General features: G+C 32.4%; 4 protein-coding genes across 6 annotated transcripts; 2 read left to right on the top strand and 2 right to left on the bottom strand.

Annotated features, from left to right (window-relative positions):
- Positions 1 to 19,970: 19,970 nt before the first annotated feature.
- LOC110993635 (achaete-scute complex protein T8-like) lies at positions 19,971 to 21,761 on the top strand. Its single transcript, XM_022259969.2, has one exon. It carries the CDS (start codon positions 20,085 to 20,087, stop codon positions 21,279 to 21,281), a length of 1,197 nt encoding a protein of 398 aa, XP_022115661.2. The 5' UTR covers positions 19,971 to 20,084; the 3' UTR covers positions 21,282 to 21,761.
- A 7,671-nt stretch (positions 21,762 to 29,432) lies between these two features.
- LOC110993637 (facilitated trehalose transporter Tret1-like) lies at positions 29,433 to 38,450 on the bottom strand. Of its 2 annotated transcripts, XM_022259971.2 has the most exons (3): positions 38,158 to 38,450; positions 31,979 to 32,114; positions 29,435 to 31,716 (listed from the first exon to the last, which is right to left on the bottom strand). In XM_022259971.2, exons 1-3 carry the CDS (start codon positions 38,257 to 38,259, stop codon positions 30,473 to 30,475), a joined length of 1,482 nt encoding a protein of 493 aa, XP_022115663.2. In that variant the 5' UTR covers positions 38,260 to 38,450; the 3' UTR covers positions 29,435 to 30,472. The 2 variants fall into 2 exon arrangements, with proteins under 2 accessions (XP_022115665.2, XP_022115663.2); XM_022259973.2 differs by lacking the exon at positions 38,158 to 38,450 and having other exon boundaries at positions 29,433 to 31,716; positions 31,983 to 32,102.
- Positions 38,451 to 43,590: 5,140 nt separating this feature from the next.
- On the top strand, positions 43,591 to 52,241 carry LOC110993640 (cytochrome P450 4g15). Its single transcript, XM_022259976.2, has 11 exons — positions 43,591 to 43,722; positions 44,108 to 44,316; positions 44,649 to 44,846; positions 45,272 to 45,454; positions 48,122 to 48,191; positions 48,553 to 48,679; positions 48,996 to 49,179; positions 49,425 to 49,537; positions 50,229 to 50,466; positions 50,925 to 51,110; positions 51,754 to 52,241. The coding sequence occupies exons 2-11, from the start codon at positions 44,112 to 44,114 to the stop codon at positions 51,933 to 51,935; spliced, it is 1,686 nt and encodes a 561-aa protein (XP_022115668.2). The 5' UTR covers positions 43,591 to 43,722; positions 44,108 to 44,111; the 3' UTR covers positions 51,936 to 52,241.
- A 1,012-nt stretch (positions 52,242 to 53,253) lies between these two features.
- Positions 53,254 to 71,539, bottom strand: LOC110995075 (monocarboxylate transporter 13). 2 transcript variants are annotated; one of them, XM_045631999.1, is made up of 9 exons: positions 71,261 to 71,539; positions 66,083 to 66,206; positions 63,942 to 64,085; positions 63,211 to 63,477; positions 61,066 to 61,210; positions 59,042 to 59,189; positions 57,751 to 57,895; positions 56,178 to 56,366; positions 53,254 to 55,155 (listed from the first exon to the last, which is right to left on the bottom strand). In XM_045631999.1, exons 1-9 carry the CDS (start codon positions 71,375 to 71,377, stop codon positions 55,037 to 55,039), a joined length of 1,398 nt encoding a protein of 465 aa, XP_045487955.1. In that variant the 5' UTR covers positions 71,378 to 71,539; the 3' UTR covers positions 53,254 to 55,036. The 2 variants fall into 2 exon arrangements, with proteins under 2 accessions (XP_045487955.1, XP_045487956.1); XM_045632000.1 differs by having other exon boundaries at positions 61,066 to 61,129.
- Positions 71,540 to 72,089: the final 550 nt, after the last annotated feature.

Raw genomic sequence — 72,089 nt, 5'->3', positions numbered from 1 at the left:
TGAAATAACAATATGAATATTTTTATTACAATTATAGGCTTTTAAATATACCTAATCGATGTAAAATAAAACATCAAGGGTTTATTTTTAACTTGCACAACTAAACGAGATATAACTAGTTATACCGCATGACGCGTGGCAGCTTACATCTACCTTATTCATAGACTTACTCTGAAACTCAAATTTGCACTAAAATTATGCTTATCAGTCTCTCGTACTTTTGTTATATCGAAATGATAATGCATTTGCACATCAAATATATCTGTTGGTAATTTAATCCAATTCAGATATGTATTTTGAGTATTAAAGAACGAGATGAGAACACACTGAAATCAATTGTGGCTTAAAATCCCGAAGAAGAGGGAAATGCCCAAAAATCATTCTCCTACGTCTTCTTGATATTCCTGCAAATACGTAGACGTGCTTTTCCATATAAGGATCTGAAATACGCTGAAAATACCTCGAAAATCAAAATCAAGAGTTGGAAAACACATAACTGTATACGTATGTATGCATCCCATTTCCCTTTATATTTCAGTAGTAGTGGATTCCCGAAACAATGATTTTCATAATGTCAATGAAAATAAAAAAATTTCATAGTGTCATGTATTTAAATGCTATATAGGCTAAAATATTAGGTGGGCAATTGAAGAACACTTGTCTTAATTGAATGGGATTAAGTCGTTTCCAAGGGACCAGCCCAATATATATTTCAAGAGCTATAGACTACGTTGGCAGGGGCACCTTCAGTGCATGGACCAAGATGGGGTGGTGAAGTAAGCTTTGGGTCGCAGACAGACAGATACCAGTAGATCGTCTTACGACTATATACAGTAGAGAGGGACCGGTTGCAGCTGAAAGCCAGCAATGGACGTTGGCACAGTGCTGGAAGATTCTCATTTCGGGGGCCAAGACACCCTTTGGGTCGCAGAGCCAGCGACGAGAGTTCTCAAAAATGTCCGAAATAGCCGCTTTAAACTTGTATGTCTGCTTCATTATTTATTAGATTAGATACAATTCGAATGCGTACAGAAATGGCTTAAGTCGGTGCATAAACGCTAGGAATCCAGCCACGCGACCTTCGATCCACTGCCACACTACAATAACCAGTAGTCAATTGTCAATAACTAGTAGTATTGAGCCCAATTAAGTTCGGTAGCGCCTCTGAAGGTACTCAGGCAAGTTTTTGTCACGCCTTGAAATGCAGACGTAGCATAATTGGCGGATACTCGTCATTAGTTATGTTCATACGAGGCAGTAATGTTGTTTGCAATATTATGAATTCGAATTTCGAATTTTAGGCTTTAAAATTTGAAATTCGAATTCAAATGCACTTTTGGTTTTTGTAATAGCCAACACTGTTCATCGCCTATAATTATATTATGTTATATCCAAAATAATTGTATTGTAAGATGTTAATGATTTATCTTTAATTTAACTTTCGCTAAAACGGTGAATGAAAACGTGGTGAGGATACCAGCTTGGCACTGGAGACTAAACCTATATGAGCCTCTCAGATGAAATAAGATTATAATATATAATAAGGAGGCATAAAAAAGATTGTAAAGCCACTAATTGATATTTAATTTATTTTAAAATTAGAACTGAATTTATTTAAGAAAAAATCATTTGTTAATTAACAACTAAATATTTTCATGACGTCACCATCAGTATCCATACTGATCTCTTTTAATTTTATGTATGATCTTAAATCTGACGAACACTGAGGCAACCAATTACATCGCTTGTCATTGGGGGAATATTTACAATCGCCTCTGTGTATTTATCGTGAGACAATAATAAATTATTCGTTTGTTCCACACTTGTTATTACTTAAATTATTCGAAAAGCCTTAATAGAACCTTCGTAACTGCCTGTAAGAGATTATTGGAAGATTAAAGACCTATGATCTATGATTATGAACCACTGTTTCATATCGGAAATTCATTTCTTCATTCATATAGAAAACTTATGAAATAGTAAAGTTTTTGTAACTTCGTACTTTGTAAATATAAATAATATGTCAGCTACCTTTTTATGTCTGGGCGTCAGATTTCTGTAACTGTTTCATGATCATTTGTCAATCATGATCAGCCTCATGTGCCTGACACACGCCGTCGACTATTTGGGTCTAAGACTAGCCGGTTTCCTCAAGTTTTCTTTCACCGTTCGAGCGAATTGCACATTGGTACACAGCCGGGATTGAACTCACGACTTCAGCATAAAAGCCACTAGACCAATACTACCTACACAGATTTTTATACCTACTATAAAAATACATAAAGAGTCGCGTCTTTTCAATATATTTGTCGTACAAATCCATATACAAGCTACACCAACACCTCCTTTTTCCCCACGTTGTCCATGCGAGGCTGTGGCTAAACAACGTACAGAAATACTCGGAACAGTGAAGTCGCTCCGTGAAGCCTGCGAAGTGCCCAGGAAGCTTCTGTGCTTTTGGAAGGAGTTATGCTGGCTTAGTTAGCCAGGACTTCACGCACAACAGACCTATTCAAGTCAAAGTCAAAATTTATTTATTCATATAGGTAACATAATGTACACTTATGAACGTCAAAAAAAATTGAATGAAATGAATCTAATTTTACATTTACTGCCAGTTCTCAAATGGCGTAGAACGGAAGAAAAGAACTGGCAATAAACTATTGAGAGTCTAAGTGCGAAAACGGAGTCCCTACATACATACAGACATACACCAACACCTCTCATTGGCATTGTCGTCACAAAGGCATGTCAGCAAACGCGTGCGTCGCCTATTCGAGTTTCATAATCCATACTTTCCAATTACATATCGTGTATACGTTAATCATATATCTCTGCTACCGGTCGACGATCTATTAATATAAGCGTACTTTGAACGTTCGCAACCTGCTATTGTACTCAAGGAATTTGTCTTTTTAATCCTAGCCTAGCCCGGGGCCTATTATTAAGGTTAATTGGAATTATTAAACTTTTTTCACGGCTACAGTTTTAGCAGATAGTGATGCACGCAAGATAACTTGAAGTGTACTTAGATTAATTCATGGTTAGGGGCTGTGTTATGGAAATTTTATTCATGTTAATCTTTGTTGGACGTCTATTCCTACCGTCTTTAAATTGGTTTTGTATTAAACTCTATAATGAAAAAGTGATAATTGAAATTGATATAAGGATTTTAAATTTACGCTTTGCAATATATTGATTCAAGCTAGATATTGTAATACAAAAACAAAGTTTTAGGCTTAATTAACGTTAATGTAAAACAAGCAAGCTAATTTTTTTTATGACTACCTCTGTGGCTTCAGGGAGGCATATAGCGTATATTAAGTGATACTGGGTTTGGTTTCATTAAAAAACCGTTATTTTAGGGTTGTAGGCACAAGTGATCAAGTAAAATTTACAAATGTCTGTCTCGTTTAGAATAAGGACATACATTATTGGTTGTAAGCATTTTCATATTTGATTTGAAATGTACAAACACAAACATTATTTGTCTTATCTTACTAATCACTACCTGATAATTATATTTTGGTAACAACATTTCGACATACCGCATCCTCCCAATACACAAATCAACACACAGACACTTCATTAAATTGTATATATCCGGGCGCCCGCGGCAATCAACCTCTAAAACAAACAGCTCTATTAATTTCTCAAACCATTTAAGGACTCAGAAATTACTAGGAAAGTACTGTCCATAATCGAAGAATCCAACTCATGTTTATATTAAGATTCGATCGAGTTTCATTATATCTGAGGTCATGTCAATCATGACGCTACAATTTTAAACGATTATAATCGATATTTCAATTACTTTGAAATCAATTTACATCTTTTGATATTCAAACGTTAAAATATGCCATTACATTCATGCTATACGCTCCATTAAATAATGTTTATATCGTGTAATATTTTACATAGTAAGTTACATTGAAAATACGATAGTGTTAGTACGAAAAGTCCTATCTATTCAAGTTAAATATGTCTCAATAAAGTGGGTCTTGCGTCCATAAAATGCCTAATTTGTCGCTTGGAAGCTGCGCCATTCCTTTAAAGAAAAATATATTTCGCAAGAACTAAGCTGCCGCAATAAAGACGATGATATTTCACGTTCTACTTAGGGCAAAATCCTGTGTATCGAATTCAAATTACAAATAAAAACGTAAACTGCTTAATGTGACTTAGCCGCCATTAAAATGTAATCAACGTCAGATGAAGATCGGAATAAGCTTAATTAATTGGACTTCTATTATGCTCCAACATTAGTGGCCTTAAATTTCAATCAAACTAATTGTGTGAAGTTTCTCGAAAACCTTAAACCTAAGAAAGCTACAAAGGAATATTGCCGACGAAATAAACTGATAATACGGCCTCAAGGCAAGATATTTTTTGAACAAATCACTTGTTATCTCTTGCTCTCATCGAAAAAATTTATATCAATATAAAAAGTGGTTCAAAAACAATAGGATAGAAAGGATTCCAGTGAAGATAACGAGCCGGTTAAAGTTCTGTATTAATAATGGTTTAGTGGCTGCATCCATTTCGATATCATTATGACGCTTCCAATAGAATAAGTCATTCTTAATAGCTGTAGTGGTCATTGTGGTGCGTACGGATCGGAAAAGGGTGTTGATATCTCTAGACATATTAATAACAATAATGTCATCTTTTTTACCTAAGATGTTGAAATCCCAATCTATTTTTATTGGATGTTATTACTACATATCTTAGAAGCGATAACGTGTAACTTGTTTTATGATATGAGATTTAATAAAGACGTAATTGTATTTTTATTTACGCATGTATCACTTACAGTAATATTACGGAACGTTGGTTCTGTTTGGTATTTTTTATTAATTCGGTCGTAGTATGATGTACTTTAAAGCTTTTCTTTTTAAATAGTTTTTTTTAATAATCACTATACAATATTCGTATAGACGAAACAGATTATTAATTGATAATTATATGTGAATTATCCTTTTTTTTACCTGAAGAGTTTCTTAGAAGAGTATTAATAGTAGTAAGAGAAGTAATAATTAATAGAAGTTTAGCATTCTTTAATTCAAGAATACCTCGTTACTACAAATTCAGATTTGCACCGCATTGGTATTATAGAAGAGGTTGCATAGTTTTTAGGAATGTCATTAAAAGTTTATACTTTATTATAGTTATAAATAGCTAGGTGCTGCAACCCATTAATCAATCAAAGCTTGTCTGTAACTTAAAAAATAACTTAGCTTATGGACATCTTAATGATAATGTTTTTTATTTATTTATTCAAAGATGCGTGAAATGCTATATTAATTATTATTTTCAAATTTAAGTTGGCGAAAATAATAATCCATTATAACATTTTACTTTTCTTGACAAAGTATTGCATATTTTTATAATTCAAAAAATAAAAGGTTACGGCGACGGGTATTTAGATCATTTTGTTTTCATATAAACGGCTATTAAATATACACAAATTGCCATATTTAAAATTCCGTGGACCTACCTCAATTTGTCAAATGTTAATCGGACTGAGAGCTATCCATAGGATCATTTACAAACGACCTTATTTGAAACTTAATCACTTATTTTCCTGATTGGATTAAGACGTCAAAGCGTGCGATAATCATGGTCAGCAAAAAATATCAAATTACAAATTTTTAATTTTAATAAGCAGCCTGCTCCAAAATGGCTTCTGTTCCAAGCATTTTTATTCGTATTAAGTTTACTAGACGTTAATGTATAAATTCATGGCTTTGTATTAAATTTGGAGTATATTGCATGCTGACCTTACAAAAACCCATTCATAATTATTGATCAAACGCAATTTTGCACAAAAACAAGACAACTTAACTAAACAATTCGTATGCAACTCATATCGTTAATATAACAATTTACTATGAAATATTAATCATTAAACCTCATTATATATTTAAAACAGCCATGCATCTGTCATTACTTCTTAATTATGTCTTCGCAAAACTTTAAAAATCAAATTAAAATCTAATTTATATAAAAATAGGTACACAAAATTAAAATTTCGATTTTAGAGCGACATCGTAAAATGTCATAAAAACAATGTTTTCGGCAAGCGAACTAAAGGTCCTTATCGGAAATGAACAGAGTTATCAGGACATCCCTTGTTTTGCGGCAGCAATAAATTGTTTAAATATGCCATAATTCTCTTTAAGATTGTGCTGATAAATGATTAGAACTACAAACTAAAATATCGCAACAGGTGACGCACAAAAAATCATGTCATTTTGCGATCAAATAGGCCAGGCCTAAATAGTCAAGGCCCAGTTTGTTTAGTAAATAACGATTAGGATGTTAATTAATTACTCAAGGTTTTAGTTTTAAACATAAATTATAATGTAACGCACATGAGCGATTAAGATCTATGACATTTAAGATTATTTTACTATACTTATACTAAATTAATGTTTATTACGGAAGTGTAACTAGGCTTACTAAATTAATGATAGCCTGGTTAGACTTCCTTAATACACTTTCATTACATAAATATTCCATATTTTAATAAAACATAAAAAAAACTGTAATGTCTTTTATTAACATAACTTTTACACATTTAAAGTAAAACATATGTATTATTGTATTATTTAAAATAAATACAGAAAATACAACATTTTCTACAGCTGTGAAACTTTTCTGACATTTAACAGTTAACACCTTTGTCTTCAGTCACCGTAACCACGCACGCTGTAAAGCACGCGAAACGTCGGTTAAATTTAAAATTATGTTTGATTAATTATAAGTTTAAATACAATAAATACATAACTTCAAACCGTTAAAAAGTGTCTTTCTTTAAAACTCTATGTTTTTTAAGTAAGTAGTAAGTTTAAGTATGCTCAGAGAATGGTGAATGTCACAAGAGATATCGAACATTAAAATATGCATACCGCGGCGTGTGGTACCAGAAACCAATGTAAGATTGCAAATTGAGGTTTCAGGAATCATCGTTTATAAGTAAGCCCACGGGCGAACATCTTTCACTGTAAGAAATAAAAATTTACAACAAAAGTGTTAAATCTGTCTCCATTTGTTTCGTATGTCTGAGAGAGACGGGGATAGGGGAATTTGAACAAGTTTAAGGTAAGGACATAATTCCTCAAATGCAGAAGCAATGTGTAAACCAAACGACATGATTACAGCCGCGGTACGTCATTATTTTTCAAACTGGACGTTCGTAATAAATATGAGTTTTAAATAATTTCTTAAAGTGAATTGTTTGTCTTGTTACAATGTATCATCAAAAATGTCGATGGAACATGTAGGTAGTTTAATTTTCTTTAAAAATATAAAACGGGAATTATAAAACATGTCAAATAAAATTTTCTATGCACCGACAATATACCAGTAAACATTTCTTTCTATAAATGCTAGCGTTGGTAAAATGTAAATATGTTAGATTTCCTTAATAATCAGCAGAATACCTGTATCGTATTCTAGATATCTACTGGGCCGAGAAGATTTCCAACGAGCAACTCTGGGAGCGCTGATTAGCCAGCTAGCAAGCGAGGCAAGTGGAAGTGGTAAGGCCATACCCTCCGGAGACATTTCAATCATATCCCTAAGCAAGCGGACAAGTGGCCATCCTCACTATACCCGGTGACGAAAAGTTTCGGATGAGGCAAAGAAGAAGTTGGTGCGAGGTGAAATGTAGAGCTCAAGACCGAACGCAATGGCTGCTCACTCCAGACACCGTCTGTCTCATCCAGGGATCATAGGACATTAAGTCAAGTAAGTCCAGGCCAGCCTATATTAGCCTACCTGTATTATCAGATATCGAACCCATAGACTAGTATGCTACCAATGCATACCTTATTTTCATTATAGAAATCGTCTTCTCTTATTACAGGGGATATAAAAACAGTTTATCATGAGTAGTTTTACATGAAGAATTATTACTTGTCTAAAAGTAAAACTAAAACATACTAAAATAACGAAAGAACTTACTATTATCTAGCTATTGCCTTTTCTTAGATATGTTGGTTTTTGAAATTTGGACGTACTGTTTGCTAATTAGATGAACCTGATGAAGGTTCACCGTGGACGCCTTCTGCCCCGGGTCATAGGTGTAATTTCACATAAAGATCAGCCAATCAACATCTGTATCATCGTATTTCGAATCCATATGACGAGCATGTTACAATTAAGTTGTCGTATAAGTTATTCTTTGTCGGCAATTGGCAACGACAAATTTACAACATAAATAATGTTAGTGATGTCTCTATCTGCATGTTTAATTTAGTGCACTCAATATCGATAATTCATTCTCCTCTTTATTACATGTTTTATTCAAAGGAGAGACATGTCTCGGCAGTCTAATTAGGTCTTTAAATCGAACATTGGCTTTGCATGTGGCTTCACACGTTATACTCATAGCCAGCTCTTTGTACGATGTCTATCCACGATATACTTCTATAAAAGGTGTCTTGTGAAGGACTGGTGTTTATAGGACTATAGTCCTTTAAACACCAGTCTCTCACAAAGATGTAAATTACCTGCATGTAAATCTTTATAATGCAATATTATGAATAGGCAAATAAACTCAATGATTATATCAAAACATATGTTTCTAATTAAAAGTTCATGTACTTAATTGATTATTTAGAGTTCTATGGCTTTGAATTAAAAAATGTCGTCAAAGGAACCCAATGTTTTTTAAAACCAAGTACCATCGGTATCACATCGACGTCCGTCTTTCAACAACTGAGCGTTTTATAAGACAGATGTTGCCGCGCTCCACAATTATCTGGAACTGATATCCACTACTGGGTTCCTTCAAGAAAAGAGGCAGTCTTAAAAGGACGGCAAAGCACTTGCGAGAATTCCGGCAATGTGAGTCTATGGGTAGCGGTATGAATTAACATGAGATGAGTCTCCTGCCTCTCGTTACATTACAAAAATACCCCAATACCATACGCCCATTGTTACACATTAGACTAGTATTGTAGTAATTCCTTTATTAAAATGTAAATTTTAAACAGATAATAATTAGTGGAAATAGCCAGCGGTGTTAAAAGACATTCGTTTTGAAATTTTGTTTTATTGTATCTATAATTAAAAATTCTCGACTTCCAATTGTGTTATTTATCGATCACACAAAAGAGAGCAAACAAACTGGTTCTTGATGAAGACTTCTTGTTTTCGAGATGCCCCGCGGCTACGCGCGTGTCATCGACGACTGCCCTTAATAGCTAATTTGATACAATTGTACGTAAATTATGAGTGTATTTATAATTCAGTGTACTTAAGTGTAATATTGAAATGACGTATGTGATGAGAAAAATGCCTTTAATAATATACTTTGTTATTCGCTATGCAATTATTATAATGTGAATTCTTCTGTCGCTGTTTGTTCCAAATCCATAATTGTATAGTCAAATCTGTACATCTTCTTGACACAACTCAAGCGACAACATTTATGAGGATAAAACCATTTGAATGTGAGAAAAGTCTTAAGTGATAGGTAGGTGAAAAAATAGAACACAAGAACAGAGTGTCTTACCCTAATGATAATTGTGTAAGACATAATTTAATTAGTCTAAAATAAGGGTAGATCGTAAACTTATATGACGTCACAGTGAAGAGACAATATAATATTATAATAGGAGACCAAAGAGCTGAAGAGAATTAGTCTAGCTATTCAAAGGGGATTCGCTGCCAGTATCTTAAGAACCTTGCCTAAAGGGACTCCTTTTAAAAATATATTTTAGTTTAATATTTTATTGTTTTTGTGTACTTTTATAAAACTAATATAATGATATATATTAAAATATATAAATGTCTATATATAACGGTCAAATATAAACAATTTATTCTTACCTATACGTTTTTTATTCTTTCTTACTATCTTAGCTAAATCATTTGAGTTACACACAAATATTACGATAATAAATAAAAAGAAATAATCCTTTTTTAATTACAATACTTCGTAAGTATCAGAATGTTAATATAATTCTACGAATAAATCATTGGCAAGGACCATAATACAAAACACATAAATAAAACAGGGAAAACTATAAACAAGCCTATTGCCTCCTTCCAGCATTGTTACCACAAGTAAGTTGTCACATCTGTAACATAATCGTCGGCTCCGCGTTTCTATGAACACATGTTAATGCACCCAAAGCCGTATTGAGACTTCTAAATGTAGATTCTCGAATACACTACTAAATAACACTGTTTTATGAGCATTGAATGCGGTGTCCCATTGTAGTTCGACAAGCAAGCTTTATTGGCTAATTTTATTCAATTACGATGCAAGGCTTTTTAACGCCCCGAGTTATTGCAATAGATAAAGTAGCGAGGCATGTACGCCATGATTTAAGACACTAATGCAAATTTATCCCGATCGATGACATGCGCATTCGAGCAATAAACTTTTATGCACTCAAGGGTTAAAAATGATCGTAATATTATGCTAATTCAATGCTTCAATATAAGGCTTCCAAACGGTGAACTGTCAGCGAACCACATGCTGGGCTTACAAAAATGTTCGTCACAATACTGAGACAAAACTATTATAACCCTTGGATTAATTGATTTGAAGTTCGCGTCATGCTGACAATGCATTTCACATATCGTTTATAATAGGATTTATTTAATGGTTATTGTGTACTGTTTGATAAGATCGGTTATGAATGTTGACATTTGGACGGCTCTCTTTATAGGTTTTCTTTGAATGACGAGGACCGGCTATTAATTGTCATGATATCATAACTTGCTTGTTATCGGCGCAGCTTGTAAGTTATAGCTGTTTGCTAGAAGCACAAAGGCTTAAACATGTATTTGTGTATGTGAATTACAGAGGATTTCAACAATACTTTAGACATGAGAATATTATTATCAATTGTATGATCTGTGTAATAGGCTTTACATTACAAACGTTTGTTACGAATTTATTTAGTGGTGGAAAACAAACAAAATCTCTAAACTAATTAATCTTAAATATATACTATATATGATCTGATGTTTATATGTCTGTGTGTTCTGAAGTTGATATTTTTCACTATAGTATGTATTTGTGAATTTAAAAAGATTATTCACGGTGAAGACTAACTACGATTAAACCTAAATTACTTATTTTAATTAATTAATTTTTTTTTGTTATTAAGTTTAGTATGTGTATGTTGTGTGTGATATTTAGTGTAAAATATGTATGTAACGTGTACAGATGTAATTGGATTTCAGGTTTTCAAATGTTGCTTAGTGTGTAATAACTGTTTGTATCTAATCAATCTGTTTTCTGTTTCTGTACCAAAACGTAAAATAATAATAATAAGTCACAAAGTCTCTCTCTATGCCCACATTCGAAAGCATTCTATAACGTTAATATTCACTCATACGAACCGAATATTGGAATGTTACCAGCGTACTTTGCATACAAAAATCATCAGCGTATGTCTGGCATAGAAGGCTGTATTAAGAAAAAAAAGCGTGACTTTTTTTCCTACAAGTTCATCTACTTGTATTTCGCTCTGTTTATGACTAGCTCACACTCTTTACGTTCATCTAATAAATCATAATGTATTTAACGAATCTACTGGAAATTGCAAACTAGTATCTAAGCCTATAGTTGAGATGTAATTATACTGTTTATCTAGTACAAATACACCGATACAAACGGAAGCTTTCATCAACAATGTAATCTATTCTAAACAATACAGGCGCCGCCAATCACTCGAATGTCAAAAGACACCGAATGTCCGCAACAGTAAATCAACACGCCGTAAAAAAACAAATAGAATTATATTTAATAGGTTTGTGAGAACTGTCGCCCACCACCCACTGTGGGGAGCTTCTTTAAATATTTTAATTGTGCAGGGACAACCCGAATTTTATTTCCCGTAAATCAAAGCTGTGTCCACGGTAGTCCTAGGATCCATCCTTTTAATAATTTACGAAAACGATAACATCTTTGTTGGAAATTGCCTGTACCTGAAGGGGAAATTTAAAGTAGGTACTAAACAATGACAAATACCTAAACACTATTTTTGACAGGTTTCACAGCCAAGAACGATTGTTTAATATACAATCAAATACCTTTTAGTTACTTCACAAAGCGGTGTATTTCGTAAGTTAAACACTAAGATAAATTTACTTTTGCCATTCGCAATCTACACTATATCTACATACATAACATACAGTAGAAACATACCTATAGCAGGCCTTTTCAAAAATCGCTATTATTCGTATTTTACAATATTTTGGTTTAACGAAGGAGTACCTACGGAACTTCCTCTTGAGGTTTTGAATTAGAAAGCCTTCAAGAAAATAGCGTATTAATTCATAAAAGGCCGGCAAAGCACTTGCGAGCCTTTTGGCTCACTTACGAGTGCCATGGACAGCGGTATCACTTAAAATTATATGTGACTCCTGCCCGTTTACCTCCTAATAAAAAAAAACAGAGAATCCTGGTGTGGGGGCTCCACACTCATGGGATTGCCGTGGACAGCTTGTCCCTTTTACTTGACGTATGCTTATATAATTAACAGATTGTTCATATAAAACCTTATTAATAAACGTGTGATATTTCAGGTATTGCTTTAAATTGTAAGTAATGGTATGAAGTTGAAAGTGAAAATTTTATTTTATAAGAAAATGGTTGATAAGAAACACATCAAAACGTCAAAGTTTCTACCTAAATGAAACATCTACCAACACCAAATGAACTTGATATGATTAATATGATATCACCGGTGAACCGTTTAACCGATTCGTACAAAAGATCGCCGATTAACATCACTGCCCACGCACCATCAGCTCGATTTTAAATTCTTGTAAATTTGATATATTGGGTATAAAACTTATTTTGATGAACAGATAAGCACAAAATTCAAGTAGCGTAAATTTATGTGGGAATTTCTATGAGGTAGGTCTTATTTCTTTATAGTTCGGTTGCCAAAAGTATCTATTACGACTATAGTATAAAAAAAACAGCTAAAGTAGGTACCTATGCTGCAAATCACTACATAGTATAAAACAAAGTCGCTTTCTCTGTCCCTATGTCCCTTTGTATGCTTAAATCTTTGAAAATACGCAACGGATTTTGATGCGGTTTCTTTTATAGATAGAGTGATTCAAGAGGAAGGTTTATATGTATAATAACATCCATTAAATAGTGGAAAAGTACTGTTATTTTTGAGGTTTCTAATGTGATGTAAATAATTACATTTTTTCCGCTTACATTGCTAACGCAGGCTGAACCCTACGAGTTTTATCAAAATAATGTACTAAGTATTGTACACATTGAAAAGATCTACAGAAAAGTCCATGATGGTATATGTCTATCTCTTATGGATAACCCACAATAATTTTTTTTTGTCATTTACTTTTTACGACAAATAATGGCTAATTTTCGAAGCGATTTTGACCAATACAGCATTAATCCTTAACCAATTAAATACCTTGAATACATTGTTCATTTGATATAGATCTATACAGCTTATTTGGCAGCGATCGAACGCGTATATTATCGGAGCTTTCCAGTGACGGAAATAACAATACATAATAAAAACCTGCTTTTCATCAGCATTGCGCCCGTGCGAAGCTGGGGCGGGTCACTAGTATTTTATATAACGCTATAGCTACAGCTATATGCTATAGCTTACTTCACTCACGTGTGTAATAAAATTTAATTTTTGTTAATCTTTGTTTATTTTCATTTTCTTTTCGTTTATTTTCGTGTATATTCGTGTATTTTCGTTAATCTTCGTTTATTTTAGTTAATCTTCGTTTAATAACTCACCACTTAGTTACAATTTGCGACGATATTCATTCAATCATGTTATCCTGGTAAGTGTGCCCAATTTGTGAATGTTTTTGATTCATCTTAACCCCTCAATTGGCACCATTTAGATAATTTTAAATTCTAAAAGATATTATTGTTATCAGAACCTATCATCTATCTATGTATAATATAATATAATCATTATTTTTACACTTATAATCTTTAAGTATTATCTTATTTTGTTTGGTTGTTTTTAATTTCACGAAATGTGAATAAATGCATTTAAATATTCGTTGTATATTAATTATTTAGTTCTACCTACTTTTAATTTAATCTGATGCAATTAAAAATCATTACAATATAAATCGAAAATTCTTTAAGCGGTTCTTGCATCCTCAAATCATTTGAATATATTTCTTTATCATCATTATTCCCGTCAAAATCGGAAGCGTCATTCTGTCAAGAGATCAAGAGTCATTCGAAATCCATCACTCATCCCAAACAAGACATTCGGGAACTAAATTCTGGAGTCAATAAATGTTTTTGTAACAGGAAATCTATTTGGTTGTTTAAAAAACCAAAAAAGCCGTGGGTGGCGGCTGACGACAGTTTAAGTAGTGTAATACGAGATGTTATTTGTTTTTCTAAGTCGGAAGTTGATGATATTTGTTAATGGTCCTCATTTTGTGCAACTAACCAAATTGTTAAGCAAATTGCTTAATTTTCTGTTTATAAGGGTTCGCATTTCTATACAATTTCTTCTATAGATATTTATTATATATAAATTCTTGAACGAAATTGCAAAGAAATTCAAGAAAATATGACGTTCCAAATTTACACGATGTTTATATACAGATCAGAGCAGTGTTGGCCTAGTGGCTTCAGCGTGCGACTCTCATACCTAAGGTCGTAGGTTCGATCCCGGCTGTGCACCAATGGAGTTTCTTTCTACGTGCGCATTTATTATTTACTCGAACGGTGAAGGTAAACATCGTGAGGAAACCGACATGTCTTACATACATGACATAAAAAGTCGACGGCGTGTGTCAGACACTGGAGGCTGATCACCTACTTGCCTTTTAAATTTAAAAATGATCATGAAACAGATTCAGAAATCTGAGGCCAAGACCTAAAGAGATACCTAGGGACACTGATTTATTTTTGAAAATTTTTATATACAGATCAATTAAGTGAGAACATAAAAATACAAACTAACAAGGAAAAAGCGCAGCTAAAACTAAAACTAGAACCAAAAGCCTCTCTAATAACGTAATAAACTAAATTACGAAAAGTAAGAAGATTGTTGAAAATATATGATTGTTTTCATTAATGTTAATAAATAAATTGTAAGAATTAAACATGTCAGAGTATTTTTATGGACTTGATGCGTAAATTATTTGTAATTGATTTAGTAAAAAAAAAATAGATAACTCTTTAATCAAACCCCCAAAATAACAGAATCTCAGTCATTGCAGAAACATACAGATACACATATTTTACTATGTATGCAAGCCTTTTTTGTATTAATAACAATAATAATTAATTGGAAAATGAAAATAAAAGTTTGAATCATTAGAAAATGAAAAGATTTCCCTTTTCAATCGATATAATAATAGGGGATTGTATTATCTATGTGTGCGTTCATATTGCTATTATTCGTGTTCACGTGGCACCCTCACTTCATCCCTACCTAGTCTTGCCTCTCTTTCCATTATACTCAAAACCCACTGTTAGAAAGAGAAGCAATAGCGAACAGCTGCCTGTATGGTTTTTATCGAACAAACCATTGATCAAAATAAAAATCAAATCGATACAAAAACTAGTCTTAAAAAATCTCACAAATCGCTTATCCTATCAAGTTTACGTTCAATATAAATCGTGTTAAAATAAAGCTTGCTTTCTCACACAATATTCAAAAGTATTCCCATAGCGAAATCTTTGCGAGTAACGGTTTTACTATTGAGAAGTGCTAAATAATTGAATGGAACCCGTCCGTCCCGTAAGAAACTCAATCCTTATTCCAATAACATAAAGCATAAATTCCATTGGCATTTATATAATCACAGAAAAAACAAGTTTGTATTTTGTCAGTATATTGAAAACGAATGCAGCTCTGAAGGTCCCAAAGGAAGGGGGCAAGTTGCGTCCCGTCTACAGAGAAACAATGGATTTGAAAAGCAAATTATGTCTGGACCACAAATTGAAAGCACACTGGATGCTTGTTATTTTTGCTCCAGATATTTTATTGAAAAGGAATTCAAATAAAGGTTTAAATATAGGTCTTAAGACTTATTATGTATTTTTAATTATAATCAATTTTTGTATACAAATTAGACAAACGAAGCTTTTTAAAAAACCTTTGTTTTAAAATATAATTGTTTTTGAGAAGGAATAAACCAAATAGATTCAAGTCTGATAGCACCTAACTATACCGAAATTGAAAGTTTTTTTTATATATAGAACAGGGGACAAATGGGCAGGAGGCTCATCTGATGTTAAGTGATACCGCCGCCCATGGACACCGTACTAAATTATATGGCTTAAGTAAAATAAAATATTGTTAATGTTTACTTACTTCACCTTATCATTAACTAATTTAATATGTTTCATTATTTATTTTAATTGCAATTGCAATAAATATGTTATAATTTGGGAAGTCACAGATACAATTCTCACTACATCAAGAGTTTGGAATACGTTATGAAACCACTTATTTAACAAAAAAATAATATTATAAAGACGCGTTCAAAGAATTTTTCTTTACCAACATCTCTTTATACTCATTTATCGATACGATATCAATATGCATTTTTTTAGTTTAATTCAAATATTTTTGTTTATATCGTCAAACATTATACAACTTTGAAATGCCTAAAACGAATTGACAATTAGCACAATATTCACCGGAAGCACGGTCTTTAGAATTATTCCCCCATGACGAAATATCACTCACTCTAGTCTAGATGCAACCCCTTTATTAGATGACCTTAGCTCTAATTTACAAGTTGTTCCCTTTTATTTGCATTCTCATAAGGTATAATACGTCTGGTTGGGGTTCAAATCTCAAATTCAAGGCAACCTGTATTGAGATAGGTTATAGTTGAAGGTAATCGGCGGAATCTATTCAAAACACAGCTGGACCTGGTTGAATGAAAATGCACAGGTTCGCAGACGGCTTTGTTTAGTTCTATTGCGTTAGCAAATGTACAAGAACTCTTTGACATCTAAGAGGTTTTATTCGTAATCATATATTAGAACTTAGTAACATTTAAACAAAGACAAATTTAATCCTCGCTTTAATAAGAATACATTTTTGTTTCGTCGTTACTACGGTAAATACAAAGTACATTTGTGTACATAGACAATGCATAGTTTTATAAGCACTTCTATTCAAATCACAGTTACTACCCGAGAATTAAGCACACAGCGACTATGAATGCAATAATTATATGGATATAATCTTGTAGGTGAGTATACAAATTATAATTTATAAATCTCAGATTTGATGAGAACTTGCAATAGTCTAGAAAGGGTTCGAATGTTTTGACAGTGACTTTTAAATCTGCTACACCTCTAAGAACCCTATTAACATATGGTGAACTAAATATAGCTCTCATTAGGTCATGGGGTGCGTCTCCCACATGTTCGCAAGATGGCGGCACTCACCTTACTGATCGGATTGTCGGCGAAAAAAGTCATCTTGAGTTACAGGATGCATTTTGCTGCATTAGGAAGACTTAACTCATTGCTGTTATTTTTGTCTTATGGAGGGATTACAGTTTGGATGCCAAAAGGGATTTCTTAAAATTTTATTTTAGGAACTGTTTCACATCAGTAAATTTACACATAGTAGTATATATAGTGATGAGTTTTAGCCTCGTGATTAACTTTGTAGTGGGTGCAAACCAAGAGAAAACGAACATTTTTTTAGGAAATAGAAATAAACGAAGAAAAAAAAAATAAACGAAATCGCCTGACAGGAAAATCGATCACGTGTGAACAGAAATATCTTTCCCATGCCCCACAGTAGTGTTCTTAAACATACTAGTAAACACATATTGACAGCCTCCTCAGATTTTCGTCTTTAAGTTTTCTATCATTCATTTTGCTGCGGAAAAAATGTAGGCGCTTTAGAATATGACTAGACTTTTTTATAATGTGAAGGTATGACAATATCTTCGTGTAAAGTATGTGTTATTAAGTACATTTGTTCTTAACCATTGCTATAATATTTAAAAAATATTTAACAATTTGATATGCACGTCAAAAAAAAATTACTTTTCTGGTTTTTTAATAGCAAACGGGCAAGAGGCTTATCTGATGTTAAGTGTTTTAACATCCATACACATATTCATTTTGCCAGAGGGCTCGCAACAGTTTTTTTGAATTGGTATACTTACTCTTTTCTTGAAGCACCTTATCGATTTGTTCGGAATACTTCAATGAGTGGCGCCACTCTGTGGCTGACTTTGAGGTGAAATGAGGATTAAGTATTCTGCCTTGACGCCCGGTGACACTCAGCTGTGGGCATTAATCGGAACTCCTCTGAAAACTCTTCATGGTAAATGCGGTAGAAGATGCACGGCAAGGATGGAACGTCTTGGAAAGCGACTGGTCGTCGTGAATCGCTCTTCAATGAATGCAAGCTGGGAGAACTGAAAGTAGTCGAGGAACGATGAACGGGAAGAACTGGTGAAGAACACTCCGTCAATATTTTTAATATATTTTTTTTACTAGATCCTAATATGGAGCTGCAAAAACGCTATGACCTTCAAAACAAAGCCAAATAAAAATGTATTTAATAAGGACTTGCTAACTATTCACGCTACATACCCACTAAACATCTGTTTAATATGTTTGAAGGTAACAATATTCTTTTGTTTTTTATAAAACTGTTTTCTATAGGTATATAAGTTAGATTTAATGTTTCTTTAATTATTCCACACAAAAAATACTTGTAAAAAGCCGGTTTTGTTAAGTATTTTGAGTTATCTCCTAACAAACGTACGATTTCATGTTATGTCCTAAATAGATTAACATTTCTTACCGCGTTTACAGAATCTGACAGACGAATGAGTTCTGCGTTAATTAGCTAAAATGATTTAGTTTATAAATAAGGAGGTTTTATGTTTCCGTATATTAAAAAAAAAATATCCGTTACTCAATTTTATCTGTGATTAACTTCTATCATTTCTATAGAAGCTGAACAATAAACCAGCGCGTGCCGATACAAGCAGTGCAGCTGGCGTAGGCGTACACACACAGCTATAATAGACACGTGGCACACATAGACAATAATCTATGGTAAAAAGTATGATTTGGCGGGAAACGGGTCATAATAGAAGACTCTGATTAGCTTTAGATTGTTTTTTGATTAAACTGATTTTTATTAGAGTTTTAATAAAATAGTATGTATCTTGTAATAACTTTGATTTCATATAGGATTTACTTTATAAGTATTTTGAGATATTTTAATAGCAATATCTATATTGTTCTACCATCTGCTTATTATATTAAGATTAAAGATTTTCTAGAACGTATTTATATTATGTTAAGGTATTTCTTGTATGTAATTTTAATCTAATAAATTAAAACAGCTTGCAAACTCACCCTGCGCAGGCGGCGATGAAACACGCGAACGGTTTATCCCTGTTACTCACAATCATATTATTACGTGAAATTCATTTGATTGTTTACATGTGTGTGCTACGCACACTATCACAGTCGTAGTTGGGTGCGACACCCCATGAAAAGTATCGAATACGAAAAATCAATTTGGGGAATCGTTGTGGTTCATGTAACTAAACAGTTTTGATAGTATAAAATATTATTCTATAACTCGAATCAAAACTGTTAGATTTGCTATATGCTAATTTATTGTGCATATAATAAAATAAGTATAAGTCAAAAACTCAATTTAAAACACATATATTTTTTATGCAAACGAAGAATATACGAGGCGTCAAATCAGTTTATTGGACGCGATCTATGTAGGAGATCTAAAATTAAGTGCTTCAATTCTCAAAACCGCTACATTAATGTCCTACATTTAAGCCAACGTAGAAATGAATAAAAATATGAGCCGAAACGATTCCCCAAGCCGCCCTTTTAAAAAGCATGTGTGCAACTAGCAAACGTAAGTACCTACCCCTATTGATCCCCCCGTGAGCCGCGAGCCACCCCAGGTGCGGACGAACGGCACGCGCCATTCCCGCGACGGACGGCGCTCTGACGCCACACAAATAATTCTAACCCAGTAATAACAGTACTTTAATTCTATCCACAACCGGAACTAACAAGGAGGACCAGTTCTAATATGTGAAAATAGTTTCCCATCATGAGTTCCATCGGGGTCGTTGTCTTCCGCAATTCGCCGCTCAAGCCGCAGGTGCTACAAGAATCTGTAAATAATTCAGTGAACATAACAAACAACGACAATGTTAGACGTGAAATCGTCATTGTTAGAAAGAAACAAAAACTCCAGTCGAACACAGTGTCAGTGTCTTCATTAGTTAACACCGTAGAGAACAATAACGGATTTGCCAAACGTCCAAAGTACCGCGAGAACACCAATGTGGCTGAAGACGCAAGAAGTGCTACGCCGCTCGCCGTAGCGCGACGAAATGCGCGGGAAAGAAATCGAGTACGTCAAGTCAATGACGGCTTTGCCGCCTTGCGCCGACATATACCAGAGGAGGTAGCAGCGGCATTCGAAAACGCCAATTCAAACCGCGGACCAAACAAAAAACTCAGTAAAGTGGAAACACTACGTATGGCCGTGGAATATATACGAAACCTCGAAAGCCTACTGAATATTGGACATACGGATAAAGAAAACTTATCGAATCCATCAATGGAATCTTTTCCTTCTCCAGCGTCGTCTTCGCCTCGGGAGAATAGTCAAGAACGAAGCTACTTCTGTTTGAACTCTCCTGCTCTAGAGGATGAGGATTTAGAAGAAGATGACCTCGACAGTTCGTTGCATAAAATATCAGCCCAACAGTATGTTGACCTACAGGCATCTGAAGCGTTTCAACTGGTATCCACACCTCGATTGTATGAGGAGGAAGATGGTAATGGACAGCCCTTGACGCCGTCATCAGATCTCCTCGCCCAAGACGAAATGAACCAGCATCTTTTGGATAGCCATTTTCAATTCCCGAATTCCGCTGAGCAGTTCACAGTTATTCCTGAACAAAATTATTGCAGTGAGTCAGAGGTTCAGTTAAGTGAAAGTGATTTCGATGTCAAGTACGTCGATGTGATTCACCAACAAATCCAGCCCAATTACGATGAAGGTCCATTACTAGATTCTATCAACTCCGATTTACTTCTCGGCCAGTACAAATTCAAAGAGGAGACACCCTTTGTTGAAGAGCCGCCATACAATGGCGTCGAACTGAAGAAAGAGCTTCCAGAAATCCACCTTCCAGAAGTGACACCCGAAGACCGCGAACAATTCGAAGAAACTCTTAAATGGTGGCAGGAAAAAACAAGACAGGCTCGCAGTCTATCTAAAAATAAAACGCCTTAACTAGTTAGGATATTAGAATTTTATAGTTGCATGTTGTAAATAAGTAGTTAGTTATGTGGTTTAACATACAGCTGTCTGTGCCAAAGTCGATGTTCGACGCGAACGCAAGGTGTGTCTGTAACGGTCATATCTTTAGATTAAGTTGACTTTGCGTCTAGCATAATTGTAAATTCAATTTTTATTTATATTACCTTTTAGATTGAAGTTCTTACAACAACCATGTGTATATATGGCACGTTATGATACAAACGAATTTCTATTGTGCCTTTAAAATGTGATGTTAGATAATATTAGCTTAAATGCCTTAGATTTAATTTATTTATTAGACGATATCCTTGCATAATGTTTGTAATCTGATAATCTTAATCACGTCATTAACGACACGTCTCTGTAAACCCTTCGAAACAAAACCCTTATGGTAATACGGCAAATTTTTGAGCCTACTTATTCCTTTGTGAAAGTACCGACTGATTCGTTCTACGGAATATTTAATTAATAGTTAAATAAAGTTTGATTATCGGTTATACGTAATTTTTTTTATTTATCCTATAAATTACTTAAACTCAAACTCAAAATACTTTTATTCATATCGGTAAATAAGTACACTTATGAACGTGAAAAAAACAAATTAAAGAAATTGTAATTAGGTAACTTTCCGCCACTCTTTCTTAAATCAATTACCGCAAAAGCAATCATCTCTTTGAGAATTTTAATTCATCTTAGTTTTTCTTTTAATAAAGAATACAATTCAAGAAACAACCTTCGATGTACAAAGACTAGGTTACCGGACCCGACAGCATTCAACCCAGACATAACTTTCGTTGAAAAAGCACTAAACCTTGATTAAAATAATGCAACCCGCCTTTAAGTCCGTTAACGGTTCGGCGGTGTCGCTATTATGATTGTAATGCGCTGTTACCCCTAATAAAAAATACCAATCGAGGGAGCGAACAAATGAATTACAATTTTTGGGATCGAGTTTTGAAGATATGCAACCGTTTCTGGTTTCATCTAAAGGTTCAGGTATGTTTCGTACATTAATTTATCTCTTTTAATTCATTTAGCTTACCCTTTCTTAAACAACCGTTAACGGATTATAATAGAATATAAAAAGTACGACTATTATATCCTGGTGAAATAACCAACAGTTATTTTGTTTGTAAAATGGTAAAATATTTGGCATTTACAGGAGTTTTACAAAACAAATTTCTAGAATTTAAACGCGACTATCTCTTACGACAACAGTAAATCATTTGAGACGCTGCGTCAAGCAAAGTAAATAATGTAATAAATTCACGTTAAGCCCACTAAACTAATATGACGCAAAAATAGCAATTCCAAGGTATGTCAACAATTTAAAAGTAAATCGTATTTCTTGCCTTCTAACGTCAAACTTCCGGGTGCAAGAATTTTAATTTATTTTGAAAGGTGTTTTTTTTTTTCATTTTTGTAATATTTCACGGGGATAACACGCGGCACGCTATTTTGGCTTCCATTTTAATATTTTCCGCTTCATTCGTCAGGCGCTGTTCCTTGTAATTAGAGGTAGCCATCCACAAAAACTACCACTGAGCTCCTAATACAATCTGTAAACAAAACTCTAATACGTATTTTTTATTATCAGTTGATGCGTTTGATTAATTATACAAATTATATTTCAAATTTAGTTTTGTTACGCTGTATCTGATATTACGAAATTAAAGTATTAAATCTAACTGGTAATAATAATTAATAAATAGAAATATAGGATAAATTTAAAAAGTTTGGTTCCTCTGGCAGTGTAGCTGCGACAGTCTACGCTACAACATCTCCTCGCTGGGTGGAAAACACCAGCTCTGGTGTCACCGGTTCTATTTACCAGGCGTTAACTTATAGTTAAATCAGTACATGTTCTAAATACTTGGTTATTCCATATAAAGTATTTATTTAGGACTCACGTCTTCCTCTGCATAGCCACACAAGTCGAATACACACTTTTCTTATTTAAATATTATGTATTATTTTTATAAAACTTAAAAATGTCATACTTGTTCGCATTTATTCTCAAAATATGGTAGTTGCTAGAAACGTTAAGAATAAACAAATATTCTGTTTATATAAATGATGTGACCTTTTTGAATAAATGTGGCCTAATATAAAAAAAAACTAATTAAGTTTAGTGGGGTAACCTTTGTCATTATATTTAAATGTATAAACCAATGCTAATTACACGAGTAAAGGAGCCAATCAAGCGATGGTTCATTTATATGACTGTCCAACTTTGGAAAGATCTAGGTACGATCTGGATCTCGAAAAGCACGAGGCACGAGGTTAATTCTAACACAGATCGCAGCTTTAAAAATTCTGCCACAGAATTGTCAAATATGACAGCCAGTAAAGTCTCCGATTTATTTATAAATATAATGAGGACATTTGGAAAGTAGTTGTAGACCGGGCCTGGCAGGAGAACAAGTTTATCCCACCACACCAAGTTTAAGAAAATAAAGTCCCTTTTTAGGAAAGGGGAGAACCACAGGGATAAGGGGCCCTATATAAAAAATAATGCAGTTTATGTAAAAAACTCGTTTTTATAAGTACTGTACAACAGTCCAGTAGATAGAGTCTTGTTTCGTTTGTAAATATTTATAAATGATATCATGAGAAATAAACGGAAAGTTTTTATAATTTAAGAAATATAATTACGAATTACATAAGTACATAATTTTAAGTTTAACCGATGTTGTTTAAATAATTATAATTTTACAATTATCAATTATAAATTATATCCGTTAGAAAAGTGTTTTTCTTTAAAGACTTAAGTAGAAAAATTTCCGTGGGAAAATACCTACAATACAAATTTAACAGACATACATGGAATACGACTCTTCGGATCCTGATTGATTCTCTTTAAAAAAAGTCCGTTACGGGACACTATGCTCTATTGTTGTCAAAGGTCTTATGGAACAAAAATTTTGATACTTTAAGCAAATTATTTTAAAATTACAAAAACTTGTATTCGTTAGTCAATTTGTTATTTCATGTATAAATTAGCATAATTAGTGTACAGTGTATATATTAGAATAAAAACGTGGTATGTTCTTTCTGAAGGTACTAATTTCACGGCAATTTAATGTTACAATTTTTATCGGTCTGTATAAATGAGATATACTTGACATATTTCAATACTCACAATAAGGACTTTAGTAACCATGAATTAAGTATCAATATTATTAATCACTCTATACGAAGCTAAAAGTCAAAGAAGCTAGCTACCCTATTGTTAGGTAATATTTATTCTTGCGTGGATCTTCGTAGAGTCTTTCAGCGAGGTCGCATCTATTGTCGCTGGGTTCATGGGAACCGGCAAAAAATGGACCTACCTTTGAAACTACCGAACCTAACGAACAAAACATTTCAACTCGCACAAAGTATGATATCCACGTGTTCACAGATTAGGATGACGTTTATAATCTCTACGTTTTATGCAACGCTGCTTGTGTTTATATTTGGAACCGGGTTTCTAATCTATGGTTTTTATGGGCTTCATTGTAATAGTTGTTTAGCGCTTTCGCTTGTTTCTATAAAAAAAATATACAGTAATTCCTGTCTGTTTCAATCTTTTGTCGATCTAATAGGCAAGTAAGTGTTCAGCCGCCTATGCCTATCACAAGCCGTCGACTCTGACAGACCAAAATGTCCAAAATGTCCACGAAAATGCTCGTTTTAATATGCTGCCACTAACGGTATGGGTATGATTGTTCAACGTTAAACATAGCATTCAATATATCATATCAAAACAAATTATAATATATCCCGATGTAAGTATACATATCATCAATAGTTTGTATCTTATTGTTTAATCGAAAGATTTACTTAAAGAGTCACCGTGACCACGCATGCTGTAAAGCACGCGAAACGTCGGTTAAATTTAAAATTATGTTTAAATAATTATAAGTTTAAATACAATAATACAAAACTTTAATCCGTAAAAAAAGTGTTTTTCTTTAAAAGATTTACTTACTTCGAAATAAAAAAAGTTATATTAACCCTTAAAACACTTATCCCACTAACTCCAAGGACACTCAGCATAAGTTGAGGAAGACAAAAAAACAGACTGTTTTTATTGCAACAGACGCAAAGCCAGATTGTACGAGATGTTCGACAGTGAAATTGCGCCGAATCCCGACAGTTCTCTCGTAGCATACGGTATTCGTGATACTCCCGCCATATGGCATACAAAAACCTAACTAAATTAACTCCAGAACAAGCAAAAGTCACGGTGGCATATGCTTTAATTTAAATGTAGAGTTTGAACTGTAATTATAATTGGTAATTATACAAATGACGTAGTAACCACAAAGTATTCATTCGATCAAACCAATGCTCTAAATAACACTTAATTTGTCAATATTGTGACATGTCTGACGAGATCAACGATTATTACTGTTTACGAAAACTTAATCATCTATAATTGCTCTGTTTATATAAGATTATGATTTATCTAGACTCGGGTTACAAATTTATATATGAGCTAACAAAGGAATTTTTTTGTATGGCGATTATAAACACACAATTTTTCCACGTTCATTTAAAAGTAAGTAAGTAGAGAGTATGGAATTGTAATTTAATTGTAAAACTAAACACGTAAAATACCATATATAGTAGTTGAAAATCTTTTCACAAATACCAAAGTTAATGATGGTCAAAACTTTAGTACTTAGAACCAAAATTACATCTGGGTAATTTAAGGAAACACTAAAAAACGTGCCTAATATGTTAATTGTAAAGCAGTCTATACTTTAATGAATTTCACTTGCATAAGACTCATTAAAATCAGATGTCAGAATAGCAAGACTCATGGGAATGGGTATAACGTTAACCTAACTGCACAAATATTCTTAACCTATACTAATAATATGGATAAATTATATTATGGATAAATAGCAATTTTAAAAGTATATCTATCCACCAGACGCCAACTAAAATCTTTTATTAGCCTGTGCACTTGAACCCTGAGTCTTTACTCCGAAGGGAAGAAAGGTGAAGGAAAGTCCTTATATTTGAACTGTTTATTGTTTCCTCCGTGTATAAGAAAATTATTTTTATTAATAATTCATATTGAGACTGGCCATTTACAAAAGGGAAAAATAGGTTTCGGCTAAGACAAACTTTCATACCAATTAAATGGATGCATAAAATCTGGCTTTGCAAGAGGAGTAACGGAGCTGTTCAATGACTAACGTTCTAATGTAAGTCATGATACAGCTTTACCACTAACAGAGAGGCTACTACATCAAGTCTTGCTCTCAGATTTCGGTGTCTGTATTGAAATTGTTTAAAAGCAAACAACCATCTGTACCTTTTATATATAAGACGAGCTAACGAGCCTGCCTGACACCCAAAAAGGGCAGTCATCACAGCCCAAGGACATTTTTAGCGATTGCGTTGCCGGCCTTTGAGGCATGACTTTGAACAATTTAAGGTATATGTCAGGAAGGAACGTGAGTTTATTTCAAAAGCATCATCTTGGATGGCTGAAAGTCTTCCTCATTTCGCTTCACAAGACACATACGTTTGCTAACTGCCGCAGTGTGGATTACTTCAAACCATAAAGGTATTGAAATTTCAATACAATACTAGGTTAATACGTATTATTGTTATAACGAACTCTGAATTTTATTTGACGGACAGGCAAGCCTATACATATAATGTTTGGTACGAATATTCTCGCATCGATATTATCTTTATCATAAATGAATCTTGTCAACCTACATACCTACTATTTATTACAATAAATTAACCTAATTTACACACAAAGAAACACAGTCAATTTATTTTATCATTTTGTTTGACTAGTACATTATTCTATGATGTATTCAAATGATAACATTTTTTCTCTCGATATACGTCGAGTTTGAAGTCCAAATGGAGAATTCTGCTTCTGATCCATATTGATAACGGCTTCTGTTATCCAATATAACTAATGTTTGCTGGATTGAACATCTTCTTAAGGCTTACAACGAGGGCATAGAGGTGACGTCATCTACGTCATTCTGATTAAAAAAATATTTTGCACATGATCCCGCGCAGGTCAATATATTCTTATAATACGATTATAAGTGTAACAAATGAAGTCATTTATATTATTACTTATATTTAAATTTTTGATTAGTTTTAATGATAATTTTATTGATTCCCAGGTATATCCGGACGTCCATATGGAGAGCTAGACATATGGTTAATTAATATACAAAAGGTTTTTATTAAAAATTGTTGCTAAGTATTACTAATCTCTTTTGACATATGTCTCTATGTGCTTATTATCTATGTTTAAAGTTTAAAGTTTTATTTAAGATAGGCTAAAATTAACATTCAGTGCAATACTTTTGGGAATTGATATCTCAAAATCAAATAATACCCTATTAGGAATATACCTTAAAATACGGTAACTATATTCATTCATATAAATCCTATTTCCTCTTTAGAACTGTTCCAAATTCAAATTCGTAAATGAAACAAGCATACCCTTAGGTTTTAAACTGTATACTGTATTAACTGTTGTCCTATTCTCTCTATCAACACATCATCTACAGCACTGTTCGAAATTCAAATAAGTATAGACACTATTTATAAATCTAAACTAAATTTACAAAGTTTGCATTCATAGTCTACTATTCGAAATTTAAATTCATAAATTAAATAAGTACACAATTATGTATGTACATAATGATATTTGGTTTTGCGTGGCACATCTGTTGTCAGGAAACGGAACACGTGCAGTATGCACTGCCTAAGCATGATTCCGGTTATCTAGGAAATGTTAAATCACTTGCATATGAAATTATTTATTAATAATATGTTTTTGTAATGACAGTATGGGCCCTGTATAATGCCTTAGTATCTTTCTATTTTAGAAAAGAATTTCGCATAGTAATTGAGAAATAAATCCGTACGTTCGGCAATCGACTGTCATTTCTATAAACGTTATATTCATATTGCCATTCATAACTGTTCAGAGACGGAAAGAGCTTTGAAACCCGTTTCTTGTGTACCGAAAGTCCTGTGATATTTATTTTATTTATTTATTTTCGCTACATTATAGTTATACAATCCAACCAGTTTGTAAAGGTAAGTAATAACTTGAATTATGATTTCATTCTTAGAAATAGGAAAGAAAGCACCAATGCATAACAATTAAAAAAATATCAGTGGCGCTACAATCTTTTTAGGTCTAGGCATCACATTTCTGTACCTGTTAAATGATTATTTGTTAATGTAATAGGCAAGTAGGTGATCAGCCTACTGTGCTTAACACACTCCTCGAATTTTAGGTCTGAGGAAAGGTTTCTTCACGATGTTTTCCTTGCGAATGTTAAATGCGCACATAGACAGAAAGTCTTGTCACAGGCGGGTTCGAACCCACGACCTCAGACATGAGAATCGAACGCTGAAGCCACTAAGCCACTACTTAGGATAAATTAAAAATCTCATTGATTTCGTAAATTTTATTTGTGTATAAATTTATAGACTAGATAAACATAATCATAGTATAAAAATCTCAATCGAACAGTTAATTATTGTCTATTACTACTAAAATAATTTATTGGACTACAATTAAATTTCAATTAACGCATTATCAAAATCTTAAATATTTGAATATCACAAACGAAGCATTTAATTGACTACTAAAGACGGTAATAAAATCATACAGTGTTTTGTGTACATAGGTCAAAATATACGTTCTATGATAAGAACTTTATAAACGACTCCACCCACTTAGGGGTGAGGTTTTTTTATTCTAGACAACGTTGTTTTTTTTTTCAATCTAATTGATACCACGTGCAGTATTTCCGACACGTGTCTCTTCAATATTCATTTTGACCCATACTGATATGATATGCAAGTGGTTCACGGAACAATAAACACAACGCACCGGAACTGCGTGATATGAAAATTACGCTAATTTCTATTCGAATTATTTAAAAGCCTTTTATTACAAGTGCCAACATAGGAGACTAAGGGCCTGTTTCACAATGTATGGATAAAGTGCCAAATAGCTATGCAACACATAAATTATTCGAAAGATAAAAGTTCCAAATAAGATACTTCGAATTTCATGACGTATAGCGCTATCTGACAGTCGTGAAACGCAAAAATACTATTTATCATACCAATAAGTAACAAATAGCTTATTTGGAACTTATCCGGACATTGTGAAACAGTACACAGTAGGTACAAAAAATTATATATTTGTTAAATGAATTTTGTTTTTCAGTCATTGTTGTAATGTCTTCTTTTTATCTTTTCTTTGTTTTGTTACTAGTCTGTGCAATTCGATATAAATGTATCCGCATATTTTTTTTAAATTGTAACAGAATTCATTATTCTATAATCATAATTGTTCTAATTTTGAATTCATACTAATGTATCATAAATATGTAGTTCTATTTTCCCTGTACAGGTTGATATAACGATAGAATTGAAAACATAATAAGATCAAGTACAAATGAGGCATTAATTACTTAAGAAATATTTACTTCGTGCTTTAACTGATATACGACTGGGTATACTTCCTCGTCCTCAAATTGTACTCCAAAAATAACCACACCACCAGATGTTACTCTCACTTTTTGTGGTGCACAAAAACAAGTCGCGTACCATAGTAACGTGGGAAACGGTGTTTTAGAAAAAAAATCCTTGCAGATGCGAATCACTCGGGTCATACCCACGTGTCACAACAGGAAGAAATTCATAACTTGTTGAAACAGAAGCGTGCCACTTGTCCATCTTAAACGGACTGTGAAATTGTCTACTGTTTTTATTAGCAACGGTGCATCCGTAAACACTTGGGGCGATACAACGTGCACTTTTCCAATTTGTTTCCATATGTAAAGACGGCCGTTACATACTCAATATCCATTAAGCTTTTAATGTTTCTCAAAGACATCTATGTGAGCATCTAATGAGGTTAAGTAGTATGTTTATTACTAGCGGTTTAGAAAATTTTTGTGACAAAATACAGTTAGTTACATCTAACGTTTCCTAAATTACTCCATATCTAATTTATTATTTGAATTATGATAACAATTATTCATTATAGCCTAATGTACTGAGACTATCAAATTGATGAATTGAATCCTATTACGTAAAACTATTGACCTGTTTTACGTGTTATCTTATCACATTGACATTAAGCGGTTCTTCAAACCTCATTATACGCAGTGATTATTTGATTCTTTACTTTTTTCTTTATTTCCGTACCTAAAATGTTCTGCTATTTGTAATAGAGTTTTACCTCTGGTTTCAGGAAGGAAGAAGTATAAGAAGACTGTACCACAGAGAGTAGATAAGCCATAGAACAAATAGGTGCCATGGTGTCCTATAGTATGAAACATGGCGGGCGCAGTTTTTACAGTTCCAAAATAGGCCATAGAAGTCATCATAACACTAATACCAGAACCTAATCCTTTTGTTTCTGATGCAAATACTTCACCAACCATGTTCCATGGTAATGGTGATATACCTAAATTAGATACTACAATGTATACAGCCATTAATCCTAAAGATATCAGCGGTGATATATGCCGTATAATCCTCTTTTCAACAAGATATAAATATATGGATAGTGTTATTAAAGATAGTGTTGTAAATACACCACTAAATATAGCCAAGGGTCTCCGTCCTATTCTGCGAAGGAGGATACAAGCAGAAATAAGGGCTACAACTCGTAAAATATCAGTTGCCAACATAGCCGTGTACGTGTTTTTATTGTTTCCTATGAGCACTTTCATTATATCTGTTGTGTACGCGCATATGACATTTATACCAGACAACTGTGTGACTATGAAGAATACAATCATTATGCAAAGAGGTTTCCAAAACTCTGGTTTCTGTATATTATCTTTCAAAGTTTCCCATTTGGGTTTCACTTCTTTTTTCTTCTCGTATTCGGCTAACATTTTGTCTAGCTCGTTCTGCATCACTAAACTTGTACCTCTGTACCAATAAAATGATTTTTTGCATTTGTCGATATCGTTTTTAGATGCAAGCCAGGAAGGCGATTCGGGTGAAAAATATAGAATAACACATCCGAGCAACGGAAACAGCGCACAAAGAATTGATGCATGACTCCAATGAAGAAATGTTCCAAACAAATGAGACATGAACACGCCAGATGCAATGCTTAAGGACAGGCCAGCCAAGAATAATCCTCTATAGGCTGGTGAACTTATTTCTCCAATAAAAACAGGTCCTAATGGGCCTAGCCATCCTTGACAAAATCCTGTGATAAATCTCCCAACTAGCATGTAGTAGATGTTCGATGAAAATCCAATGATCAGCCAGCCACTCATGTAGAAAATTGAGAGGATGATTTGGGACATCCTTCTGCCAAAACGTTCCATTAAGTACCCGGATATCATGTTGCCGAAGAGTAAAGCAAATGAAGCTATGGCCGCTGAAAAGAAGAAAGTTTTTTGTTTTATTCGCATTTTATGTTTAAGTAAATTAATTAAAAATATCACGTATAATGTTTTTATAAATTCAGAAATTTATTATCATTGGCCAATGCCCTTATAATATATGTTGTCATTTCCACTACCTTGAGCAATACTTGTACAAGAGATAATATAATAGCATATGTTAACATGTAAATAAATGTGAGAGATAAAGCAATCAATGTTCAGTAGAAAATATTTCCAGATTATTACAATACGTACCTACCCAGGATATCATCTCTGTACTATATTTATGTCTTCCTTCCTCATGTAACAGCTGTGGTATAATGATGGCTGAGATCCCAGCAGTTGCTCCAGCACTAAAGGACAGGAGGAATGACCCCATGGAAACAAAGGCCTGGAATTCAGAAATTTAGAGTAAAAATCTACCTATTAGTTACACATCACGTTTAAAATTCTCAGTATTTTCTCTAATACGAGTTGACAGATAAAATAAATATTTCAGGTGATCTATATGACAGTTAAATTAACATACTAGACATACTATTAAAAAAACACGATAATTGTTTCTAAGTCAAAATTTCTTATTATATTAAAATTATTAAGGCCTTTATATAATTAAAGTAATAATAAGGCGTACAAAGTTTACAGTAAAGCTTTAAGTAACGATTTAATATATATTTTGAAATAATATACAGAGTGAGTCAAAACATTAAGAAACTAATTGGGGTTTATAGTAATTTTATGAATTCAGGCGCTACAACCTCTTTAGGTCTTGGCCTCAGATTTCTGAATCAGTTTCATGAACATTTTTAAATCTAATAGGCAAGTAGGTTATCAGCCTCTAGTGCCTGACACACGTCGTCGACTTTTTAGGTCTAAGACATGTCGGCTTCCTCAAGATGTTTTCCTTCGTTCGATGTTACCGTTCGAGCTAATACGCACATAGAAATTCTATTGGTGCACAGCCGGGGATCGAACCTACGACATCAGCTATGAGAGTCGCACGCTGAAGCTACTAGGCCAACACAGCTCAATAGTCAAAGTTTTTCCAAAGCCAATTTATTTAGAAAGTGATAAAATTGTTTCAATAGGTATATTGATGATATCAACTCTTAAAGGGAAAACTTACTTACCTATAATGTTTAATTTAACCTAGAAACTAAATTAGACGAAGCAATAAAGAAAACTCGTTTAAATGAAAAGTGATACTGATAACTATTTTGATAGTCTCATTATCAAGGTAAACCTTGATAGATAGATATACTAAGTAATAGGTTTTAATAAGTGAACAATACAATTTATATACCACGTGCTCGCTTCGTATCGCTCGTCATCGTAAATAAATTGTTTTCAATTAAATCAGTATAATTAAAAGTCATTGTCGCTACTAATATTGAAAATAGTTACCTACTTATATTTTTAGAGTAAATAAAAATATAATAATAAATCAGTGGCAACCTTTTGAGGTCTGGGCCTCAGATTCATGTATGTGATAATTTTTTATGTGATAGGCAAGTAGGTGATCAACCTCCTGTGCCTAACAGATGCCGTATATTTTTTGGATCTAAAGCAAGCCGGTTTGCTCACGATGTTTTCCTTCACCGTTTCATCGAATGTTAATGAGCACTTAGAATGAGAGTGCAGTAATGCACTGCAAAATCGTAATATTATTTTTATTATAAATATTTGAACCGTATTCCTATTTTGGTAAATTTGTTTTTTGTTTTTATGTATAGTACCTATATGTTACCTGTATTGATTACGAAATAAATAAGAAATCAGTTGTAAGAATTTATTAATGCATGTTTTAAAACTATCGGCCACAGGATGACAAGCATCTTATAAATATGTAGTTGTTTTTCTAAATTTAGATCATAGGAATATTTAAATATATTTACAATATTATTAGTGGATTGCCACTATACGAGTCTGACAGCTTAATCTTACTGGAATTCCATTAAAAGTAAAAGTTTAATTTGAATTGCAAATACGGAAAATATTACCGTAGACAAGAAGTCTGTATCCGCTATTTTATGAAATTTAGACTCAAGTTAAGCACTAACAAGTCACGTTTCAATTCACTTATTAAACTCTGGAAATTACGAAAATTAAAATGTTGCAGAGAACATCAGCCTATGTGAAATGCTGATAGCTAATATCGATAAAAATTATTTATTTATTTATTTATTTACACTTTGTTGCATTACATAAAAGGAAAATATTAAACATAATTTAATGACAAGCAACTGGCGGCCTTATCGCTTTAGAGCGATTTCTTCCAGACAACCACTGTTAGTAAAGGAAAAAAAACCACTATGAGTATATTAGATAAGGTAGGCAAGAAGTGCAAAAATAAAAAGGGAAAAAAAAAAAAAAAAAAAAAACAAAACATACTTAACAGAAACAAAAAGAAATAAAAATAAACTAAACTGATACAAGTTACATAAAACAAAACAAAAAGTAAACAGTGCACATGAATCAGGACAATCTAAGATGAAAAAGATCGCTCTCACGTCAGTAAGTAGTTAGTGGTATGACATGGACAGGTAATGTTTATAAAGCAGAAATTTAAAGGAAGATAGAGAAGGAGCTAAGCGAATAGTGACGGGAAGTGAATTCCATAGCCGAACTGCTGAAACCTTAAAGGAATCGCCAAGAAAAGAGGAGTTATGAGATGGGATTTCAAGGGTATAGTTTTCGGAAGAGCGTAAACTATAGTTATGTGAACCCAAAAATTTGAAATCATTTTTGAGATAAGAAGGAGTTTTAGGATTGAACAGGATGGAATATAGGAGATGGAGAATATGAGCATCACGTCGCTGTCGAATGGGTAACCAACCTAGCCGCTTACGGAACGCAGAGATATGATCATACTTTCTTAGACCGAAAATAAATCGGATACAGAAGTTTTGGAGACGATCCAGTTTGTTTAGCAATTAATTAAGATACAATAATTAAACACTTCAAAACTTAAGTAATATGTCATTTTGATAAGCTTTTAAATACTTAAATAGACGTAGTAGAACAGTGTTAAACTCAAAATATTTAATATGAACATCAACAGAAAATATGTTATATTGATTCTAAATTTACATTTACCACTAGTTCGCAAGTCAAAGGCGCAGAGCGGGCAAAAAGAACTGGCAAGAAACTACCGCCACTATTTTAATCGCCATGTTTTGAGTCACACATAATGTTTGTAAGAGCAGCCATAAATATTTAAACTGAAGCAAAATAATACCAAGGATTAGCATCATTTTAATAATCGTTAGAGCCCTTAAGGATTCACGAAATGGCGTAGGCGCTTTAGAAACCTGTTACAGATTATATTATAAATATTAAATGCAAAAGGTTAATGTACTACATAAATCTCGTTTTATGACTATTATTAAATGTACACGTGATACTGCGCATTTATTAGCAAACAGAATGTAAACAATGTCGACCGGTTGTAGTTGTCATCTTAATCACTTTTGATATACATATGTTTAAATGGGATTCAAAAGAAGTTAATACTAAATATTGTTTATAGCAAAAGCTCAAAAATTAAATCTAATTCCAATTCAATTGTTTTAACAAATTGTCTTTTTATCGCATCGTAAATACAAGTATAAGATACCTAAGATAGAAACAGCAATATGTAATTGGGTTTTTGCGAATTAGCACAAACATTTAGCTTTAGTTTGTTAAGTTCGATGAATTTCTAGCAATTCGCTAGTCGTATTCAATTAGGGCAAATGTTGTGTTATTCTAACTGGATCCATTGAGAGCTACACACAAAGCATTAGGTTTTTTATGTACACATTAACAATTGCGTAAAATACATGTACTAAAGTTGGTGGGTGCACATTTCACACCGAACTTCCTATCTAGGTTCTATCCCGGCAGAGATACACATAATTGATAACATAGTCCGACCTATTTTAAATTTCTATCTGTGTAACTAAGTAACTTTTTGCTGAGTTACTTATGCCGACGAGCGTATGATGAAAAACTATGCACCTAAAGTCAACAAGAATTACAGAGGGTTTTGGGGTTAGTGCGGGTAAGTTGCGGACAAGGCTACGCTGTTATAGTGTCCTGCCTCGGTGCTGGTGGGGTTTTAGTGGGTTTGCACAGCAGTGAGTCCTACATAACCCGTCACCATGAGGGAATAGTGCCGCGAGGGTATGCGTATCGCATTTCCCCACAGGAAAAAAAGGCGGGTTAGTTTAATAATTTAACTGTTGATATTGACTTGTTTGCCTCCATTGTGGTGTCGGCAAGGTGAGCGCTGACACCTGAGGTTCTTAGTGGAATAAATAGAGCATCATAAGTTTTTCTAAGTGTATAAAGTACATATATACCCTAAGTGTTCCTCAACTAATTTTTATTAATTAATTCCACAGATAATAATGGCGTAAGATGAATTTTATATTTAGTAGGTTTGTTAGTTATAAACTATAAATATTACTTAATAAATAGAATTATTTCTTTTCTGTATTGTATGTATCTCCTTATGTATAATATAAACATTAAAAATAAAGAAGTTATTTTCCTAAAAAATATTAGTTTAATTCATCTCATACATTCCGTTAGCTTCTTTATGTTACTATAATAAAATATCTCTATAAATAAATTCGGAACTGATTAGAAACACGGTAACTTAACACACAAATATCATTATTTTAACAGTTATTTACATTACTAAACCCCATTAAACTGCTATTTTATTTACTTGCGATAAAACCAGTTGTTTTAATAATTACAAAGACAATTTAATGATGTAATACTTCAATCATGCTTATCATAATTTTTTAACAAGATGTTCAGACATTCATTCGTTCAACATTATCGAATGATAAATAAAAATTAACTTAATAATGCTAAAAAAAATTAATTCTTGTAGTAAGAGGAAGTATTTATAATCCTAGATTTAAACTTTATTGACTAATATTATATTATGAGAAATATATAGAATGGAAGAACTTCTGAATAGGAACAAGGAATCTCTTAGTGTTTTAAATTATGCATGACATTGCTTTATATACAGATAATAATTCAGTATTTACATTTATAAATCTACATATTTACAGAGACACACAGTAACAAATATACATGTACATAGATATGCTTGCATACTCTAAAAAGCTTACATATTAATAGAGCATTTTAATATATATTTTTTTACTTCATTGACCACGCCTATATTATCTAGTTTTTAAAATGCATTTTCAGTTATTACTTGGTTCTAGGACGACATAAATATCAATCCTAGGTAAACGGCTCTTAACGATACAACGTAGAACCCAAGAAGATATTTATAATTTCATAACACAAACTGAGCCCTATCATTGTGTAATATAGCTAGAGAATAATAAATTCAATGACGAAACACACCATGTAGGTCAATTAGTATTTAAGAAACTATTGAAATATTAATTGGAAATTATCATAAATTTAGCAGATATGAGAACTTACTTAAAATAACAAGCACGTTCATAGAGCAAGAATGGCCGGGGAAGGGAAACCCTTTCTTTGAGAAGGATTAGCTCTCCTTCAGAAATACGCCAAAGATAACTTGTCGAGTGGACTGCAGTGTTAGAACTACAGCCAATCAGGCACAGGTAAGCAAAGGGATTACGAGATCCTACCCACTATAACCCAACCACATGACATTTAACAGACAAGTTCAATACATGCGGTTTCTATACAAAACTAATGATCTTGTCTATTAGTTACAGTTTTTGATATTGTACTCTGTCTATACTTAACCAAATCGTTCGAAATTCAAAATGGTTTGGGAATCGATGACCTCCAAAATGTATCGACTTTGTTTATGGGTATATCGGATATCAAATAACCTCGTAAGCACTTTATAGATAAAAAAAATTAACATTGTATGGTAATCTTCAATATTTTATAACGTCTCAGTACGTTGTAAAATCAAAGACAACAAAGTAATGATAAAGTTATTTTCATTGTCTTTAATGACATGTGAAATCCTAGGGACTCCGGGATATTTGAACCATGTTGTTATCTAAAGCCTATACGTTTAAAATCCGAATATTAACCATGAGGACGTGGATTTAGCCCCGGCTGTACACCAATGCTTGCACCAAAGCAAAATTTATTAGCAGACATAAGACTGTATACCCTGTCTCTGGTGAACTATGTCTGTACAGAATCTATTAAAAATCGCGGAATTGTGTGTGGTACATTGGGGTTAGGTATAATATTATATAATATAGTTATGGAAGTGAAAGGACATTAAATTTATTTGAGCTTATTCTGATTTTTTAAAGGTTTGGCTTAGCCTGAACACAAAATGGTTTTAAAGATATTCTTGTATCATAAAGAGAATATATTCTTACAAAGTACTTTAAGTTATTTAAGGATTTTGTTAGTATTCATCTACTATCCACAGAAAATGCAAACCTAAAGTTTAAAACACACACCTGTCTCCGAAACGGTCGATTCGAGTCGACATCCTTAAGAGATTTCACTTCATTTTCATCACTTGTATTTATCTTTTCCAACTCAGCCGTTCCGTGGTCCATCTTGATTCGAACATGGGAGAACACTGCACGGGCGCAATACTTGACTCCACAATCACTGACAATTTATCTTATCATTTTATTACTGTCAAAGAAAGAAATCATTAGTAGTTAGAAACAGTAGAAGTAATATTATTTTTTATGTGCACGAAACGATAACTCGTGTTATTTCAACGATTTTCAATATGTTAATGAGGTGATTTTGAATGTAAAACGTAAAGTACTTTAATTTTATCTACAAGTACTATATTATAACTATTAAAATTAGTCTTTTATTTGTACATCACTTGACTTGTAGTGATCTTATATCTTGTTAACTGGGACTAAATTAAATATTATATTTTGAATGTAATGTTTTTTGAGTCAAACAAAGTAATTTTTATTTAATATTTGTTTTATTATTATGAATTTTTAAGATATAAATTTATAAACCAGTGGCGCTTAGCCATAATTTATCATTTAATTTTATTGTGAATTTTAATGTGTTCTTTTTATATAATATGTGTGATGCACTTAATCATATTTCTGAGTGGGATATGTTGGTTCCTTAAGAAAAATTGTTAAATAAAATACCCATTGGCAGACCTGGTCAAACGCATTTTTTTTAAGACGTGGTAAGTTTCATGCGTTCAAACATGAAACTTACCACTGATTTATAGAATCTTATTAACTATGTAAGATGTAAAATACTGCTGTATATATCCATTAAATAAAAGTAAAACAAACCTTAGTAAGTATCTTTATTATTATATATATAGGTACCTATGTATGCAAAAAAATATTTAATTATTGTCAATTAAATGCATAAGTATATTGCAATATTGTAGGAATAGAGGAAAATAGGGTTTAATAAAATAGTTATTATAATAATTGTAGACGAATGTCGGAGAGTTCGCGTGCTCCATTTCTTTGTGCAGTCAAACAACATTCTTCGTAGGGCAAGTTCCCGTTAAGTTTAAATTATTTTTGGTTCTGTGTTTGATGGCAATTTAAATAGGCGTGGGGAATGTTCAAGTAATTATCTAAAGGTTCTCTGTGTTAATAATTATAAATATTAATTTTATTCCTTTATATCTTATTCAATGCCTAGTAATTTGAAACGAGTTGTATTACCGCAACCTCCCGTAAAGTATGACATTCCACAGCCTATATTTAAAGAAGGTATGAAATTCTGTCTTAATTTGATAGCCAATTAATAAACTATTTTAGTACGTAAACTGGTTTCATTTTGCCTCTCAAACGCATTAAGTGTAAACGTAGCTCAACTGTATCTGAACATTTGATATTTCTTCCGTCTCGACCACTACTGCCTTCGGGCATTCCTTTTGGTCATAGAAAGATCACCAACCTTTCTCCACAAACCCTCTGATTCCGAGTTAGGATGTCAAATACGTATCAGATTCGACAGAAACGCTAAGTCTCGACTTTGATTCTTACACAAGTCTTGTTTTGATACTCGTATGACTTTGTATAATCCCTTGTGATTCATGAAGGTTGCATGCGAAAATATAATTTGCATTACTAGTTATTTAAATAATAACGAAGCAGCCATGACTAATAGAAAAACAAGTGCTCTATGCGTAATAGTGACAGTGTAATTTGAAAGCATGTTTTAATTATTTGTTTGTATCAATGAAAATCAAACTATTTAACTAGTTTAATTAATATTTAACGGAAGAGTGTATAGAAACGTTAGAACGTATATATACAAGTTTCTCAGATCGGGAAACTCGGGTTGGACGAAACTCAAACTTAATGGTAGCAGCCTGTGCCTGACATGACGTTGATTCCTTTCTAAGACATGCCTGTATCCTCAAGATAAGAGCGAGTGTTAAATGCGCACGTAGAAAGAAAAATCCATTGGTGATCAGTAGTGATTCGATTGCACGACCTCAGGTTTGAGGGGTGCAAGCTCAATTCTTGAGAACAAGACTGCTACTTTTAGGGCCTGTTTCACAATGTATGGATAAAATGCCAAATAGCTATACAACACATAAATTATTCGAAAGATAAAAATTCCAAATAAGATACTTCGAATTTCATGACGTATAGCGCAGTCGTGAAACGCAAAAATACTATTTATCATACCAATAAGTAACAAATAGCTTATTTGGAACTTATCCGGACATTGTGAAACAGGCCCTTAGTTATTATAGCTTTGTTTAAAACATCCCATAAAACGTCAAAATACAATACTAAATGCCTGGAAAACATCGCCGTTGAACTATGTATTATTCAAGTTCATTATTATAAATTAAGACTGTAAAATAAATGTCTATAAATAAATATTATACCTTAACTCCAAACAAATGAAATTTTGTCCTTTCATCGTTATTATCGTTTGTTTTGCCAATTAAAAACAAGTTTTTCAGAAATATCAAATAGATATTAAGTCGAACACGTTTTATTGTAGTAGGTACTCAATATATAATCACGTCGTAAACGCGCTTAAAGGCTGACCTTTATTTACCTAACGTACTTAAAAAAAGAAAATATTTCCCAGCATTTTAAACGTTTCACAAACTGAGGAAATTGGGCGTATTTTGTTTTACAATAATCTAGTAATATGTAATAATCATCTACGCCACAGATTGCAACCAATTCTTTGATCATTTTTATTTCTTACTTTTATTTCTTGCCTTCTAGCATTGAGAGTGTCAATGAGTGGGCGGTATCACTTAATATCAGAGGAGCATAATACTCGTTAGCCTTGAGTTATAAAATAACAAATCCACTATAAAAATCAGCTTATAGAAGGTTACTGACACAAATATGAAGACCAATAATCCAAATTTATTTCCTAAACATTGTCAACTCACAAGTGGTCAACGTTTTAAAGTCCTTGAACACATGAACCGTGCCGATGAATTTTTACTTAATATGTATTATTTTATACACGTGCTGATATCTCAATGCCACGGGTATACTTTAGAGATTTCTGTCTGGAACTATTATGGAAAAATCTCAGAAGTTTAGTAAACAAAACCAAATTATTAGGGATAATAATAATAATTAATTTCAAATTTGTTTCATAGGAAAAACTTATATCTAATTGCGCTAGTTATATAAACAAAATTAGTCAGGTTTATCTGACGCTGAACTAGGTGTGAACCTGTATTTCAGCATACAACGCCTAACCCCTTAAATATATTAGACAAAAACTATAAAACTTATGTTGTCTCTATGTCTGTTTTTAGCAATCAAGTGTTTTTAAAGCTAGCTATTAACTAACTGAAAGTATAATAAGTTAACAGAAATCAATTATACTATTTATAATGTTATAATATCTCAGACGTCGAAATAATGGAGAAAATCTTTGTTCATCTTATGGCAAGATTTTGAAACAAAACTTAGCACTCAAAATCTTATACGTTTTAGACATACGGAAGACAAACTTATTTTACTTTACTTTTCCGAATATCACTAATAGTTTGCAGTACCTGTACTCTAAATGAAAGACCCATAAAAACTATAAAACAGGAATCACACATGCGAATCTTCTAGCATTTTTAGTTCTAATGGCCGGCATTATAACCTTATATCGAGTTAGCCTGCACCTAGTTACAAAAACCCAAATAATACTTCTGTGTGGCCTTGAATCGTCAATTTTGCTAATACTGAATAAAATGTAAACACTTAAAATGCAAAGGTATTGTTTTTAAAATATTAACTTCATCGTGTTGTTTTTCTGGAATCATCTTTCGATTTTACCAAAATCAACAGCGATAAACATTTCAAAAATCGTTTAGGTTGGGTTCTGGTGATAAATTTAAATTTTCCATATGACGTTTGCAATTTGTATATCCTTTATTTACTTTTGCACGGTGGGAGAAATACGCAGTATGATATTTTTAAATTAAAATCGTATTTAAAAAATAAATCAGTGGCGCTACAACCTTTTTAGGTCTTGGCCTCAGATCTCTGAATTTGTTTCATGATCATTTTTAAATATAATAAGCAAGTAGTTTATCAGCCTGCAGTGCCTGACACACTTTCGACTTTATGGGTCGGTTTCCTCACGATGGTTTCCTTCACCGTTCGAGCAAATGTTGAATGAAAATGAACTTAGAAAGAAAGTCCATTGGTGCACAGCCGGGATCGAACGTAAGATGGACGATGGCGTAGTCTTGCTCTTTCGCGAATTCTGTAAGCGGTTTTGACATTCATAAGCATGACCTGCATCTAAACTGAATAAACTAATTTTCATTTGATTTCATTTGAACCTACGACCTCAGGTATGAGAGTCGCACGCTGAAGCCACTAGGCCAACACTGCTCTATATATTCACTATCGGTTTTATTTACTATTGCTTCCAAAAATTGTCAAAGATTTAGAACTTCTTATTTCTATCACATAGTATGACTTTACCGCCTTATACAAATCCCTTAGCAAATGATTAGTTGACCGAATTTGCTGGACCTAATAGAGTTATAGAACATTATTAGTAAATTGTTTTAAATTAAACAAAAATATATCTGTAGTCTATATTAAGTACGCTTACAGTATTTGTATAGTTTAATAATAAGACCTATATTTAAAACACAATTCTTTAAATTATTTGAATATACCTAATCATACCTTTGCCTTTAATTGTAGCGAATAATAATTTAATCAATTAGCAAACAATGAAAATTTTTCCAGGTGAAATGTCAATGAATATGAGTTTGATTTCATTGGTATAAAGCTAGGTTCCCATCACTAATATTTATTTTAATTAAATTTATTAATTGTTGAAATTGTCGTGTAGCATAGAGATTCTTTATGAATGCGATCAATAATCTAAAATTGATCAAAACGTGTGTGTATTTATGTACACGCGTTAGAAATTATATTTCTTTGGCGAAACAAAATAAAAATGTTTAAAAACACTTTCTTATCTTTGGCCTTATTCTACGTCTATAGAGAACGACACTAACAATAGAAAAAAATTACTCTCATTATTTTTTCCTAATACGCCAAAAGAAGTATAACTTAAAAAACTAAAATATTGACTATAGGTAACTTCAGGTCGGTTTTGTGTGACAATGTGCGCACGCATCGTAAAAATTTACTCTCATCATTTATCCCAAACGTGGCAAAAGAAGTAAAAATATAACGATTTTTCTATTATAGAAATTTAATATTCAAATTCTTCAAATTCATGGTAATTTTTTTTTGTCGATTTCAAAAGGGTTTAACTTAAAAAAAACAATTTATTTGATTAATAAACTAAAACTTATACTAACTTTAATAAAAAATTAATAGACTAGCAGTTTATACTAAATAATACCTCAAGTCAATGCGCAACTTGGTAATTAATCTAGAGTGTATCCTACCCTTTATATACAATACATCATTGGCCAGCGTCATTCTATAAAAACAGTTGCTTTGCAAATTATTACGCCAAAGAAACCTAACTCACCAATAAAAATAGTGAGTGAAGTGAGGCGGATTGAATCTTTAAAACCATACCGTCTGGAAGACCAGGTACGATGTGAAGTGGTATTTTTAGTGATTTTCATTATGTTTTTTAAACTTAAAAAATAATTAAATAGTGTTATTTTTCTAAAGTAAACTTTTTACTATATTAAAGTCGTATTAAATTAATAAATACGTAAGAGATGCAAAATAGAAGGATTTTAGAGAATACGCATTAAATATCGCTTTATAATTTATTTCTTAATTACAAACAAAAATTATATAAATCTATTAAATATGTAAGATTTTACTACGTAATTAATAAATAAAACATAAATGTAAGGAAAAAAATTAAACAGTCTAGATGCATATATTTTGTCCAAACATTCAAAAATTGTTTTTTTTTTAATTGTTCGAAATTACTATGTATATTTGAAGTTTTCAATTTTTTCAGCAAAATGACGGTCGTCGATGACATCCAGACGAATTCGCTGTCGACCAGACTGATCTTCTATCCTTTAATTCTTCTTGCTACTGGACTCTGGCTCTTATACAGATGGCAGCAGCAATCAAGAATATACAAACTGGGAAACAAATTGCCGGGGCCTATCGCATTGCCCGTATTTGGTAATGCCCTTTTGGCTCTCGGTAAAAAACCAGAAGGTAGGCCATAGACTATTACTATTTAAACTGTGGTATAGACAAATACGTGACTTCAAAAACGGCACTTAATAAGTCTGCCGTAGTCGACCTAGTGGAGTCATAGTTTCATTTCTGAATGTCATCACTGAAGTATTTCAATAACGTTAGCTTCTGTTTGAAATGACAACTCAAAAAGCCCGCCATTCAAATTATTTTTAACGTTCTATTTTCAAAAATGTAACTGTAATTGCTATATTGCGCTTTCTATGAAATGTTACGGCTATTATTTCGGTATTTTGAAACTGAAACGTTCAATACGAAAATCTCGGTTCACGCATGGTGGGGTGTTTCAGAATTGGTGAGATTAGGTTTATCTTACGCTGAGATGTACGGCTCCGTCGTACGTGGTTGGATTGGATCTAAGTTAGTTGTATTCTTAACTGATCCCGATGATGTGGAAGTCATCCTCAACAGTCAAGTTCACATTGACAAGGCCTCCGAATACAGATTCTTCAAACCTTGGCTTGGGGAGGGATTACTTATCAGCTCAGGTAATATTTTTTATTCTCCTATGTTAAATCCAATCGAAAACAACGAAAATGAAAAGAATATAAATTAAAAAAATCATTTACTTATATATAATTTTAATACATATAAAACAATGTACAAATATATGTTCAGACGGTAAACAGGCCAATTTACACGTGATTTATTTATATAGAATAATTACAATAAATTCGGAACTACTTTACCAATATATTATACCATTTATATATGCACTATATTCATCTTTTTTTTAGTTGTTTTAAGTTTTTCTCGTACTAGAGTTGTCTGGAACAGATGGCTTGTTAGCGATAAGGCTTCCCGTTGCATTCCTTATAATTTTTATGTATGATGTTATTTGTGTTATATTTTAATGCAAATAAAATTATATTAGAAGTATATCTATAACAACACCCACATCATATTATTTAAGGTGAAAAATGGAGATCGCACCGCAAGATCATCGCTCCTACATTCCACATAAACATCTTGAAATCCTTCGTCGACACATTTAACCAGAACAGCAAGTCTGTGGTCAATAGGATGAAGACGGAAATGGGTAAAGTGTTTGACGTCCATGACTACATGAGTGGAGTAACAGTGGACATTCTATTAGGTAAGAGCCTTTTTTAAACTTTAAAGACCCCTTTTTTTACATTCGAGTGGAGATGCATTTGCGCATGCCCTGCGTTGCTGGGGTATGTGGGACTCGACCCACACCACAATCTCTGTTATTCAGAGATTAGGTGAACAATAGAACAACAACAAGGCCTGCAACGCACTCGCGAGCCCTCTGGCATTGAGTGTCCATGGGCGGCGGTATCACTTAACATCAGATGAGCCTCCTGCCCGTTAGCCCCCTGTTCTATAAAATAAATAATAAACAATAATAAATACAATACCCACTAAAACCACCTCGAAGTTCTTACAAAGCCGCGTTACAGAGGCTCCGGGGTCGCTGTCGCATTCTGCCGGGACAAACTTTAAAGACCCTAAGATTCAGTGGATACTTAGTATCCGATACGTGAAAAACGTACTTACTGGAGTCATCACGACAGGTCGTAAATTCGAGTTCGCACATAACATAACCCAATTCTGCGCGGATACATTTTTGCGAAAGTGATTTTGCTATCATAAAACAAAAATAATGCCTGAATATCATTCTGGTCACCTTATAAGGCACATTATAGACAGTTTTATTTATGTTTTATTACAGTTTTGACAGAAAACAATAAGATACTATCTAATAGCGTATACTAAGGTTCATGATTAATACAATTTAATAAAAAAATATGCCATTTGAGCATAAGACGAACAGTGAAACAGAACTTAAGTGTTACACAACATTGTAATGATATTGAGTTAGTTTTAATAATCACATATATGCATATTATATATTAATAGTTTTACCTAATAAACCAATATTTACAATTTCATTTAATGCGCAGAATCTATGTATTTTCACATTTTTAATTTATGTAAATGAAAGTGAAATGTATGTAAATTAATACTGACGCACAAATTAATTTTATTGTTCAATCATGTGACGTGCATTTACATAATACATTATTAATCTCTGACCTTTAGGTAATATTAATTAAACAATGCCTTGGTATATGCGTCTAATTTTTTTTTTCGTATTTTTTTTTATTGAAAAAAATATGTTCACTACATGTGATAACAAATTTATTTTAAACTTATTAGAAACATTTCACCAATACAATAAATATAAAAGATAATTTTAATCTTCACTCTTTGTGTTTTAACACAATTTGGTGGGTTGGTTAGGTTACGTTATTTTATTTAAAAATATATAATATATTTTACATATTTTAATAAATAGATGTTGTAGACATAATAAATATTTATTTATAGATATACATAGTATTAAAAATACAATTGAAAACATTTACATGATAAGAGAATTAGACAAAAAAATAAAATAAGATTACCAAGAATTGTTGGCACTTAAAGCAGAAAAACATCATCAGCAAAACAGCGAATCAGGTTCGAGAAAGACTACAATGCTATCTCTAAAACCTCCGGATAAGCTGTGTTCAATCCGTTAAAATCACGAAGTATTCGAACGAGAGTACAAATTTATTCCTTATAAGGAAAAAAATAGGGTTGCAATAGTGGCACCTTAAGGTGACAATTTAATGAATATAAGGATTTATACACTATTTTTAATAAGAAGAATGATTTAGTAGTACATATCCGACCTTTACTTAATACTTCAATTATAATTGCTGATCTATTTCATGTAATAAGTGCCGATAAGTCAGGGTCACTATGTAATTATGCCACACGCATTGGTAACATCAATTACTAGAATAGCGTGTGGCTCGGGCCAGAAGCTGATGGTGATTACGTAAATCTATTGCAGTTAAGGAATACTCAACAGTCGTATCAGATGATATTTTTCGTAATCAACCTTCTGTAGACACGCTGACGATTTCAAAGCTAAGGCACGACATTTCTGACAATGTTTTCTTTTCCTTACAAAAAAGTCCTTTGGTGCAACGAGATTTGAACGCATTATCAACGCACGCCCTCATTTTTCTATCATACCATAACCTGTTGAATATCTTAATAAATACCTATATGAAAATGTTTAAGTAAAACTTAAGATATGGTGATTAATACATAAGCTGATTAAATGCACATTTAACACTCGCTTGTATGTACGAAGGAAGGAAAACGTCGGTAGTAAATCAACAAACTTACGCCCAAACCCAATAGTCTATCTCTATTCAATTTTGACCATCTGAGATAGACATATTAATCCAATTATTTATAAAAGTATGCCAATAACCATTCACCGGATTGTAATAGCCACCCAGCTTATATCGACAGATCGATATAAGCTATCCATGGTAGGTCTAACCGTGTATGCGGATAGTATGAAAATAACAGTTCAACTGTGCCAATATCAGATTTTAAGATTTTAACTTACACCAGTTTTTAAAATAATTAAACAGCTATTTGATATGTTTTGCGACATGAATATTTTAAATATTATTTGTACGGTTTTTTTTACTTTATTTGGTTTAAATTAATTATCTAACATGAGTGAAAATTTCGAATAGATTGCATTATCCGTCGCCAAAAATGGATTGTCTTCGTAGGGTTTGGTTTTGGGGATATAGACATGAGATCGCCTAAGGCCCTACTGTGTCTAAGGATTGTAAAGAACAATATACTTGATAACAATGTTGAGATATTTCTTCTTAAACATATACCTTTCTATTTTAGGTAATGTTTTCATTTGATCTAATTACAGAAACTGCAATGGGTATCACAAAGGAAACTCAAGATGCATCCGGCTTTGACTACGCTGTGGCTGTCATGAAGTAAGTTTTATTTCTATTACATTACTATAATAAAAAGTAAGTAGTGTAAAAGTGTCTCCCTGTAACGAAAAACATCCAACGCTCCCTGAGTCTACTTCCCGCTAGTCGCTCCCATACGAAAGTTTTGGATGTCTATTTATTAGTTCATCTTAAAGAAATAATATAAATGTATTAATAATAAAATTAATATTGCTTGGCTTGCTTTTAAAAATGTTTTTTTTTTAGGATGTGTGACTTTCGTATGGGAATACGAAAGTTTTGGATATCTATTTATTAGTTCATCTTAAAGAAATAATATAACTGTATTAATAATAAAATCAATATTTTAAGGGCTTGCTTTTAAAAACGTTTTTTTTTTCAGGATGTGTGACATCATTCACCAAAGGCACTACAAATTCTGGCTTCGTTTCGACGCCATATTCAAGTTCACATCTTTCTTTGAGAAACAGAAGAAACTTTTAGGAATCATCCACGGACTCACCAACAAAGTAATGCATTATATATAGATACTTAACTCTACTTTACGTGTGCATGTCACACTTGAATGATTTTTTTTGTATGCGATTGACTGGCGGCTTGGGTGGTTTAGAGTTTAGACTCACAGATCAACCCGTCAGGTGGCGCTGCATCTATATGCACCGCTGCCAAAGAAACAGCTGTTAAATATATAACTTTTATGTGCATATATATGATCGTAATTCGATCGTAAATCGCCTAAACGGCTGGACAGATTTTGACGAAATTTCATCATTATATTTTAATACTAATTCAAAGATATAAAATATTTCTTATTACTCTTAATAGGTAATCAAGAACAAGAAGGAAAAGTACATCCATAACAAATCTAAGGGACTTGCCACAGCAACCGTTGTCGAAGAAAAGACAACTGACAAAGACATGTCTGGACTTGCTAATGCTAAGACCCTGGCTGATACCGTCTTCAAGGGCTACCGTGACGATCTGGACTTCAATGACGAGAACGATGTTGGTAAGGATTAAGATAAAGAAGAAATATTGAAAAATATGATTCATTATTAGAATATTATTTAGGTAAATGTTGGTAATCTCAATAAATATGTGTTAAATCCGATCAGGATCGATGCCTATACAAATAGACTTTGAGTCCTTGTTTATGAACAGAAAGATAGTACTAAAACAGCTATGAGAACTATCACACATGTTTTGTTTTCTATTATGAGTATGTATGTTTCGAAAACATTTGAAATATTTTAGGTGAAAAGAAACGACTTGCTTTCTTGGACCTTATGATTGAAGCCGCCCAGAGTGGAGCACACAAGATCACTGACCACGAAATTAAAGAAGAAGTTGACACCATTATGTTCGAGGTATTTCAATTTTCTTTTTATAGAAGTTAGAACTTCGTCATAGCAAAGAGCACGCCAGGGCAATATGAATTTCCATAAGGTTTCAATACGGTGTAAATATTGTATTTATCTTTTTACTACGAGTATTTACGTTCCGTAGGATGAAATTCATAGTTGTGATTTAATTCTAACTTGACTTTCGTATTTTAAACTAAATCTTATCCTAAGTGTTAATTCCGTTATCTAGTGAAGGAACCCAGTTTTTATATGGAAGCTTGGAATTATTATTTATGTCGCAATTACTTACAGACCAAAACAATTAACACATTAAGTGCTTTTTTCTCGGATCAGAGTGGAGCGGGCCCATTGTCTCGCCCACTCGGTTCCCGTCCCGTTAATTTTTAAAGCATTGCCATCCCTAGCTCTCGGATCCGAGTATTCAGCACTCGACATGCTGTGTGCCGACCATCGGATCCGCGGAGTGTTTTTTTTTTAATAAAAATAATAATATACATTTATACATGTTTTTTAACATTCAAACTTTATCGAAATTCGCCACAAAAAGTTTTGTTTTCGGCCTATTACTTTGTATCCATTGTTTAAGTATTCAATGTGTTGTTTCATCGGATTCGAACACATACTCACTGTACACAATACCGTCTTATACTCTAGGTAATTTCTAGGAAATATAATTTTTAATGAATAATTTTAGGGCCACGATACTACTGCTGCTGGATCCAGTTTCGTGCTTTGCCTCCTCGGTATCCACCACGACATTCAGACCAGGGTGTACGACGAGCTCTACTCCATCTTCGGCGACTCTGACCGTCCATGCACATTTGAAGACACCCTCCAGATGAAATACCTCGAGAGAGTAATCTTCGAAGCGCTCAGGATGTACCCACCAGTGCCCATTATTGCAAGAAAGCTCAACCGTGATGTTAAGATTTGTAAGTTTTTAAATTAGGTCCATCATCATCATCATCATTGTGTGATACTAGAATAAGTAGGATGTCTCGGCTTCACATATCTGGATTTACTTTTAAGGTAATTTGAAAAAAATGCCTGTATTACATACGAAGCAATTTAATGTTAAAAAATTGTTTTTAAATCGGTCCCGTAGTTATGAGTTTTCGTTACAAACATATTAAAATCAAAATCTGTTTTCTTTACTATTAATAGAATATTAAAGTACTGAATAAGTTGAAACATTTACACATTTGGGTCAAACTCCGAAATGTTAATTAAACTCTATTCTTATAAACCATTGCTTTGTTTATGCTCTAATTTGAGAGAATCGGGACTAAACTGTAATTCCAGACACAAGCCGATTCATTTAGTACAACGTGTTTTTTATTTAATACTTAGGCTAGCAGATAGTCTTTTATAAGTAATTTGTAAATTTCAGCGACAAACAACTACCTACTTCCCGCGGGTTCAACCGTGGTTGTTGGAACCTACAAGATCCACCGCAACCCCAAATACTACAAGAACCCCAACGTTTTCGACCCTGACAACTTCTTGCCAGAAAACACATCGAACAGACACTACTACAGCTACATTCCATTCAGTGCTGGACCCAGGAGTTGTGTTGGTACGTCATCCTTTGAAAATAATTGCCCCGTTCTCTAATAAATAATAATTAATCGTTTATTTACAAAGAAAGTGGTACATTCAGATTGACTTTGACAAAAACACCACACGATCATCCATATTGAAATAGGCATGCAAATGACATATTAATTATGATGGCGAATTATAAGAATAGTGAATTATAATATATGTATAACTTATTTATATGTTTAATTGTTCACTTAAAAAAATTAAAATGATAAAAATCATAGGTTTTGCGCAGAAATCGCGAGGAGAGATTTTATATTGGGTTCCAATTTACTAATCTTCAGTCTCCACGTTTTGTTTTAAACAGCTGATTTTGATTGCCCCTTAACAATCAAATTGGCCCCACGTGGGGCGTGGGCCTCACGTTGGGAAACACGGGTCTAAATATTTTCCCACACTATAAAGCCATCTCTTCCAAACATGGAGGCATTAAGATTTGAATACATCCTTTTTATCGAACTGTACCCTAAGCAGAAATATTTAATAAAATCAATTTTTATGGCGTATCAAAGACTCAAAGAATCATCAATTTGCATATACTATCAGCGTCAGTATACTAAATCTAATTAAATTCTCACGATGAACCAACGTATCAATAATGCATTTGTATTTTCCAGGCCGCAAATACGCCCTTCTAAAACTCAAAGTACTCCTCTCCACCATTCTCCGTAACTACAAGATGGAGTCAGATGTCACCGAGGACCAATTTGTCCTACAGGCTGATATTATCCTGAAGAGAACAGACGGCTTCAGGGTACAAATTGCGCCCAGACAGCGGGTGCCATCTACCGCTGTTTAAATCCTTTAACTGGTTGCAGGCCTTTAACATCCCAGAATTTAAGAGTTATCCCTACAAAGTTTTGTCAAATCCTATTAAATCCAGGTTTAGATTGGGAGATGTTGGATTATTACGTGACTATTTGTATGGAATATAGGTCTGCAATTACTCATTTAGTTAGGATCAAGTTACTTAACATATGGCTTAACTAATTTCTAATTGATAATAAGTTTATCATTTGTGTAATTAGGGTTATTTTTATTCTTGACTGGTTGCGACAGGTGATTTTATTTATTTATATCATGAAATAAATGCTCTTTAATAAGACGGTTTTATTAATTTCCTTTTGGTTGACAAACAATCTCTTATATGGTTACAAAATAGTTTATTAACATATGACATAGGTACAAGGTTGTTAAAATTTATTATAAGTAGATTTATGCAAGGCACAATTTCTTCGTAAAATTAAAAGTAACTAAGGGTTGTAACAGGCAGTAGCATTATGCTGTGAAGCAGACTTGGCCCACAGCTGGTCATTCTACCACAGACTATAACAGTTTCCGCCTCAGACGCAAAACAGATAATGTAATAATAAAAATAGTAGAAAAAATGTACTATAATTTGACACTTAAAGGTTAATAGAATTAAAATGATTCTGAATAACTGGTTGGATGTTTATCATGGAATTTTTTTAAACTTAAACAATGTCAACAGATAAAAATATTATTTTGTACTATTTGGAGTTAATAAACTCTTTTAGCATTTAACATAATGGCTTGGTATTTTGGCGCTACCTGGCACGCAAAAACCTTGATTCTTGATAATAATATATAGTTTCTAATATATATTTTTAGTTGGAATTGGATTTTGTACGGTGTGTATATAGTAAAGCAGTCCCTATACCCAAGTAAGCCTTCTGGACCGTAAAGTATTTACTTATTACATAGCGAAGTTCATACAAGAAATATTTTTTTTTTGTAAGAGCTGTAAATTCTGCTATGGGAAATAAATAAAAAATAATCTTATGACCACAACTTAATTTTATAAAGGCAAGTTATTGGTTCATATTGAAGTTATACTTCTTTTGGCGCGATGGAAAAAAATTATGAGAGTGAATTTTTACGCTGCGCGCGCACACCGACACCTGAATTCGACATCGTAAAGTTAGGTCTAGATGGGTAGAATCGATAACTATGTTCAAGTTGTAAATTCTAGTATTTTTATATTTAGAACACGGGTTTCGTAACAGTACAATTAAACAGTGTAAAAAAACAAATTTTGGTGTTTTTAAATCAATTTCATAAACGACGGTGATAGTATTTACTAATAATTTATTTATTTACATAAAATATTTTTGATTACTTTTAATACTTATCGTCAATCACTACTGCATTTTAGTAATTTTCTCCATACGCCAAAGAAATATAACTTCTAACGCGTGTACATAAGTACATACTCTTTTTTGTTACTACTTTGAATTCTCATGATAATATCGGCATAAAAAACTTTTACTTTTTCGTTTTAACAACATTACTCTTTCGTCTCTATCTATCTAATAGGTTACGCTGAGATAAATAGATACATGATTACTTTACCAAGAACTGTGTAATAAGAGTGATACGTAATATATGAACATAGCTATAGTCGTCTATATTCGATTGTATATAGTGCTACATACCTTTGGCATATAGCTCTTGTTAAAGTTTTATTTCTATTTAATTAGGTAACTTATAATTGCAATTTAATTATACTAAATACCAGTGGCGGATTTACAAATTTTTTACAAGCATTTACAATCCTACAATTTTGTTAAATTTTTTGGCTTTGATTTTTGAGCACAATTTATACACCAACTATTCAGTTCGCAGCCTCTTATCAGTAGTAGGCCTCACATGTATGGATTGTTAGGGGGAAGAGAGAGAGGGAAATACATTTTCAGCAATTTTGCTCTTTTTAGTCATACAAAGTCTGAGATGAGGCCGCAGACGTCGATTACTGGGACCGCGCTAGCTGTTTTACTCTAGAACATTTCTATATGTAAAACATCAAAAATCCATCATGCAAAAATATATGGATTTCTATTAAGTAGCAAAAAAAATGTCGCCTCGTTAATCTGCCGCAGTAGGCTCCAACCTACTCAGCTGGTAAATCCACCACTGCTTAATACTAGCATTGTACGAATATAACACTATTATATAGAAGCCTCATACATAGGTTCAATATTCGACTTAACATAATCACTGAAGTTATTGACTTAAATAATAATATGGCTTAGTGTAAAGCGAGACCAATAAAAAAAACCCTCTATATTGCGGAAAACTATTTAAAAATAAATCTGACCTCAGATTGCATCCCTTTGTTTGGTCTTTTGACATAGACAAAAAGGTGATGACAGCCTTTTGTTTGACATATGTCATCGATTTTTGGATTACAAACATGCCAGTTTCCTGACGATGTTTTACTTTATTAGCGAATCTTAAATGCACAGACAGAAAGTTCATTGGTGCTTTTGGCGAACGTTGAAGCAACAACGCCAGTACTGTTTTTGCGGAATTACGGAAAACTATAAGAACTAATTTCTTATAATGGCAACATTTTTTAAATGTCATTATTGACTGTCACTGTCATCTGTAACAGTGTGGTGTGGTGTCTATTCCATTGTGCGTGCTCTTATTTTTTGTTATTATGATTTTTAAGAGTTATAATACCGAATATATAGAAATTTAGAAGAATTTTAGAAAGGCTAAGGTGGGGCTTATGCCCAACAATATATAATCTTCAATTTTAAACATTTAATAGTTCACTAGAAAAAAAATGATTGGTTATTATATGATTAATTCTAAATAATATGAATGAATTTCGAGTAGCTCCTAGGAAAATCAAATTCCCCCACTATGGGGCGAGGGCCCCACGTTGGGAAACACGTGTCTAAAGGAATGGACTCTGAATGTGTTAAATGTCAATATCCAAGTGACAAAAACTTAGTGTTGCCATAATAAGAATTAATTTAGCCCGAGAAAGGTTTTTGTTTTATTGGTCATGCAATAACTATGATTAAAACAAAACAATATTAAATTACACAAATACAAAAGTTTAAAATCATGTCCTAATTTTTGACATCATTACGCTTTCTTACGATACACAAAATACTCAACAGTCCACAGAACAATACACACTAAACAGCAAAAACTCATTGCTATGAAACAGTTCACGTAACTCCCCGTTGCTTCGTATATCACACCTGAAAGGATATACCTAGTTCAATAATAGTACTACACGTCTGAACATAATTTTATATTTATTATAAATAAATGGAACTTATTATAGTCATGTCACAAAGGGATACTGTTCCTGATCGTGCTAAGGCGACTTTGGCCTCAATTAAAAAAGGCAAACTGTAAAAAGAAATCTTGGAATCAGCCCAGTACTTTTTGAGTTCCAAAAATAAAATATTTTTATTTCCATAAGAGGTCCCTTCGTACTTTGATCTGCCGTTAGTTGAAACATATACAACGTAGTATTTCCAAACCAATTCTTCTTTCAAGAAAAACGGCCGGCAACGCACTCGCGAGCACTGGCATTGAGAGTGTCCATAGGCGGTATCACTTAACATCAGGTGAGCCTCCTGCCCGTTTACCCCTCTTCTATAAAAAAAGTTAATACAACACACACACACAAATGCCAATCATTCCTCTTTATTACGTTTGTATAAAAGGTAAAGTTTTTTAGCAGATTGAACTACAGCTAGTCTATTGAGACTGGCTGTACTCATAATTGAAATGAGACGTTCGTATATTTTACGTCTCTCATACTTCGATCGATAGAACGAGCGACATCATCACAGTATTAAGTAAAGTTAAGTTTTACTTAACTATAAAATTTAATGTCTTTTTTCCTAGGAAAATTAGTTTTACTACCCCATTCGGGATTTGAACCCGACACCTTTTGACGTGACAACGTCTTATAAATTGGTTTGCCGGGTGACACTTCAAGAAACTGCGTTACGCTCCGCTCACGTTATGCGCTCACAATGAGAGCGAGTGAGAGGCACGCGTCCCTTCCACTCGGGCATGGTTAGCCCGCCTAAGAGCGAGAGAGACAGACATAAAAAGTGATTCATCCTTCTTCCTACTATACGAATGAATATTCACATTAAAATTATTTTACCACTCAAAGTCGTTGTCACGTAAAACTTTCGCCCGTATACCGACTTTACAGGCAACCATTTTTTTGTCTAAAGTCTTGTTTGGAATTTATACATACCTATCATAGGATCCGCCATCAACATGAGGCATCCAGAGAATAGTATGTGGAGGGCTAGAGCTGCCGGGAATCTGTCAGGTGCAGCTGTCACCAGCACAAGTGGAAATAGCACTTGGACAGAACATCTCACGAGGCCAGATATTATCGTTATCGCAAAGACATACGTTATATTATCTGACAGTATGAGAACTGAAAAAAAAATTAAATGAAAAATTACATAGAATTGATAATTTTCGGTGCTTTAAGTTATATGTATGGTAGTTTATGAATTGGCTAGTTTTTGGGTTCAGTACCTCGTAACATAATAGTGGTGTAATATTGACTTATTTGTAATTGTTACGAGAAAAAGTTAATTTTTATATTTCTAAATTTCACAATTGCCCGCGTGTTTTGGTTAATTTTGACAATATTTCTTGTGAACTATTCAACAATCATATCCATACACTAAAATCTTCCTTAATGCATTTTTACATGCATTGCATTGAATTGCAATGCATGTAAAAAATCTAAAACTCTTTCGGTGCTTTTTAAGATAATCGTTTCATACATACGGCCGGAGAAAATCATTTTAAGTATGTGCTTTAATTATAAAGTGTTTTAAGCAAGGTATCTAAGTAACAGATGTGAAGAAATTTTCATAATTCTCGTTATATGTTCTCACATTTTTTTTGCTTAGGATAGAATTTGTATCAATTTCTGCATGGAAAAGTACTAACTGAAAATTGTTTTTTCGAAAACTTATTTTTTTTTATATAAAATTATCTAACGTTACCCTTATAATTTACACAGTGTTTACGTTAGTTGAATTTAACATTAACGAATCAATTATCCTTTTGCAGCCGTTCAAGGAAAAGTTTGTCAAAACATTATTATACATTACATGTAGTTAATTTTGTGATATCGTGTGAATTATTTTAATGTGACACTTCCGATTTAATATGTTTAAAGAATTTTTCGGCTATAATTATGTGAATTATGCGTAAATGTATTAAAATTCAAATAAAAATCTGTCTACGTATTTCCGTTATGTTCGGTTTAATGACGTAAGTATACTTATTTATTAACACTTCGTTACAGAAATATAATACATATTTATTTAATTGAATGAAAAGTAGTGCAAGTGACGGCCTTATCGCTTTTGAGTGATCTCTTCCAAGCAACCACTGTGATGAAAAACTAGATAAGGTAAGCAAGAAGTGCAAAATACATAAGACATTAAGTTATTTAGACAAAACAAATGGAACCGAACAAAGCAATTAAAACTAATGTAAAATATGATAATATGGTCCTATTAAAAAGGACACAAGCAAAAGAAAAAGGTTTGGTTAATGTAAAATATTAAATACGTTTTTTGTAAAGATTGTGTATTGATATTAGTCCAAAAAACATTATATTTCATTTATCTTTCGAAATATCTAAAAACTAATTTCTTTGTGGTAGGTACGCACAGCAAAACATAATTATATAAAAAATATATATATGCTGGGGTACTCAGTGTGTGATTTGTGTGAGTAGGGTCAAAATATATATTTTAAATATAACAACTAAGTAAAACCCATGATTAAAAACTTACCTATTCGTAAAATCATCGTTATAAATGTGCCCACAAAGAAAACTTTCCTACTGTCAACTGTGTAGAAATAAGTGAAAACAGCGAGGAAAAATCGAGCTGCCAAATCAGCGATCGCCCCAGCCATTACACATGTTGCGACTTGCATCTGAAATATACCAATATGAAAGTATAATTTTCACGTTCATTATTATATAGCTTGCTCCATATGTATTGAAAAGCTTTTCGCAAATTATAGTAGTATAAAAGAATATTTAACTTAATTGTATTAAAAATAATTGCTCAAATTAGTCTAAAATAATTTTCAACCGAAAAAAGTAATGATTCACGATTTTATAGATTTACGTTTTACGAACGTTCTCTTAATCGCTCGTACGGCCATAGACACAAAAAGTCAATAACGAGTATTACACTCAAAAGGATGATCACCTACTTGCCTGTTAGACAAAAATAAATATAACAAAACAAAAATCTGAGGACCCAGACCCAATATTATAATATATACAGAGTTCAGAGTTGGATGAGCTGTGTTGGTTGATTGGCTTGAGCCAGCGATCCTAAACCCTGAGATCAATCGGTGACGGCTGTGCACCAATGGACACCTCTATGTATCAAATCAAAACAAAATCATTTATTCATTTAGGTAACACAATGTACACTTATAAACGTCATATTTCAGGCTAAATGCTTCTAATTTAACATTAACTGCTAGTTATCAAATCAAGAGTAGAACGGAAGAAAAGGATTGGCAATAAACTCTTTTTCATCGCCAAGTTTTTGTTTTACACATGTTCCACATCATCTTAATTAAAATAGTTAATTAATAATGAAAAAAGAAACTTGTCCTCTCAAGAAACGAAAGAAACAAGACGCAAATAGTCGAAATAACTAACATCACCACATACACGAATTCAAGTCCGACCAGTCACCACAAGTGTGCACAAACGCTTGCTCCTGAAGGAGAATGTAGTGAGGTGGCAAGATTTAGACCAAAAAATCAACATACACACTTGCCTATTAGGAAAATATATATATATATATCTTCTATATATATATATCTATCTATAGAACATATTGTTAGTTATGAGATTTAGGAATATAAGTTTAATATTTTAATGTTTTTATGTAGACTAGTTGGTGTGGGAGTTATTTTGGAATTCTATCGTATTAGTAGTACTGTTAAAAATGTAGTGAAATATATTATAATATATATATAGAACACAACTTCGTAGTCTTCACGAAGTTGTGTTTTATAGAGGTGAACAGAAATATTATATTTTAAATTTATCCTCACCTTAGAGTACTGATAGGAGAATAAGAGCATCGGTTCCATGGCTAGATAGGTCACGTCTGAAACGAAGGCAAATCCTAGACCTACTAAGGTACTGACGAATTTCGGATCCTTTAGGAGATCAAGTTCTACGTTGTCATATATTATTTTTCTGAAAGTAATAAAACAGTGTTCATGATGTGATGTGTGATGAAAAATTATTCTGGGGATTATTTATTTATTTACACTTCGTAACCATAAGATATATAATTATACATATAAAAAAGTAAGTAGGTTGCATAAGTTATTAGGCAACAGGCAATTTCAAACGGGCAATTTTCAGTAACTCCATTTTTTTGGCCGAATCGTTTTAGCAACCTTGCAGTGGTAATTATTTACTTTTTTGCCCTGTTATATTCCTACACAATTGATATTTATCTATTCTTTAAGGAACCAAACTTCTTCGATACAAAAAGTTGCCTTTGAGCCTTTGGAAGTCGTACACGATTACGATATTGCAGACTACTCAATTGTGAGAAGTTGCATGGATCTGGTTAGTGCCTTTAGGGTTCCTGTATACCCTATTTATTTTATTATAACAAAGTATTGTCCTTATTTTAACATGTTTGAAAGCATTAATAATATAATACAGGGTATTATATTATTAAAGCTTCGTCAATAGGATCAAGTGATCATTGATTCTACCCTAAATATATATTATAACGTTAGAGTGACAAAAATGGTAAATATATGTTATTTGTATAAATTACGATAAGAAATGAAATAAATATCTTCAAATTTAATTAAATTTGTAACATAACCTTTCTGATGTTATTCACAATAAAACATTTCACAATCCAAGAGATATAAAAATGAATAATTTTTGCATCGGTAAAAAACTACATTCAAATAAAATGTTTTTAATATTTTCTTCTAAATTTCAGAACTTTAGTTATATACACCATACAATATAGTCAGAATTAGCTGATTCTAAAGTACTTTTAACTAAATAATTATCAAAAATAATCTTCTGTCAAATAGGTGTGATAAAATAGTAGAGGGGAGGGATTCGTTCTTTGGGTTATTACCCTAAAGACCTCCACCTTATGATTTTGTTTAAATGGAGTAATTAGACTGATGTTACATATTTTGGTCCCTTTTATCTAACTATTTAAAAGGTAAAACAGACAGTCATTGTTCTCCCTGAACTATATTAAAGGGAGGAAATGGAATATGACACTATATTAATTAAGCCACTTAAATATGTTAATTTTAAAATGATTGTTGTTTATAACACGTTTTTGCTGAGACAAAAACATGGATTAGAATATTGAATATTTATTTTGATTTGATCATGTGCGTCATGTCCATAAAATATTTTAAATTATAATATACTGTAAATATATATTTTGCGCTTTTAGATTTTAACTATAAAATTAGCTTCCACGTTATTACATGGATGAGGTTCACAATAAGAGGGACGCTTAGCAACAGATTTATCATTCAAATTCCTAGTTAATAGTTTTGTAATATATTACAAACTAGCAGACTTGGCCAAGCGTTACTGTGGCTAAGGTTTTTGTTATATTACATAGTAGTAAACTATTCAAGGGAAACGGTAGAAGAACTTATGTGGAACGTTGGTACTTTTAACACAGCGCCATCTGTTAGAATTGTATCAAATAATAAACAAATACTTGCAATATAATAATATTGCGGGTATAAATTGAGATGTAAGCTATCCTATCTTTTAAGTTAGATCTAACTGCACACGGTGCACAAATTTAATTGATATCGGTTCGGTAGTTTAGGAGTACATAGCGGACAAACAACGTGACACATGATTTATATATAGTTGTCAATATGATTATTATTGAGATTTTTATGGACTTAAAAATAATAATGTTGGAAAGAAGAGCATAGACGTAAATTATATGTATATTATTTTTACAAATATTTATGAGGAAAAGTCCATTTAGCCACAAAGGCCCCAACTTTAAGTGTAATAAACACTACTGTTTTAATTCAAAATGTAAATTTATACTCACATAATACTTTTCTGGATCGACTGGTGCCGGAGAGGTGATTTCTTAATCTCAATGACGTCATCACCTGGCAACATTTTTATAACAGCTTCGTCAAAGGACTCGGATTTATTTTTAACACTGATAACGTCACAAAGTGATGAGAGTTCTGAAAGTGATGGATAAACACATAGAAGCAAGAAACACAGTGATGATATAGAACCGAAACCACAATGGACATATTTTTATTTATTAAAGTACAGCACATCATATATAATGCATTAATACTGTATATGTTAGATGCTACATCAATTTATGGTGAAGATAAATTTAACAAAAACTACAATAATAATATTACACATATAATTTGAGTTTAAACTAGTATTTTTTGATTAACAATGCGGATTACATTTCAGATTGGCACTTAACAAAGTTTTTGAATTGATTTTAATTGATCAGTATAGTGTTTATTATATGAGAGTTCGAATCAGATGTGCCTGAACTCCTAGGTTTCTTGTAGAACCCTAATTCGAATTGGTAACATAGAGTTCTATTAATATAGTTAGCATTTATTGATCAGCCAGTCGTTGATTCCTTAAAAATATGTTGTTACGGGAATCGGATAAAATCCTTGTAAACTCTAAATCTTTTATGTAAAATAAATGATTTGTAATTGGACTGGACCGTCTGTAACACTTTCAATTCTTATAATTAAGACGTCATCAACGTCATGTTTGTTTATCTCTGCACAGTATTGAATTATACAGGTTTGCATGCAGGTGTTTGCATCGCGGATATAAGATATGCAAAGAGATCGCTATATACTAAAATTAAGTAACAAACAAAATAAAACAAAAGTATTGGTTATATATATAGGTTGTGTGTGTGAGAATATGTGTAAGGATGTGTGAAAGAATTTACTTTAAGTCTACCTCAAATGACTAAGGCTAGCAATTTTTCTGTTGCATCTTAATCAAACCACTATTTAAGCCTTGACTTGTTTAGGTTATCGTGGAATGTGGTTAAAAAGTGTATTAAGAATATCCATAGCGCAAATTCACCAGCATTATGAGCACACCCCACATACACACCATCACGTACATACCCACACTTTTACACCATCACACAACACAACCAAATTAAGCTTACTTAAATAAATTGAATCATAATTAGTTAAATGTATTGAATACTTTTTGTTTGTTTGTTCCCTTTTGTAAATCTTTGAACCTTTTTGTAGTAAAATGTATGATGTATTCCATCTTTGGCTATATTTTCAGTGTATTTGTTTGTAATTATATATAATTTATGTTAGCTGCAGGATTACGAAATAAATAAATAAATAAAACTTTTTCGTAATTTGGACACAGCTGCTTTAATTTGTTTTACTGGAAATACTTAAGTAATCATTATTGTAAAAAAATGGTCTAAGTAAGCAGAAAACTTTGGATGACGTAGCACATATTGAAATGGGTATAGCCACCAATTACGGGGTGAGATAGATCACATGAAAATATCTGTTAATAGTTTAATATAAAAGGCGCTCAAAAAAACAGAGGACCTTTTAACCTTGGGCCTCAGATTTCGGTATCGTGTTTATGTTTTTCAAATAGACAAGAAGTTCTATCTAATATCAAATGATTTTTTTTTTCATTTTTATCATCAGTTAATTTGACTATAAATGTTATATATTTATTCTTTGTTAGAAACAGTACTAGTTATGTACGTTGCAGTTAGTCACGAGATGGCGTTACTAAACAAATGAATAACAAACTCAATTTTTTAAATAATTGTGTTGGCGTGTCAACACATTTTAATGCAATCCAAACAATATTTTCATTTAAATTATAATATAATGTTCTTATATGTAACACAATGCACAAATTTTTATACTGATATGTTAATAAATAGTTGTAACATATGTATATAAATAATAATGTATGAAGTTTTGTAAGTTTTTGTGAAAAAATAAATAAATATTATTATTATTATTACAATGCACAAATTTACTGCTAGATTACAAACCAAGATCGTAGAACGGACGAGTTGAACTAGCAATGCAACTCTTAGTCAGCATTTACATGTACATACATACATATATAATAAAAATACGAGTTTCAAGTAATATTATAGGTATTTATATTAAGTATGTCGTCTCTTTTCTTCACTTACCTTTAACTTCTGGTGCTTGAATCATATGCCATTCAACTGGATGCATCACAATCATTGCGAATAACAAATGAAGATCTATAGCCATTATTAAGGCAAGGGTCCACCGAAAGCCATATTCCGCTAGCAAAAACGTCACAAGAATTGGAAACGTGATGGAAGCCATACTACTCATAGTCTGGTTCGCACTCATCATGGCTGTGCGTTTCTTTGTAAAATAACAATTAAATGCTGTAAAACTAACTGGTATCATAACACCAAAGCCAGCACCTGGAATAAAAATTGGATAAAGGAAATAAATTGTTGCATAGATTTTGAGTTCAGACGGGTTGTCCGAAGTTTAAGTTTTCTTATGTTAACATTTTAATAAATTTTAAAATAAGATTAAATTATGCGTTTGAGAAGTTTTATTACACGAATTTAAAGCCGAATTCTGACTAAAAATCTGTTCCTTAGTGCGTCTAGAATCTTCTAAATACTGTATTTTAAATCTATACTAGTATTTTTTTTAGTTTTACCTTCTATGCCCGACTCGCGGGTGTAAGGGAGTGCAGTCTCCTCACGATGTTTTCTTTCCCGTACAAGAAGTGTGAGTGTTAAATGTTAAATACAAAAAAATCCAAGTCTGGAATCGAACTTTCGACATCAGGGCTGAGAGTCTCACGATGTCCAACACTAATATTTATCTTCAAGAATATTATCCTTCATTCATGAATAATCTAAACGGTATTTACCTCGTATAACTCCAAATGTGAATACTAGTTGATATGTCCTTTGTACAAATATTGTCAGTATATCTCCTAAGACGAACAATCCAGCGCCGACTAAACCGACTTGTCTGAACGAATACTTCTTAAGGGCTATACCGCTGAGAAACCCTGAAAAATAAAGTTAATTTTAACGGAAAATTTTCATACAAATTTTATTTCATGAAACCTCTTTAGTTTATAGGTCGTAGCTTTGGACATCTAGTCGATTAAAACGGCGCTAGCGAGCTCTAAGTCATTGAGTGTCTATGGGTCACCAAACATCACTTAACATCCGTAGCCCTATTCTATAAGAAAATACGACTTTTCATCATTGTATGTTATGTTTCAAATGAGTAGTATCAATATATATTTCACTGTTTACTCTGTGCTCCCGAGGTGTTCGTTTTGTCCTAATATATTTTTTAATTAGCCTACCTTTTAGTACGCACCATACCAACATATGGAACAGTTTTGTGAGAAAATAAATAAAGATTACTATTATTATTATTTTGCTATGCTACCCCATAAATACTGTTGGCTTTTCCAAACAAAAACCTAAGTACTAAATAATATAAAAAAAATTCTCCATAAAAACTTTCCACAGAATTTAAGAAATAGATTTTATAAATACTCCAATTGGTCCTGCCGTCTTCGTATTTTGCGCTAAACAATATATTCCGATTTAATTTCATTAATATATGTTATATAGATAATTAATATTATATTTCATTGTGAATAACTGTTGTTTCCGAATTGCTTTAGATTTTGCTATAGAAACTTAGTTTCCAAAATTTGTTAATAATTTATTACAGATATCGTTAAATAATTAAACTATTAGCAAAAAATTTATTTTAAACCGATGTAGGTAAAACATAAGTATAATCAATATGGTTTTCAGAACGTGTGACGTCACGAGATGTGCCAGTTAATATTTCTTGGATTTGAATCGTCAATTTAATTGTCTAACTATATCAAACATGTGCCGAAAATAGGTCATCCCTTTTCAATTTTAATCTAATATCTCGGCCAAATCAATCAATGACAGATGCAAAATGAAAATGACAATGACATAGCTCTCTTTTAATTCCGTAGATTAAGATATTAGTTAACCTTAAATATAGATTAGGGTCAACCCAATGTAATATGACCCAACTTTAATAGATTCGATTTATTAACTTTTTAATTAAAAGTGAATTTTGTATGACGACCATCTCTAAAAAAATCGAGTACTACCAAAAACGTATATTGACAAGTACTTATACGCAAACAACATATTATATGAAGAGACAAAAATTAATCTTATTTAATTCTGAAAACTACAGAAAAATAATTTTGTTCCTTTGTGTGTTTGTGTTAAGTGTAAGAGAAACGACTATAGATATATCTATACATAGCTACCACTAAATAAATAAATAGCTCGTTAATCAGAATGATTAATCTGAGTAAAGGTGAGTTTTGCGCAAAACGCGTTCTTTTGAAAGTCTAGTCTAGTCTTCTCTCATCTCTTCGTGTACCTAACACGAAAGATAAATTCAGTCAAAACGTTGGGACAATCAATCTGATTCTTAAATGTCTTAAATGTAAACGATATATGAATAAAGGGCTATTCTGGTTTAGTACGTTGGCAACTTCTTTTTCAATGAAAAGCACTTTTTTAATTTGTTGTTTTTCTTTAAATGTGTAAAAGTTATGTTAATAACAGACAACTTCTTTTTCGCCGCACTTACCTTTTTTTATATTATAAATAAAATTCAGCAACGTAATTTTACAAAATAAATTACGTGTCACGTTGTTTGTTCGCTATGGACTCCTAAACTACCGAACCGATATCAATGAAATTTGCACACCGTGTGCAGTTTGATTTAACTTAAAAGATAGGATAGTTAACATCTCAATGTATACCCGCAATATTATTTTATTGCAAATATTTGTTTATTATTTGATACAATTCTAACAGACGGCGCTGTGTCAAAAGTACCAACGTTTCACATAAGCTATCTACCTTTCACATAAGTTCTCCTACCATTTCCCTTGAATAGTTTACTACTATGTAATATAACAAAAACCTAAGCCACAGCAACGCTTGGACGAGTCTGCTAGTTCCTATATAATATCAAATTAATTACCTGCAATTGACAAGGCACCATTATATACACCTATGACTAGAGGAAGACCACTCGCACCGTCTTGTTCCATGAAAAAACTATTGAAAAGTATGCCAAAAGCATTTGAAGAGCCGAATCCAAGCATCTGAAAGTAAAAGGAAAAATGTATAGTTACCATTGAACCAGTGCATTGCATATAAAATATCTATCCAAATCTGTATTTATTAAGGAATCTAAATTTCTTCTTTTTCATTATAATCAAACGTGGGTTTAATACAAAACGAAAAAAAGGAAAATGACAAATGACACGGCGTACAAAAATAACAGGCCTATGATTGATTTCTTGTAATTATTTTAAACTATTTCTATCTCGAGTTTTAAAGTTACGTAAACAAAAAATACTATAGCCGTTAATTACGCTGAAGTGTTTTCAAGTAAAATAATAAAATCGATAGAAACCAAAATTTTCAAGGCTGTTGCATACAAGGATAACATTTATTGAATTCAATAAAGATTATTTTTATAGGTGTTAGTCGACTAGTATATGATAATAGTTCGTGATTATATTCGTCACAATAATATAAATTAGAAAAAAATACAAATTCGTTGTAAACATAAATGTTAAATTTGGAAAGTTATCATTCAAGTTTTAAGTTTTGTTTTATAACATTGATTAATTTGATTAATAAATATATCGAATTGAGTAAGCCCCATATAAAATATGTTTTATCATTTTACTTAAGTTAAAAGAATATATTATGAAGTTGATTGTGTTAACCATTGCGCAATATTTTGCAAAAAAATGAATCTGGTAAAGTTAAATGTTGATATATATAAGTGATTTGCGTACAACAATGAATTGTGTTAAAAATAACTGAAATAAATATTGAACTGACCTTCCCCTTCAACACTTAGTTAATTTAAAAGGTTTAATATTTAAAGTAGTTAATTACTATACGTTTTTTAATGTTCATTTAAGAGATATATATGTATCTGTAATATTTAAGTGGCTTTTTAGTGATACATTGAACTATGGTAATAACATTATTAATTATAATATTTTATTTTAAAAAGTCCGAATAAAACGCGTTTGAGTTAAGTTTTTAAAGTGACATTAATTGACAAATTGTTACATAATTTTATTTATAAGTAAATATAATATTTTTTAACTGTAAGGGTCTGTTTCACAATGTATGGACAAAGTACCAAATAGCCAAGCAGGACATAAATTATTCGGACGATAAAAGTTCCGAATAAGAAACTTCGCGTTTCATGACGAATAGCGCTATATGACAGTCGTGAAACGCAACCAAAGTGTTAATCCTACCAATAAGTAATAAATAGCTTATTTGGAACTTATCCGACTTTGTGAAACCGACCCTAAGTCTTAAAAACGTAGTATTTACACACGCACGTACATACAATATTGTGATAAATATAATATTATTTCATACAATATTATATCACAATAATGTTGTAAATTAATTATTCATAAACCAACATTCACTTATTAGTAATAAACTATCGTTTTTATCTATTGTGATAATGCTATTCTCGAAGTATTCGAGATGAATTTCGAACTAACTACAAATAAATAATTGACACAAATGATAAATAATAATTAATTACTAATTAATTATAAGTATAAATAAAGCGCGTGTACTTATATACACGCGTTAGAAGTAATACTTCTTTGGCATAACAAAATAGAAATCTTTCAAAAAAATTATCTTTCATCTTATTTTTGTTTGTATAAAAAACGACACTTACAATAGAAAAAAACTAATATGTTGACTATAGATTACTTCAGGATGTCGGTTTTATGTGACGGTGTGCGCGCGCATCGTAAAACTTTACTCCCATCATTTTTACCTTACGCGCCGAAAGTATAACTTCAAAAATATGGCATAATATGTATGAGTGTAAACGTCGTGTGATTGTATTTAGCTATACTAGCGCCCATGGGGTTTTCATCATCATGAGTTCATAATTATTAGAAATATTTTAAACAAATAGAAAAGCACAGCAGTGCAACTTAACACGAACTTAAAAGAAATAATGTGTTTGTGTGTGTGGTTAAGAGGCATCTTTCTGAAATCTTTTTTTTTTATAGAACAGGGGGCAAACGGGCAGGAGGCTCACCTGATGTTAAGTGATACCGCCGCCCATGGTCACTCTCAATGCCAGAGGGCTCGCTAGTGCGTTAATAATCTGCTGTATTATACAGAAAGTTGTGAAGAGAAATGGGTATAGATGAAGTAATGGAGTAGTGCTTAATCAGCCTGGTTACCAACACCATTTACTTAAGTTGTACATTATATTACAAGTTATTTATTACTACGACGATAACGTAGCTAGAAAATATATTTAAAAAATTTATATAAATTTACAAATCTGATTTCGGCATTCATTTATACTGTATTCTATACATTGTTAACAAAGTAATATGCATTATTATGTATTGGACTATTCACGAGCTTTAAGAGAAATAGTGGATAGAAATTTTAAGAGCAATAAAAATTCAAATCGTCAAATAATCATAATTCCATCTTTTGAATAACTACCTAATAAGAAATGAATTAAGCGTTATTTATAAAACAGTTTAATGTAATTATTCAACGACATTAAGATAAAACTGTGCACAATATTAATTGACATCTAGATAACGCATTTTGAGTATAAAGCCTTTATTCTTTTTAAAGTAAGTGAGTTATTTACCAAATTTCATCTCAACTAATTAATAAATAAATCATAAAAAAATAAAAAAATGTCTATTCCACTTTCAAACAATCCTAATGTTGTCCATGTCCGTGTCCATGGGCGACATTAATTTTTAGCAGCCCGCCTGTACGTTTGCCTCCAGCCCCATAAAAAAATTATGAACCAACCTATGACCTAACTAACATAAGGCCTTTTTTTTATTCGAGGTGGAAATGCATTTACTACGGCAGGGATGCCTGGATTAAAAAGTTGCAGGGGTATGTGGGACACGACCCACAACAAAATCTGTACTATTCAGACACTGGGTGAACAATACCTACTAAGAGCACTTCGATAAATTCATACAGCCGCGTTACAGAGGCTCCGTTGTCGCATTTTACCGGGACATCAACGGCATTTCTCACTCAAAAACCTTTGGTGCAGTATACACTACATAGAAGGTAGGAGATGGGCATATCTTCTCCTATTTACTCCCCGTCTTCTACCCCTAGGATTCGTCCTAAAGCGCTTCCTCTCTCGCTGACTCGCATTAGGATTTCCTCACTCACTCACTCATTATGCTCACAGAAGGATACCACTGCATTCCATACCGAGCATTTTATGTACAACATAAAGCAAAACAAAGGTCATAACCCACCACAGAACAAAGATTTTGACATAACTGAGACTGTGGACAATCATCCAACGTATGCTGTGCAGTGTCATCATTTGCGCCACACTCCAAGCAGGTTGTTGTTGGTTTCCGCCGCAAACTAACATAAGGACTAATATAAGACATGACCGAAAATTTCTACGTGAAATTATAAACGTTTCTAGTTACGTGTTTAGGAATCAGTGTTTCAAACCTATAAGCATTAGTCAATCTCTCATGCGTTTAGATAGAATCGAGGCTTAGCGCAATTACAGCAGCTATTATTATTATTAGCAGCTATTAGCGATTTTTTAACGAAGTCTTAATCAGACCAGCACGAAGCATCATTTTAAGAATACACACACACACTAATAAGTTGATAAGAGTTTCCAAGTAAAACCATAGAAATCTAATACAATTAATAAATTATTTTGAGCCATAAAGATATATCAATGACACACTAAAGAGGGGATGTTAACCTTATTTAATAATTAATTTTATTTGTATAGTAAATAGTAATAAAATTACTACAATGACGTTATCTCTATTAAGATAGAGAGTGTGTTTAACAAATGTTAAATATAATTAAATGTCTCCTCAGAGATGTCATCGATAAAAATATGGGCTTATATTACTTAGTTTCGGAGTTAACTTAGTTTTATATCTATTATTTACTACGAATTTGTACTGAAATATATATCTTTACATAATTATATTTTACACAAAAAACAAAATCAGTTTTAAAAATATCGCGCTATTTCAGAATCAAAGTTTATCACGAATTTTGATACTTTTAAATTAATATAAAAAAATGACCGCACCGTATCACGCAAGCGTGTTACTTCCTAAACCCGCCCTTGGTAAATTTATGTACGAAACAATTTCGGTCCATTTTCTCTACGACAATTTTTATACAATGTCTGAAGTCACACACTAGTTTAAGATAATGATAAGATACGAGCAGTCATTAGCACGACAATAAAACAAAAGACTGTATACACGCTTACTAGCTGAAGTTATTAATTTATACATATAACATTAAAATGTAATGAATAAATCGAAAATGCTTTCGTCTAATGGTAATCCAATAAATCAGAATTACTGGTAGCATAAAATTGTACTTTTATCTATCATTAATTAATACCGAGAGAGTGACTGAGAGTTTTTTACGCCGGCTTTTTATCTCGGCCTACATCCTCTGTCTTCTTTGCCGATGAGTAGGGATGCCTACAGGTGGAACCCTGAACTTGCATTTCCGGAATTCCCACACAGTTCTAGTTGTGTTTAATTAATAAATAGAGTTACTGTATTTTATATACTAAACTAAAATGGTAACGTTCAAAAGTTTTCACGACATTTTGTGGAGTTAATATCATAAACAAAAATTAAATTCTTACATTTTTCATGCCTTGTTAATAAAAAATATTCGATCCTTATTCAATGAAACTAAAATTATAAGTCGGACTGTTTTCGGACATATTAATTGACGTCGCTCAAAACCATTTCACTTTTTAACAGTTTATCTTTAATTTTATCGCATTTCAGTATATTTAATATGTTGCGATAAAATCTTTTAAACATATAAAGTATATGTTAATACCCGTAACTTGAAATGGGTCACAAAAAACCATTTCCACAGTCGTTACTTAAAATTTTAATTTAAAAGTGATTTCGAAAACAATACAACTTTTTTGGTTCGGGAATCGAATCGTTGACTAAACTATTCAACTAAGATGTTTGAAAAATAAAATGTTTATAGTAATCATAATATTAGGTAGACTGACAAAGTATTTAAAACCATATAACTCAATAGTGTTACAATACTGTATTTATTAAAGGATACTCACAAATGTAAATCCAACACCAAGACATACAACATAGCCCCAACCCCCATCTGGGGCTACAGTTGTCTTTTTTCCGTCCCCTTGTTTATTTCCTTCCAAGTGCGCAAAGGCTTCATCCATTATAATTTTTTTCACGACACAGATATTATAAAAATATTAACGATTACATGTGTATTATTAAATTAATTCATAACTTTCCAGACTTTGGAGGCGACTGGTCCGCGGTGCGGACTACTTGAATATGCCATATTAAACATATATGGATGAGGTTCCGACTGAAGCTATTCACATCCCTACACACAATAATACTGTCAAGTTAAATTTTATTATTCTGTATTTCACGACCACGATTGTGACTTCCATAAACATGCAATAAAAATAATAAATAACTATATAATATATTAATTGCACTAATTGACTATGAATTAGGTGGATTATCTAGCTTTTTACTAACTGGTTGATGTTTGACGTAATTGCAGAAAAAATGCCTCGTATCCTTAAACGAGTTTTGTGATTTGGAGAATTTTCAGATCCTCCGTGCATTAAATTACTTCCAAATGATGCATTGAATTGAAACATATCGTGGAAAGATTGATGGTCATGGAAATAAATTTTAATTATTAAACAAACATTTAAGAGTTTCCTAAATTATGAGAAATAATTTTGATAATAGCCAGTTTATGGTTAAAATATTTGCACGCGCTGCATCAAGGAAAGAGCGTACACTTTCCTAATAAGCCTGCAACATACTCGCCCTTTCTGGCATAGTGAGTATTAATGGCGATATATGAATAAAAATGAATCGGAATATAAATTGCGCAAAACTGGAAGA

This window comes from Pieris rapae, chromosome 17 (genome assembly GCF_905147795.1).
Source record: "Pieris rapae chromosome 17, ilPieRapa1.1, whole genome shotgun sequence".
Lineage (NCBI taxonomy): Eukaryota > Metazoa > Arthropoda > Insecta > Lepidoptera > Pieridae > Pieris > Pieris rapae.
Note: the sequence above shows the minus strand (reverse complement) of the source record. Positions and strands in the feature narration are given on the sequence as shown.

What these genes read in the sequence shown, in the direction of transcription:
- LOC110993635 (XM_022259969.2), top strand. Translation starts at nt 20,085, where the DNA reads ATGAGTTCCATCGGGGTCGTTGTCTTCCGCAATTCGCCGCTCAAGCCG.
- LOC110995075 (XM_045631999.1), bottom strand. Translation starts at nt 71,377, where the DNA reads ATGGATGAAGCCTTTGCGCACTTGGAAGGAAATAAACAAGGGGACGGA. An exon ending in TCTCCTATCAGTACTCTAAG is followed by an intron (nt 57,896 to 59,041) that starts GTGAGGATAAAT and finishes GGTATATTTCAG; the next exon opens with ATGCAAGTCGCAACATGTGT. An exon ending in AACGATGATTTTACGAATAG is followed by an intron (nt 56,367 to 57,750) that starts GTAAGTTTTTAA and finishes TTTTTTTTTCAG; the next exon opens with TTCTCATACTGTCAGATAAT.
- LOC110993640 (XM_022259976.2), top strand. Translation starts at nt 44,112, where the DNA reads ATGACGGTCGTCGATGACATCCAGACGAATTCGCTGTCGACCAGACTG. An exon ending in CAATGACGAGAACGATGTTG is followed by an intron (nt 49,180 to 49,424) that starts GTAAGGATTAAG and finishes GAAATATTTTAG; the next exon opens with GTGAAAAGAAACGACTTGCT. An exon ending in TTGACACCATTATGTTCGAG is followed by an intron (nt 49,538 to 50,228) that starts GTATTTCAATTT and finishes GAATAATTTTAG; the next exon opens with GGCCACGATACTACTGCTGC.
- LOC110993637 (XM_022259971.2), bottom strand. Translation starts at nt 38,259, where the DNA reads ATGGACCACGGAACGGCTGAGTTGGAAAAGATAAATACAAGTGATGAA. An exon ending in ATCGACCGTTTCGGAGACAG is followed by an intron (nt 32,115 to 38,157) that starts GTGTGTGTTTTA and finishes TCTGAATTCCAG; the next exon opens with GCCTTTGTTTCCATGGGGTC. An exon ending in AGAGATGATATCCTGGGTAG is followed by an intron (nt 31,717 to 31,978) that starts GTACGTATTGTA and finishes TCTTCTTTTCAG; the next exon opens with CGGCCATAGCTTCATTTGCT.